The following is a 70,649-nucleotide window of genomic DNA, read 5'->3' as shown; positions in this document are numbered from 1 at the left end:
AAGTGCGGCACATCGAGATGTTGAACACCAAGCATTTCGATGAAGTGCTACAACTTGTCCAATCCGAGCGGTGTGGTGAAGATGTCAGCAACTTACCGATCCGTCTGAACATACCAAAGTTCGACTTCACCATTTAGGACCCGCTCACGCAAGAAGTGATAATGCACTTCTATGTGCTTTGATCAAGCATGGAGTACGGGGTTCTTGGCGATCTGAATGTGGCTCATGTTGTCACAGTAAATGAGGATCAGGGTCGGGACCTCAATCCGCAAATCTTGCAACAGTCGTCGAAGCCAAATTGCTTCACAGGTGGTAATGGTAGCACCCTGGTATTCAGCCTCAATGCTCGACAAAGCCACTGTTGGCTGCTTTTTACTTCTCCACGCAACAGCTACGCTACCAAGAGAAAACATGTAACTAGAGGTGGATCGGCGATCCGATGCATCACCAACCCAGTCAGCATCTGTGTATCTGACTAGCTCTTCAATTATACCATGCCGGTATAACAGTCCCCGGTTCTTCGTGTTGCTCACATACCGCAATATTCGATGCGCGCGCTGAAGGTGCTCCACGGTTGGCTTCTGCATGAATTGGTTGATCACACTGACCGGATAACTGATGTCAGGTTGGGTGATTGTCAAGTATATCAGGATTCCGACTATTTGTCGGAACCGTTTCTCATCGCAAGCCAGTCCGGAGTTGGGACAGAGCTTCTTGTTCCGGTCCAGCGGTGTGGAGACAGATCGGCATTCCGTCATGCCAAACTTGTACAACATATTCAAGACATAGTGTCGTTGTGAGAGCAATATGCCGTCGGGGGTTCGGATCACCTCGATCCCAAGAAAATAATGAAGGTCCACCAAGTCCTTCATCTCAAATGCGTCCGACAGCTTGGCCTTGACACGGCTGATTTCATTGAGTCTGAGTCCGGTGATGACTAAATCATCTACATAAAGTAAGATGCAAACCGGACCGTCCGGACCTGGCCGAATGACCGTAAAGCGACTTCTTGAGCTAGCACACCGCCAACTTGTTCATCTCCGACTGAAAACCGGGAGCTTGGATTATATACACCCGTTCTTGAAGGTCACCTTGAAGAAACGCATTCTTCACGTCCATCTGGTGAAGATGCCACCCCCTTGCCGTAGCAACCACTAGTACCACACAAACCTTCCTCATCTTCACTACCGGAGCGAAGGTCTCGTCATAGTCGATTCCGTGGGTCTGTACGTATCCCTTCGCCACTAACCAGGCCTTGTACCGGTTAACCGAATCATTGGCATTGTACTTTACCTTGTACATCCATTTGCAACCGATCGGTTTACAGTGTCAGGGAGGGTCAACGAGGTCCCATGTGTCATTGGCATCGAGTGCCCGCATTTTTTCCTCCATAGCGGCACGCCAATTTGCGTGCTTTTCCGCTTCTGCGTAGCTCTCCAGCTCACGCACTTCTGCCACTTTGGTCATGTACGCATAGTGATGCGCCATGTACTCATTGTACCCATACCGTGTAACGGGGTTCTTCTGGCGAGAAGACCGGCGTAACTTGTCATCACCCGGTTTGGGGCCCTTCTTGGCCGGTTCGGACTTCATTTCCGAAGATCCTCCTTCATCCTTTCCGGAGTCAGATTCACTCCGATCCGACTCAACGTTGCCGGTATCATATTCCGGCATCTTCTTCTTCCCTTTCTCTTTGCGCATGAACCGTCTCCTCGGTTCCTTGCGTGGGGAGAGTATGGTAGAGTCTCCACTACTCGGCGGTTCCTCATCCAACTGGTCACTTTGATCCAGTAGCTCGGTTGGTCCGCTCAACCGAAACAATTCCAAACTCTCTTCTAGAGTCTCAAGCTCGTCATCTTCTATTTGGACTGATTCAGGCTCACTGGCCTCATCCTCGGGGATTGGGTCAGAGTCAGAAGTCGGAGTCAATAGAGAGTACCACGATGCCGTCTCGTCGAACTCAACATCTCGGCTTACTCAGACCTGCTTCGTCCGTGGGTTATAACACTTATACCCCTTCTGCTCATGCAAGTAACCGACCAGGATGCACTTCTCCGATTTCAGATCAAGCTTCCTCCGCTTCTCATCCGGTACATGCACATATGCTATGTTGTCGAATATCCGAAGGTGTCTCAAATTCGGCTTGTGCTCGAAATACAACTCGGTGCTGACACCTTGTCTCCGATCTAGTTTTTGGATGTAGACGGCCATCCGAACTGCCTCAGCCTAGTAGAATTGGGGCATGCTCTTCTCCTCTAGCATTGCCCTTGCCGCGTCGACAATCGATCAGTTCTTCCTTTCGGCCACACCATTTTGTTCCGGTGTGTATCTACAGCTCAATTCTCTCCAAATTCCATTCTACTGTAGATAACTGTTGAATTGGCCGAAAAAGTATTCTTTTCCACCATCCGACTGCAAGCACTTGACCTTCCTCTCCGTTTCCCGTTCAACTAAGCTTTGCAAGTTTCAAAAAGATTCGAAGACTTCGCTCTTCCGTTCGATGAGGTAGATCCACGTGTGTCGGCTATAGTCGTCAATGAAGGAGACAATATACCGACTCCCACCAAGACTAACATTCTGTGTCGGTCCCCATACATCTGAATGGATTAGATCGAGCTTGTTATGTCGTATGCCTGGCCGGACTAGCCTCAACACAGGTGTCTATCCGACACTTCTCCAAAGGGGTGGTAAGGATTGGATACTAGGTTACACGCGTAAGATGATTACACTAAGCACAGACGGTAAAACAATATAAAGACAAAGATAAACACGCAATAAGTATATTTGTATTACTTCCGTAAAGCATTTACAAATCATCGGATCCTTTTATAGGCATCTGGCAAGGTTACAATCGGTGCGCTTAGGCAACCGGCATCCGAATCGGTCCGGATCCGGATCGGTACCACTGTACCGGATCCGTCCCTCCGAATAATAAATATACTATTATTTACTTCCTATTATCCGATCCGACTCCGCCTTCCCACTTGTCCTTGCTCTTCTGACCGGCCAACACATGGCACGCCCGTGGGAAAGTGCCTTGCACTTCGAACCCACTCTCGGCCTCAGTCTTCCTCCAAAATATCGAGCAAACTCCGCTCAAAGGTGTCAAGTGGTGCCTCTTCCTCCAATTCCTGTTCCTTGCCTACCTGGTCTCCGACCTCCGGTTGGGTTGGCTGTTCCGTAAAAATTTGTTGCTCCGGCTCTGCTTGATTCTGTGGTGCCGGTGCTTCCTCACCACTCCGTCCGGGTTCTTCCTGTTCTTCCTCCGTTCCAGGCTCTGTTCTGTTACCAGTGTCGCTTTCTCCGGTCTCGACTGGTCGGTTCGGTGCGCCTTCTTCCTCTGCTCCGGTGTTTTCCGGTCTCAGCTCTTCTTCTTCCCCGGCATCGGTCTGCACCTGCTCTTCTTGATTTTCTTGGACCGGAAGTTCTTCTTCGGTTATTCCTTGTCGGGGTTGTTCGGTGTCAGTTGGTTCAGCTTCAGCCGGTCGCTCTCCCTCACTTATAGTGATTGGCGTCGTTCTTCCCTCGGCTTCCTGTCGTAACCGGACCTGCTCGTATTTCTCCAACTCCAACTGAGTTGCGAGCTGCCCGTCATCCAACCTCTCTGTTGAAGACAAGGTCGTCTATGCGGAAGATCAAGAAGCATTCGATTAGTGCTGAATACCTACGTATGACAGTTTCTAGTCGTTGCACAGAGAGAGAGAGAGAGAGAGAGAGACACACAAAAGACTTCTTATTCCACAAAGCAATAATACAACACCCAACCTTACAAAAAGGTTACAAGGTCACTATATATAGTGACCGACTTAGGGCAACTACCCTTTATGCTAATTACACAAATGGCCCAAAGGGATAGTGTGAATACGTCCATTATACACTTGTATTCGACACTCCCCCGTAATGGGCGTATACATGGGTTATCTAAGATTACAGGTATAGACTTAGGTTCTCGGACATATCAGCTTTGTTCGAGTCGGCAGGGTCCGAAGGCAGAAGACCGAACTGGTCGGGTCGGAACAGTTGAAGCCGATCATTAAGGAACTGATGTCAGTTGTCGGGAACCATCCTGCTCTGTGTCCGGCTCTAACCGGACTGGTTTGTCGTTACGCCCATCTGATGCCGAAGAGACCGAAAACGGTCTGCCGAAAGACACTTGGTCATTCCATCTGCGACATTGTCGGTTGTGGATATTTTCTCTAGACCGATTTTCCCTGAAATGACGCAGTCCCGAACGAAGTGATATCGAACGTCGATATGTTTGGAGGCGTTGTGGTGAACCGGATTTTTCGACAAGGCAACAACACCTTGACTGTCGCTGTAGACAACTGGAGCTGAGTCATGGTCGACTTGTCGAAACGTGTGCGCCAGCCGACCGAGCCACAAAGCTTCTTTTGCTGCGTCGGACGCAGCTACATATTCTGCTTCGGTCGTTGAGGTCGCTGTGCACTCCTGAAGTTTCGACTTCCACGAGATTGCTCCATTGCCGAATTTGAAGCAGTATCCGGTTGTTGATTTCCGACTGTCTATACAGCCGGCGAAATCCGAGTCGGTGTAACCGACTACGCCTGAGGTTCGGTTCGGACCGAAAAGAATGCCGTGGTCTTTTGTGCCAGCCAGATATCTGAACACATGCTTGACTGCGTTCCAATGCGATCAGCCGGGATTGTGCATAAATCTGCTAACGACTCCTACGGCGTGAGAAATATCAGGCCGTGTCGCGACCATCAGGTACATAAGGGAGCCGACTGCCGGTGCATACGGTACCGACTTCATATCTTCCCCCTCCGGACCGGATGTCGGGCAGTCTCGCTGAGAGAGCCGAAGATTCATGGGGAGCGGGGTTGAAGCAGATTTGGCTGATTGCATGTTGAAGCGTTCCAAGACACGTCCGATATAGTCGATCTGAGACAAAAAAAGATGTCGTTTATCGCGATGCCGACTAATTTTCATGCCAAGGATGTGTCGTGCCGGACCGAGGTCCTTCATGGCAAACTTCAACCGCAGTTGCCGAACGAGATCGGCAAGTTCGCCCGCGTGGCGTCCAGAAATTAGCATGTCGTCCACGTAAATGATGAGGAAGATGGGTGATCCATCTTGAGCTGTGTTGGTAAAGAGACAATGGTCCTCATCGCTTTTTGAGAAGCCGATCGATTGGATGAAGTCATCGAACTTCTTGTACCATTGTCGCGGTGCCTGTTTGAGGCCGTATAGACTCTTCCTGAGTCGGCAGACTAGATGTTCTTGGCCAGTTGCCACGAAGCCTTTGGGCTGCTCCATATAAATTTCCTCTTCGAGATCACCATGGAGGAAGGCTGTTTTGACATCTAGCTGAATCAGCTCCAAGTTGTCGGCTGCCACTACGCCGAGTAGAAAACGAAGGGTTGTCATTTTCACCACTGGTGAAAAAATCTCGTCGAAGTCGACGCCATATTCTTGTCGGAAGCCCTTCGCAACTAATCTGGCCTTGTACTTTGGGGTGGTCGAATCAGACGTCTCTTTTAGTCGATAAACCCACTTGCAAGGAAGAGCACGTCGGTTCCTAGGTAATTCGACCAGATCCCAAGTCTTGTTTGCCCGAATGGAGTGCATTTCCGACTCCATCGCCAGATGCCAGGTGGCTGAATCGACAGATGTCGATGCTTCTTCGTAAGACGTCGGTTCGCCGGCGTCGGTGAAGAAAATTCCAGGAGAATACCTCTCCGGAGGTTGCGACAGTCTCTCGGATCGTCGAGGTATGATTGGACTGGTCGCATCGGGTATCGAGGTCGGATGGTCCGAAAGCGAATCATTCGGCTGTGCCGAGTCAGAGTTGTCCGAGTCGGTAGTGTAAGGTTCAGCTACCCGTGAAGCTGACCGTGTGTTGAGAGCGGGGCCTTCTTGAAGGGTCGGCACGTCGGAAAATGTTACCCTTCGGACTTCGATCGGTTTTTCGACTGATGGATTCATAGCCGACTCGTTGAACACAACGTCCGAACTTCGAACGATTTGTCTGCGTTCGGGGTCCCAGAGTCGGTATCCCATTTCGCCGTCGGATCCATATCCAAGGAAAATGCATTTCCTGGACCGAGGTGCAAGTTTTCGGCGATCATCTTTCGGAATAAGGGCGTACGCCTCGCATCCGAAGATCCTCAGCTTGTCGTAATTCGGCTTACTGCCGATCCATAGTTCCTGAGGAATTTGAAGTCCTAGAGGTCTACTTGGCGACATATTGATTATGTGTACTGCCGTGAGTAGAGCCTCTGCCCAGAAGCCATCCGACAGTCCGGAGTGTTGGAGCATGGAAACTATCCTTTCTTGGATTGTCCGATTCATTCGTTCTGCAATCCCGTTTTGCTCCGGACTGTGTGGTGCCGTAAATTCACGTCGGATGCCGCGTTGTCGGCAGAATTTGACGAATTCTTCGGATTTGAACTCTCCCCCATTGTCTGTCCGAAAGCATTTCAGCTTTCGGTCGGTTTGATTTTCTACCATAGCGAGCCAATCTGAGAAGATCGAGAAGACCCGATCTTTGGTGCGAATTGGATAAGCCCACACCTTTCGAGTCGAATCGTCAATAAAAGTGACGAAGTAAGAGGCACCGCCGAGAGACTGATGCGGCATTGGGCCACAGACGTCCGAGTGGACCAAATCGAGAGGTCTCGTTTCTCTTGGTGCTGATGTCGGGTGTGATGCGGCTACTTGTTTGCCATACTGGCAATGCTCGCAAAATTGATGGTCGGAGAAGGAGAGTTTGGGGATGTATCCGGCTCTAGATAGGTGCGTGATGCCGGCCTTGCTGAGGTGTCCTAATCTTCTGTGCCATAGTGATGACACAGGAATATCCACCAAAAACAGGTTACCCTCTCTGAGCGTAACATGTAACGGATACAGGGAGTGTATCTTGGGTCCTCTAGCAAGCAGGAGGTTCCCCCTGTGGAGTGTCCACCCTCCCGAAGAAAAACCGGCACGAATGCCGTCTTCATCTAGTTGTCCGACTGAGATCAATGGCCTTGAGAGCTCGGGTACATGTCGGACATTGTGGAGTACAAGTGTAGAGCCACCTGCAAGGTTGAGCTCTACTGTGCCGATTCCGATGATGTCACAGTGTTGTGAGTTGCCGACTCGAACTGAGTCGGAGTGACGGATCGTATATTGCCGAAATTGGGATCGATGAGGAGTCACGTGAAATGACGCGCCCGAATCTAAGAGCCATGTGCTCGATTCTTCAGTCGTGAGTAGAACTTCTGATCCGACTGGATTTTCGATTGATAGTATATTCGGGTCGTCTGGTAGCACATCAGCTGAGAAGCTGACGTAATTGATCTCCTCATGCCGGCCACTCTTCTTGTCGGATCTCTGAGACTTGTCGTTCTTGTTCTTGAGTGCGCGGCAGTCGGCTTTGATGTGTCCGGGTTTCTTGCAGTAGTTGCAGATTCGGTTATCCCGTGACTGGCTCCGTCTTCGCTGATTGTTCGGCGGTCGTGAGGAATCTCTTCCTCGTATGTTCGATCGGTCTGTCGAACCTTGTACTACATAAGCGTCGTCTGTTGAGTCTTTGGCGAAAGACTTTCTCCGAGCTGCTTCGGTCAGGATTGCGCTCGTGACTTCGGAGTATTTAACAGCCGTGGTTGACGCGTTGCACACGGTTGTGACGAAAGTTTCCCATGATGAGGGAAGGCTGCTCATGAGTATCATTGCTCTGAGTTCATCCTCGATTGCCGTCCCCTGTGACGAGATTTGGGAGCTTATGCTTTCGTACTCATTGAGGTGTGCTTGAACCGAATCGGATTCTTTCATCCGCAAGTTGTAGAGGCGCCGGATCAGAAACATCTTCGTTGCGGCGACCTTCTTTTCGTAAGTGTCCGACAGTGTTTTCCACAGTTCGAATGCTGTCGTACACGATTGCACCGTAAAGTATACCGATTCCGATAGGTGCATCCGAATCGTGGCGCGGACGATTCTGTCCAGCTTCTGCCACTCAATTGGTTTGTATCCTTCTGGAGGTTCTTCATTTTCGATGGGATCGATTTGCCCCTTGACTATGAGATAGTCCTGCATTTGCTCCTTCCAGAAGTTGAAGTTCGATCCATCGAACTTTCGTAGACTCATTTCTGACGAGCCGGATGTTGATGCCATCAAATTCGGTTTCGGTTGACGAAGCTCGGTTCGGAGTTGACTACGAACCTTGTTGGAGTGCAGCCGGTTGGCTCACCCGATATCGTTCTAGTCGGATTTGAACCCGAGTCGGTTCGGCTTCGGAACTTGCTCGAATTGACTCCGGTAGCTTGAGGGACAGAACCGACTGGTCTTCCCGAATGTTGCCGAGTCGGAGTGAGCCCGGTTCGCTTCGGATATATATGCCGAATACCGATTATTGAAACCGATTATCTGGACCGATTCTGCTTCGGTTGACTGCAGCAACGAGAGAGACGGATCCAACTGATCCTCCCGAATGTCGATCAGCCAGATGAAGCACGAATTTGGGTTGTTGTCTTGAGACCGATCTGCACCGAGTGGTTACAATGAGCGACGAGCAGCGTTTGATGACCTCTTCGGATGTCGTTTAACCGAATGGAGCACGATCGTGTCAAAGTTGCACAAGGGGATTTCACCTCGAGCGGTTACGATCACAAGGGACAGAGTACAACCTGCTGGCTTACTCCAAGCGAAGATGATCTAACGCGATGAGATGCAAGCCTCGTTTCTCTTCTTCTTCTCTCTTCTTCGAATGACGCAGGAAACCGAATGTTGTGCAGGCTGAGACGACGGCCGACAGCGGATTGAAGGACCGACTACTATGCAGGCTCTGATACCAGATGTTGAAGACAAGGTCGTCTATGCGGAAGATCAAGAAGCATTCGATTAGTGCTGAATACCTGCGTATGACAGTTTCTAGTCGTTGCACAGAGAGAGAGAGAGAGAGAGAGAGAGACACAAAAGACTTCTTATTCCACAAAGCAATAATACAACACCCAACCTTACAAAAAGGTTACAAGGTCACTATATATAGTGACCGACTTAGGGCAACTACCCTTTATGCTAATTACACAAATGGCCCAAAGGGATAGTGTGAATACGTCCATTATACACTTGTATTCGACACTCTCTACCAACCCTCGGATTTCTTTGAGATGTTCTTCCGCTAAAGCGTAGAAATCCTCCGACAATTCTTCCCGAATGGCGACGATACTTTCTTCATCCATCTTGTAGAACTTGTCACCGGTCTTCCTCCGATTCTCGGCATCAGCTCGGAGTGTCTGCAGCTCGGCTGCCTGTTGTGACCACTCCTTCCATAGCTTTTCCGTACTTTCGTTGATGCTTGCCTGAGCTCGGGTACTCCAACATGACATGATGAGCTTGATCCGGTCAACCCCCGCTTTAGCATGCGCATAAGCTTCTTGCTTTTCCTTCCTTGCCCGTTTTATAATGTCGGCCATTATCTGAGCCTGGGCTTCGTAATCCGCTCTCTGCTTTTCATAGGCACTTTCCAGTTTGTTGAGCGTGAAGGTCGATCTTTCCTTTTCTTCATTCCGGATCTTGGTCAGATCCAGCTTTTCCCGCCTTAGCGCCTCTAACTCCTTCCTTCTCTCCGTCGCTTGGGTTATTTCCGCCGACAATGCTTCCTTTTTGGCACTGACCTCGTCCATTGTCTTAGCCAGGTCCAATCGGGTCTCTTTGAGCTGTTCTTTCAGCTTCTCTATTTGCCGGTCGTAGTCTGCTGCCCGTTTCTTGTTGTCCGACTCGGCCTGCTTGTGATCTCGGTAGAGTCGGTCGAAGTCCTCTGTCTTCTGCTTCAGGCGTTGGCTCACCTGAGCTCTTAACTGGTCGTCCCGGTCCTTCTGTTGTCGAAGTTCTTCCTGCAGTCGCTCTATCTCCTGCTCAGCCTGTCGACGCAGTCGGTCCTTCTCCTTTTGCAGCTTTTCTTTTTCTTCTTGCAGTCGGTCATTAGTGGCTCGGCCTTTCCGGAGGCCTTCTTCCATTCTTCGTCTGTCGTCCTCCACCGCTTTCCGTTGCTCCCTTTCTTTTTCCCTTAATGCCTCCTGAGCTTTTAACTCCTCTCGCAAGGTTTCTATTATTTTTTTGGTCTCAGGGCCGGTTTGCAAGGCTACCGGTTCCGGTTCCGGTTCTGGTTGCTTCCTTGTTGTCCCGACCGGCTCGGTGACAACTTGTGCTTGTTGAATTCTTTCCCCCGTCTGCAACAGCTCCCCTTGCAACTCCTGGATCTGTGTTCGGAGCGCGACCAACTCCTGGGTTGTTGTATGCGACAGGTGTTGCCTACGCGTTTCTTCTTCCTCTAACTGGTCCGCTACTCCCGACACCTGCTCCGAAAGCCATCTTAGCCATTGTGGCTTTGTGCTTCCTGTGTCGGAGTAGCATTGCTCACTTCTACTTCTTAACTCAGGCTGTTTTTCCGGCCTTTTCTCTGGCTCCGGTGCTTGTTCATTCCTCTTCTCCGGAATGACCGGTTCTCAGAAGTCCGGCAAAACCGGTTCCGGTACTGCTTCCCTCGGTGCGGGTTCCGGTACTGCTTCCGCCCCGGCTACTGGAGGTGGTCCTTGCGCCCTCTGCTAAGTTCTGTCAACTGGTGGAGCCAGTCCTCTCGCCCGTCTCTCCCGACCTTGTCTTGCTGGGAGTCTTACCAGTGGTTCGGATGAGTCTTCTTCCGTCTCCGCTTCCTCCTCCGGTGCGGCTACCAGACGGACCTTTTGTATAAAGTCCTCTGGTTCGGCCGTCGCAGCGTTATATTGATTGGTTTGAGCGCTACCGGTTCTTCCTCGGCCAGTTCCTTGTTGGTCTTCCTCGCCGGTTTTCCTTTGCCTTTTCCTGCCGGTTTTGCCTTTGTTGCTGGTTCCTGTTGCTGTCGGGATGGTCCTTCCTCCCGTTGTTCTGCTTCTTCCTGGGTCCATCTGGGGGTGTGTTTCTCCAAGATCTGTCGGCGCTTTGTGACCTTTTTCGGCGTCGTCTCCTGCCGACCTCTTTTCTTTTGTTTGATGGGGAGCACCGGTGGGACTAACACCGTTAGCCATTGTGCTATCCCGACCCATGGCTTTTTTCCTTCCACAAGGTTCTTGATGGCCTCCTTCAATCCTTCGGTTATGAAATGGAGCCAGTCCACTTGTAATCCTTCGTACGTTGCAATTACGAACGTTGCCCGGTACCTGGCTATGGCCGGGGGACGAGAATTCACGAATCCGTACTCCATCATGGCGCGGGCCACTTCTCCGAATAGCAGGTTTTCTCCGCCCTGTGTTCGGTACGCCTTGCTACTGATGGAATACTCGCCGAAATATTCGAACAGGATTTGACTTGAAGGGTTTTCGATCGTTTGAAGTCCTCCTGCTTTTATCCCCGTGAGCGCCTGCACCGCTCCTTCCGTGACTTCTGATAAATCAATCAATGTTGCCGCCTGCTCCGGTTCTGCGTGTGGTGGAGCGTCGGCGATCCGCAGCAATCCTTCTAACCCGTTCTCTATCATCCATTGGCGTGCCTCTTCCGACAGTGCCATTGGTTCGGATTCTTCTTCTGCTGTCTGTTGTTCGGGATCGGGATGTGTGTGCTCTGTGCGTCGGATCGCTCTTCTGTGCTTCTGCGCCTGTGTGTAGGAAAATTCGTAAAAAGTAAGTCCTTCGCAGGCCTGTGTCTTATATAGTGACTTTTGCCTCGAGCCGCCCTCTTTCGGTTCCCGCGCACGTCTATCTCCCGCCATAATTAGCATGTCCTTTCTTGGTTGCCGCGTGTGCATATCTCCTGTCATCATTAGCAATTCTTCTCTTGATTGCCACGTGTGCATATCTCCTGTCATCATTAGCAACTCTTCTCTTGATTGCCGCGCGTGCATAATACCTCGTACGTCGGTGCCCACGTTCTATGCTTTAAATAGCAAGTACGCGCACGTCCTCCTTTACTTCATGGCGCCTCTTCATTGAATGGTGGCGCTCCCACCTCTTGTGATCTCCCCATCATCATTACTTTGATTTTTTTTTTTTTTCTTTTTTTTCTTTTTTTGGATCACGTCATTTTCCGGTCCCGCCCGATTTGTTCGGGTCGGTTCGCGCTGATACCGGAATCTCCTTCTGTCGGTTTTCCGGGATAGTCTTTGTCGGTATCGGTGTCGGTTCTTCCTCGGTCCGGATTTCTACAGCAGCGTCTGTCGGTGTCGGTTCCTCATCGTGCCGGATTTCCGGGTCTTGCTTGAACGGGTTGGCTGGCATATGTCCCTTATACGGCTTTAGCCGAAACCCATTTGCCCACTTACCGATGACTTCTCCAGACAACGTGCCGAGCTGATACGACCCATTGTACTCCTTGGTGATCCAGAACGGTCCGGTCCACCGAAACCGCAACTTTCCCGGCATGTTCCCCATCCGTGTCTGGAACAGTAGCACCGGTTTTCCGACTTCGAACTCCTTTTCGTTGCCACGCCGGTGTCGGTCCACGAAAGCTTTTCTCCTCCTTTGCTCCAGTTCGAGTTGTAGTAAGCTGGCTATTCGGTTTTCTTCTAATTCCAACAACGTCGCCAGCCGGATTCGTTCGGACTCCTTCTCACTTAAGCGCTCCTTTACCTGGATCCGTAAGCTGGGGATCTGGAACTCTACCGGCATGACCGCTTCTAAGCCGAATGCTAGTCGGAACGGGGTTGTCCGGATGCTGGTTTTGTACGTTGTTCGGTACGCCCATAGCGCGCTCTGCAATTTCGTATCCCAGTCGGTCCGGTTCTCGTTGACGATTTTTCGTAGGATGTTCTGCAGAGTTTTGTTCGTCGATTCCGCTAGTCCATTGGCTTGAGGGTAGTAGGGAGTACTCCTTTTATGTACCACCGCGTAAAATGACGTCAGGCTTTCTACTACCTGCCCGAGAAAGTGTCCTCCTTTGTCACTTATAAGCTCGATCGGGCATCCATACCGGCACCATATGCACTCGTACAGGAACTTTGCCGTGGAAGCGGCCGTGTTGTCCCGTAAGGCCTTTGCTTCCACCCATTTGGTGCAATAGTCGGTCGCCACTATGACATACCGATTTCCGGTTCACATTGCCGGTGGCTTGAAGGGACCGACAAAGTCCAAACCCCACTTTTGAAATGGTTCCAATGGCAAGACCGGGTGGTGTGGCATCCGGGCCTGCTCCGTGGGTTGGCCCAGTCGTTGACACAAATCGCATTCTCTGCTATACTTCACGGCATCTTTTAGGGTGGTGGGCCACCACAGTCCGCTCTGCCATATTTTCCGAGCGGTTTCGTCGCCGGCATAATGCCCGCCGGCAATTCCACAGTGGGCTTCCCTGAGGATTAGATCCTTCTCATCGCTCCGCACTGCTCGTCTCCAGTTGCCATCTACCCCCTTGTGATAGAGAGTGTCTCCAACCAAGCAGAAATGTCTACTTCTTACTGCTACCCTTTTCCTTTCATCGCGGTCCATGTTCTCCAGGGGTACTCCGGTGCTCAAGAACTGATGCATCTCGGTTAGCCACTTGTCTTCATCGGCTACCGTTGCATCCGTTTCCGGTTCCGTTGTGATCCGGAACAACTCGGCGTCGGGGAACTCATCCTGTACGCCGTCCCCTGCTTCTCCGGATTCGAGTCTGCTTAGGTGGTCCGCTACCGCATGCTGCGCCCCGGGTCGGTGGAATATGTCGAATTCAAATTCCTGTAACAGTAGTGTCCATCGTGAAATTTTTCCCGTCAGGGATGCCTTCGAGACCAGGTAGAGTAGTGCCGAATGGTCGACATGGAAGGAAAACTTCCTTCCGAGCAGATAGTGCCTGTACTTTGTGACATTATACACCATTCCTAATGCCTCTCGTTCCGTCGTAGAGTAGTTCCGTTCGGCTTTTGAGAGTTTCCGGCTTGCGTAGTACACCGGCCGGTACCATTTCGGCTCCGTGAGTTGCATCAGAACGTTGCCGATTGCTACGTCCGACGCGTCGATGAAGACGTGAAAGCTTTTACTCCAATCCGGCGGTTGCACCACCGGAGCTTGTGACAGCATAACCTTCAGCGCTTGGTAGGCTTTCTCCTCCGTCTCCGCCCATAGGAAGGGTACCCTGTGTACAGCGGCATGCAATGGTGTAGCGAAGTCTGCGAGGTGTCGTATCATCCGGCTATGCCACCTTATTTGGCCCAGGAACCGGCTTAAAGCCTTTGCGTTATTTGGTGCCGGTGCCTCGAGAATCGCCTTTACTTTATCCGGATCTACCGCGATTCCTTCCTTACTCACCACGTGCCCTAGCAAGTTGCCGCTTGCCACTCCAAAGACGCACTTGGCCGGGTTCAGACTCAACCGGTACTCGCGGCACTTTTCTAAGCACAGCCGGAGGTGATCGAGATGCTCTCCGTGCCGGCTGTAGACCGCGAAATCTTCAAGGAAGACCTGCATAAAACCGGGGATATATTCCCCGAAAATTTCCATTATTATCCTTTGAAAGGTCGCTTGGGCCGTCTTTAGTCTGAACATCATCACGACCGCGACAAACACTCCCCATTCCGTAACGAACGTTGTCTTCTCCTGGTCGGCCGGGTTCATTCGTATTTGGTTGTAACCGCTAAATCCATCCAGGAAGCTATAAACTTCGTGGCCGGCTACCGCATCTAACACCCCGTCCGTAAATGGTAGTGGAAACGCATCGGTCACCGTTGCGGCATTTAGTTTCCGGTAGTCCACACATACCCGGATTTTGCCGTTCTTTTTCGGGACCACTACTATCGGACTCAGCCAGGTTGCCTGCTTGACCGGTCGGATAAATCTGACCCGGAGGAGCTTATCAATCTCCTCCTTCACCTTCGCCGCATAATTCGGATTCATCTGGTACCTGCGTTGACCGATCGGTTTCGCGTCCGTACTTAGGTGAATTTGGTGTTGATAGAGCTGGGGGTCCAGCCCTCGCATGTCTTCGTATGACCACGCAAACACATCCTTGAAGTCTGTTAATAATGCTACCATTGCCTTCTTTTCTTCCTTCGGCAATTCCTTTGCGACATTTACCGGTCGGGGCTTGTCTGTTGTGCCGAGGTCCACCTCCTCTAGTTGGGATGCTTTTACCCTCTGGGATATCGTCATCACCCTCTCTAGGGATTCCTGCGCTTGTCGCAGTTCCCGGATCGCCGCTTGGTCCGGTTCGTCCGGCGTCGTGATGTACGGTTCTACTGCCGCCGTGATATCCACCTCAAATAGTGGGACGATTCGTGGGTGTTCCTCGAGGTACCGATCGACTTCCTCGTCCGGTAATCCCTCCAACATGTTGATGCTTTCCGCATACAATGGAGTTGCTTCCTTACTGGCGATCACCCGTGGTTGCGTCGCTACTCGTACCTTTGTTTTCCCTCGCCGGAATGTGATCATGTTCTTTTGCCAATTCTGCTTGATATGCGTCGTTCGCAGCCATGGTCGTCCTAGCAGTAGGGGGTACGCGCCTTGTACATTCAGTTGCAGCACTACGGCCGATATCCGGAATACGTGGCCTCCGATCGTTACTTCCAAATCCCGGATAAGCCCGGTCGGTCGGACTGAGCTGGTATCCGCCATGCGTAACCAGAAGGGGCATGGTTCCCATTCCCGGATGCCCAGGTTGTCACATGTTTGTCGGCTGATGACATTTACCCTGGAGCCTCCGTCAATAATTGTTCCGGCAATTTCCTTTCCTTTCACGATTGCCGTGATCGCCGGGCTACTTGTATCGACCACAGCTAGTCCTTCCTCCGGGTTGGAGAAGAATGCCGGTGCTGGCGTCGGCTTCGGTTTGCTCACGGATGCCTGTAAGTCTGCCGTAAACCGTGGCACCAACTGTAGTAGCCGTGCTAACGGCAGCACGATTTGACAGTCCTGGAGCTCTTGCCACGTCGGGTTTTCTCCTGGCTGTATGATTTCTTCGTCTTTTGGCATATTTTGGTCTCTTACTTCTGCCGCATTCTGTTCATTGGCCTCCTTGATCCATTGCGCCGCTTGTTTTCTAATTGCCTCCTGGGCTTCCCACTCGGCCGCCTTCCCCTTTGACCGGGTTGTGACCTGCTGCACTTCCGTTATTTCGGCTGTAACCATGTTGACTGTCGGCTGCTTGTCATTGGTTTTGCTTGGGCATTGGTTACTATAATGGCCCTCCTTACGGCAGTAATAACAGTACACCTTGTGACTGTTGCTCGTTTCTCCTTTGTCCCCGGTTTGGGGGGTGGGTATACTTCGGCGGTCGTCTTCGGTTTTTCGGTTATCCGGTACCGATACCGGGTTGTCATTCCTTGCTGCCTCCCGATGTTCCTCTCTTCGGAAAAATCCACACTTCTGATTCCGTCGGAAATTCCGGTTCCCTTGTCGCCTCTCTTCTCTGCGTCGTTCGTATTCCGGGGATTCGTCTCGGTCGTACCGGTCCCAGGGGTAGCTATCTCTGCGTTTCTCCTCTCGGTCATAGTTATCGCGTCTTCTATCAGCGTATCTGTTACCGCGTTCGCGTTGGTAGCGGTCGTCTCTCCGGAATCGATCCTCATCCGGGTCCTGATTGCGCGGTTCTATGTGTCGAACTGGTGCCGCCTGCCGATTTAACAAGTTATATTCGCATCGGTCCGTTGTATGGGCTCGAGAGTTGCAGATCATACATTGTGTCCGCAGGTTGCAGTCTACCGTTGAGTGGCCCGAATTTAGGCATGTTGTGCATTGTAAGGCCTGTCGGAACCTCAGGTCTTCCTCCTTCGGGAGTGCCCGGTGTAACATCCCCATCGACAAGAAGGAGCTAGTCTTGTCCATTTCTAAGACCCGATCAATAACTTGGTCCATTGTGCTGGTGCGGAAATCAAGGACTCCGCACATCGTTCGAAGTGGCTCTTTTAGTGCGGCCAAAAAGACTGCTTTGGCTTCTTCTTCGGGTGGTGCTCTCGTCAGTTGGCTGTGCGGGGTCTGAAACCGAATGATGAATTGTGGCATAGTCTCATTCTCTTCCTGCTGGGTGGTGTAGAACTGCCCGACCAATTCCCTTTGCTCAACTTGTTTGTGAAAAAGCCTGAGGAATTTGGCCTTCAAGGCATCGAATGTGGCAAAGCTGCCCGGTAAGTGCTTTGTGTGCCATCGGGCCGCCGGTCCTTCTAAGGTCATGCCGAATTCGGCGACTTTGGATCGTTCGGCTTCGGGCTCCGTCAGTCTTTGGGAAACATGGTTGGCTTCCCATGTTTGGAGGAATGCGTACACGTGTGCCTCCGCGTCGGGCTCATCCCGGTACTTTGGGTATGGGTACGGCATCGTGTCGTCCAACTGACTCTCCTGCTATCTCCGCTCTCTGTCCGCTATTGGCGTCGGTGTGAGAACCTTCGGTTCCTCCGCGGTTGGTGCCGGTATCCGCTCCTTCAGTTCCTCTGCGGGTGTTGCTGGTGTCCAGTCCTTTGGTTCCTCCGCGGGTGTTGTCGGTATCCGCTCCTTCGGTTCCTCCGCAAGTGTTGTCGGTGTCCGGTCCTTCGGTTCCTTCGCGGGTGTTGTCGGTATCCGGTCAGCCTCCCTCGGCGATTGCCGGTCACCGAACTCCAAGGTTATTTCTTCCTCTGGCTCCGGTGTTACTGAGTCTTCCGACTCCTCTTCCCCCGAGTCGTTTGGTGTGTCGTGGCTGCTTTTATACCGGGACACAACGCTTCCGTCACTTTCCGACTCCGCCTCGAGTGTTGCGAATGCTTCCGAGTCCCCGTCGCCACCGGCGAGCGTCTGTAGTATCGTTTCCGCCTCTTGCAGGCTTGTTATGCTACTGCCTTCGTCGGGGACTTGCAGAACCCGGAACTGCAGTGCTTCTTCTACGACTCTCCGAAGAGTTCTGGAGAATGACCGATCTCGCCGGATCTCGTCGACGGCTTGTTGTAGGGCTTCCCGTCGTTGCTCTCGTTCGGTGTATCGTCTCCCTCGTTCGGTGATGTGGTCGTCGTTTGGTCTAGACATCCATCCCCCGGTTGTCCTCTACACTTTGCAGGAATCGTGGTCGCCAAAATAGTGTTGTATGCCTGGCCGGACTAGCCTCAACACAGGTGTCTATCCGACACTTCTCCAAAGGGGTGGTAAGGATTGGATACTAGGTTACACGCGTAAGATGATTACACTAAGCACAGACGGTAAAACAATACAAAGACAAAGATAAACACGCAATAAGTATATTTGTATTACTTCCGTAAAGCATTTACAAATCATCGGATCCTTTTATAGGCATCCGGCAAGGTTACAATCGGTGCGCTTAGGCAACCGGCATCCGAATCGGTCCGGATCCAGATCGGTACCACTGTACCGGATCCGTCCCTCCGAATAATAAATATACTATTATTTACTTCCTATTATCCGATCCGACTCCGCCTTCCCACTTGTCCTTGCTCTTCTGACCGGCCAACATGTTACAGCTCCAGTTTCGTTCGGTAGGGAATGGAAGCCGGTGTTGCTTCCTGATTTGGCAGGCTTCACAAATTTCGGCAAACCAAAAACAACTTGTTTCGATTGCAAGTCTTGAAGCCTCTGGTAATTGACGTGGTCAATCCGCTTGTGCCAAAGATCGATGTCCGATTCAATCTTTTGTCCTTTGACAAACATGGCGGTGCCGACGTCGTTTGTGTCGAGGATGATCATCCTCCCATCTCTGCGCCCTTGCACAATAATCTGGCCCTCTTCCTTGATGAAGTACCCTAGGTGCGTAAACCGCACGTACATCCCTTGGTTGACGATTTGTCCGACCGACAGCAGATTCTTTGTGATCGTCGGAACATGTAATACGTTCATCAACTTCCCCCTCTATCCAACATGGCTCAAAGGGACTTCTCCGACATGCACAATCGGGCGAGGAGTGTCGTCTCTGGTTTCGACAACTCCTGGTTGATCCGGGAGAGATAGAGAGAGCAGAACGTAAATGTAGATTCAAAATAATAAAAACACTTTGTACATACAACGTGCTAAACAACACTATTTATACAAGTCCTCAAAAGGACTGACTGAAGTACTATGTACTTCAATGCTCATACGAGCGATTGACACTAACTACGAGACAATGATTACCTAGTAGTCTAGGCTACTACTAGGCTTTCGGTTTACACTCGAATCCGGCTCTCCGATCCATCTCCCCGATCCGGCCGGTTGTTTCCGGATACCGATTCGGCCCATCCTTCCGAATGTCGATCCGGCTCTGGCTTATTCAACCGATCCGGATCCAGTTGAGCTTGCTCGCTCAACATATAATTTGTAACTCTTATTAATTCTTTCTACATATCTTTGTTGTATACGTCCATTACGAGGGAGTGTTTAATATGGGTATCTAATGGTCGTATTCACACTATCTTCTGGACAGTCTAGGTTTAAGGACATTTAAGTAAATATGTCAAAGGGCAATTGCCCTAGCCCAATTGGTATATAAAGGACGTTGTAACCTAGCTCATAAAGTTGTTGCTATTGTTAGAGAGCGGCCGCCTCCATTGTATTGTAACGATTCTGAATAATATTGTTACATTGTGTGCCTCTTTGTCTCTCTCTCTCTCTCTCTCTCTCTCTCTCAGATTCTTTGTTGTATCTTGCTTACACATGCTAACTCGGCGATCTTCACCTCAAGGTGTTGTTGATGTTTCCGCATGGACGGCTTCAGTTCCCAACAGGGAGGGGGGTGGAGCCATTCTTGGCTCCACCCCCACCCATCAACACTCATCCCCAACAATCAACTCGGAGCCTTCGGGAGTCGGAGATGGAAGGGAGTACCAAGACGTTGATTCGTCAAAGACGACATCGCGGCTCACCCACACTTGCTTCTTCGGGGGGTTGTAGCACTTGTACCCCTTCTACTCGTGGAAGTAGTTGACCAAGATACACTTCTCGGTCTTGGCATCTAGCTTCTTCCGTCTCTCATCCGGCTGGTGCACGCATGCGATATTGCTGAATACCCTGAAGTGCGCAAAATTTGGTTTCTGCCTGAAGTACAATTCGTACAACGACACTTTTGCTCTAGAGGTAGAAATCCTATTTTGTATGTATACTATTGTCCATATCGCTACAGCCCAATAACTTATAGGCATGCTTTTCTCCTCCAGCATCGCCCTAGCCACGTCTACTAGCATCCAATTCCATCTCTCGGCAATGTCATTCTGCTCCGGCATGTATCTGTAGGAGAACTCCCTTCGAAATCCTTTTTGTTGTAGATAACTTGTGAACTGGCCGGAAAAGTATTCCCTTCCACCATCCGGCCGCAAACACTTGATTTTCCTCTTTGTTTCACTTTCGAGTAGACTTTTCAAGTTCCGGAAACCAGAAAAGACTTTGCTCTTCTTCTCAATGAGGTACACCCGAGTGTGCCGACTGAAGTCGTCGATGAAGGAGACGAAATATCGACTCCCGCCCATGCTCGCACAACTTTCCAGTCCCATACATCCGTGTGGATTAAGTCAAGTTGATTCCGACTCTGATTCTTTTCATTGGGGAATGGAAGCCTATGTTGCTTCCCAAGTTGACAAGCTTCACATATCTAGGCCTTCTGGCCACTGAACTTTAGCAGTCCGAAAACCACCTGCTTCGACCGAAGTTCTTGAAGCTTTTGATAATTGATGTGGCTGACCTGCTTGTGCCACATGTTGATGTTTGCAAGAGGAAAAACATCGAAGTGCTTGTTCTCTTGCAAACATCGTAGTGCCAACATCATTTGTTTCAAGGATAAACATCCTCCCATCTCTGCGCCCTTGCACTATCAGTTGGTCCTTGTCCTTAATGAAGCAGCAGCCATGGTGATTAAATCGGACCTGCATGCCATGATCAACAATCTATCCAACAGATACCAAGTTCTTTGCAATTGTCGGAACATGCAACACATTTCGCATCAACCCTTTTTGTCTGACATGGCTGAGCAGTACATCACCCAGGCATTTGATGGGGTGCACGATGTTGTTTCCAGTCTCGACAACTCCCGAGCGTTCCGATTTTTCCAAGCTTGAGAACCATTCAACATGATTCTTCATATGATTTGACACTCCAGAATCAATGTACCAGGTTTCGTGGTATGTACTCCCATCTTATTTTTCGTGTGCTTCATTACATGTGTGGGGCCCGTTTTGGCTCGGTCTCCTTTCTCGGCGAAGTGTGATCAATGACACCTATCTACATCACCACGGCTCAATCCAGCTCTATCCGCATTGGCGTGCTTCTTACAAAACTCGCTCTCTATGTGGCCCGTCGGGCCACAGTACTAGTAGTCTGTTGCGGCCTTCTCTTGCTGGCTTCTAGCGCCGCCTTGACTCCCCCTGCTCGTGGAGGGTTCGGAACTGTTGTCGGCACTACTTCAATGCCATCTGTCCGGCTCCTGTCGGCCACCTCCATTGTGTGCTGACTCACATCGTCCTCCATGTCCATGAGCCCTCTTCGCCTCCATGTATAGCATCTTACTGTCGGTGTGTCTGCTCGTCAACGCACCCATGTGGTTCTCTTCTACGAGTAGCATCGATTGCAATTCGAAAAAAAAAGAGTATTCTCCCTCATGCATAACACCATTCAGAATGCCCTGAATTTTGACGTCAACTCTCTAAGGCAGACCTGCACCATTTCGTCCTCCTCGATCGTCACATTGATGGAGGCAAGGGAGTCACATATCTCCTTGATCCGAGCTTAGTCAGCCACCGACTGATCATTTTGTCAAACATTGCTCAAGATGCGTAGTTGCTTCTATCGAGCTTCTCTGTTGGAAGCGAGTTGCCCATGCAATCCATGTTCCTATTGTTCAGGAAGAAAAGAATGTCTCTATTTTGTCTTTTGTTTTTTGGTCAGTTGTAGAGGATTCTTAACCCTCGCACTCTGATACCATGTAAAAGAATATGTGTGGACACGTTACGTAGAAGGTTATTCGGAAAGGACACGGTCGGTTATTCGGAAGATGAACAAGTAGGTAAACATAGAGTAAGGGTGAGAGAGAGAGAGAGACACTGAGTGGAGCAGACAACAGTAAACTTCGATTGCAAAAAAGCTTAGTGCTAATTTACATACAATGTGCTCACAGAGCACTTTTTATACAAGCCTTGACAAGTACTTGAATGCTCATTAAATGAGCATTTGACATGGACAACCTATAATATTCCTATTTACTAAATAGGAATATAGGCCCCTAATGGTCTGTCAGATTCCATCTAAAATGGCCAGCCGATTCGGCCCGACAACCAGTTCAGCTTTTGGCTTATTCAACCAATTCAGGCCTAGCCGATCGGTCTTCGTTCCATCCGGCTCTCGGCTTCTTCAGCTGATTCGGCCCATGTTGAGCTTGTCACTCAACAGATTCTTGATCCACTAATTTTCAATTGAAAACACGACTCCATCAAGTAATCTCCATTCACATCAAACTCGTAGATCTTGATCCCATTCTATTCCACTCCATATTTTGAGTTACTTTCTTGTAATTTAGAATTAACTTTGTAGTGAATGGACATCATACCATAATGGCATCATACTCACAAAATATGACATCCAAGATTATGGTGCTCCAGGATTCAAAACCATTTGATTTCATGCATTGTACATATCTAATGATATCTTTCTAGTTGGATTTGGTTTTTTGAGTTACGGAACATGGTTGCTTTCCATATTACTAGCATGCAAAATTCAAATGTGAGTAAATTCAAACTTCTAAACGACTTCATTGTGTAGAGTTTTTAAGTGACAAAAATCCCATTTTAACCTAAATCATTTGCTTTCTAGAGCTGCTTTATGGCCTATGGCATCATACCTTAACATTGCTTTCTTTTTTTTGACCGAGAAGCTCAACCGAATCCGGATCGGCTGAAGAAGCCTAAGCCGGATCGGCATCCGGATGGTATCCGGAAACAACCGGCCGGATCGGGGAGACGGATTGAAGAGCCGGATTCAAGCGGGAACCGGAAGCCTAGTAGTAGCCTAAACTACTAGGTAATCATTGTCTCGTAGTTAGTGTCAATCGCACGTAGGAATATTGAAGTACCTAACAATACTTCTGTCAGTCCTTTATGGAATTGTATAAATAGTGTTATTTAGCACGTTGTATGTACGGAGTTACAGAGTATTTTCATTTTTTGAATCTACGCTTACATTCTGCTCTCGTTGTCTCTCCCGCGTATACTCTCTATGTATTAAGCTTCTCCATTAAACCTTCATCTTATTCTCTGTTGCTATCTGGCTGAGCCGGTTTTGTCTAACGCTTCCGCACATTTACATTCACATGGTATCAAAGCGCGAGGGTTGAGAACCTCTGCATCCAACAGAGAAGCTCGACTGGAGCAACTACGTGTCCTAGTCATATAAAATGCACCAGTACCTGCTGGGGCATGGATATTGGAGCTTTGTGGAAGGAACGAATGAGGTAGGACTGGAGCCAGCACACAATGACTTCCCAGTATGGGAGCAAGGAGTGAGCCGAGTATTGTACTGCCTCACATCCTGTGTGCACGACCAGATGCTCGGCTACAGAAAGGATGCAAAAACGCCGAAGGAGGCTTGGGGAATTTTGAGGAAGATTTTCGCTGCAAGTACCGCAGCCCGTAAGTTGCAGCTCCGGCAAAGAGACATGTCGGTTATGGATTACACCACCAAGATAAAGGAGATTTGCGATGCACTCGGTCCATCAACGTGACGATGGACGAACACGAGATGGTACAAATCTTCCTCGATGGTCTAGCGCAAAGGTATGGGCCAATTCGGACAATGATCTGCACCAGGGAGAAACCACCGTCTTTCTTCGGCTTGCAATCGATACTGATGGTCGAAGATAACCACGCAAGTGGGTCAAGGACCACTCAATCGGACGGATGGATGTTGTACACGGAGACAGATCAGCCCCAATGGAGGCGGCCGGCAAGAGCAGGACCGGAGGCACAGAGGTGGTGCCGACAGATGTTCCGGACCCTCCACAAGCAGGGGGAGTCAAAGCGGCGCCGGGAACTATCAAGGAAAGGCCGACATGGAATGCTGGTACTATGGCAAAAAGGGCCACAAGGAAAGTGAGTGCTGGAAGAAGCACGCACAAGCAAAGCTCGCACTACATGGAAGGATCGAAAGGATCTGGAACCGGGAAAACCGGTAAAGGGCCAACCTTCGTGATGAAGCACAAGGCTAACTCGATGAAGAAGACTACTTCCAAATTGGAGGAAGTATGGTACGTTGATTCCGGAGCGTCCAACCACATGACGAGCCATGAAGAGTGGTTCTCTTTTTTTGGAGAAGTGGGAACAACCGGGGATTGTCAAAACCGGAGACGACACCCCTCACCCGATTGTGCATGTCGGAGAAGTTCCTTTAAGCCATGTCGGACAAAAGGGGAAGTTGATGAACGTACTACACGTTTTGACTATCACAAAGAACCTGGTGTTAGTTGGACAAATTGTCGACTAGGGGATGCAGGTGCGGTTTACACACCTAGGGTGCTTCATCGAGGATGAAGGCTGGATAATTGCGCAAGGGTGCAGAGAAGGGAGGATGTTCATCCTCAACACCAATGACGTTGGCACCGCCATGTTTGCAAAAGGGCAGAAGGTCGAGTCGGACATTGACCTGTGAAACAAGCGGATCGGCCATGTCAACTACCGGAGGCTTCAGGACCTGCAATCAAAACAAGTTGTCTTCGGTTTGCCGAAATTTAGCGTCTGGAAGACCAAAATTTGTGAAGCCTGCCAACTTGGGAAGCAACACCGGCTTCCATTCCCCACCAAACGAAATCGGAGCCGTAACAAGCTCGATCTAATACATTCGGATATATGGGGACCGGCATAGAACGTTAGTCTTGGCGGGAGTCAATACTTTGTCTCCTTCATCGACGACTACAACCGGCACACGTTGATCTACCTCATCGAATGGAAGAGCGAAGTTCTCGAATGTTTCCGGAACTTGCAAAGCTTAGTTGAACAGGAAATGGAGAGGAAGGTCAAGTGCTTGCGGTCAGATGGCGGAAAAGAATACTTTTTCGGCCAATTCAACAGTTATCTACAGTAGAACGGAATTCAGAGAGAATTCAGTTGTAGATACACGCCAGAGCAAAACGGTGTGGCCAAAAGGAAGAACCGGTCGATTGTCAACACGGCAAGGGCAATGTTGGAGGAGAAGAGCATGCCCCAATTCAACACGGTTCGGACGGCCGTCTACATCCAAAACCGGATCGGAGACAAGGTGTCATCACATGAACTGTATTTCAGGCGGAAGCCGAATTTGAGACACCTTCGGATATTTGGTAGCATAGCATATGTGCATCTACCGGATGAGAAGCAAAAGAAGCTAGATCTGAAGTCGAAGAAGTGCATCCTAGTCGGCTACTCGCATGAGCAAAAGGGGTATAAGTGTTATAACCCTCGAACTAAGCAGGTCTGAGTAAGCCTAGATGTCGAGCTTGATGAGACGGCATTATGGTACTCCTTACCGACTCCAACTCCCGACGAAGACCCAATTCCAGAAGATGAGGCTAGTGGGCCCAAGCAAGTCCAGGTAGAAGATGAAGACTTTGGCACTCTAGAAGAGAGTCTGATCTCATTCCGGCTCAGTGGACCGAATGAGTGGCTGAGTTGAGATGACAAGTCAGATGAAGAACTGGCGAGTAGTGGAGACTCTATCGTGCTCTCCCCGTGTAAGGAACCAAGGAGACGGTTCACGCGCAAAGAGAAGGGGAAGAAGAAGATGTCGGAACCCTAAACCCTAAACCGGCAACGTTGAGTCGTATTGGAGTGAATCCGACTCCGGAAAGGATGAAGGCGGATCTTCGAGAACGAAGTCCGAACCGGCCAAGAAGGGCCCCAAACCGGGTGATGACAAGTTACGTCGGTCTTCCTACCGGAAGAACCCCGTTACGCGGTACGAGTACCATGAGTACATGGCACATCGCTATGCGTACATGACGAAAGTGGCGGAAGTGCGTGAGCCAGAGAGCTACGCAGAAGCGGCAAAGGACGCAAATTGGCGTGCCGCTATGGAAGAAGCAATGCGGGCACTCGATGCCAACGACACATGGGACCTCGTTGACCCTCCCCGACATTGTAAACCGATCGGTTGCAAATGGGTGTACAAGGTAAAGTACAATGCCGACGGTTCGGTTAACTGGTACAAGGCCCGGTTAGTGGCGAAGGGATACGCGTAGACCCATGGAATCGATTACGACGAGACCTTCGCTCTAGTAGTGAAGATGACGACGGTTCGTGAGGTACTAGCGGTTGTTGCGGCAAGGGGGTGGCATCATCACCAGATGGACGTGAAGAATGCGTTTCTTCAAGGTGACCTTGAAGAACGGGTCTTTATGATCCAACCCCCCGGATTTCAATCGGAGATGAACAAGTCGGCAATATGACGGCTCAAGAAGTCACTTTATTGTTTGAAACAAGCCGCCCATGCTTGGAATGCGAAGATCACGCACCGGTTGCATAAGATGGGGTTTGTGGCCTCTAAATCCGACTCATCGTTGTTCATCCGGCAAGGTTCGGACGGTCCGGTTTACATCTTGCTCTATGTAGATGATCTAGGTATCACCGGACCCAGAACTCAATGAAATCGGCCGAGCAATGTCCCAGCTGTTGGACACATTTGAAATGAAGGACCTGGGGGACCTTCATTATTTTCCTTGGATCAAGGTGATCTGAACCCCTAACGGCATATTGCTCTCACAACAACACTATGTGTTGAATATGTTGTACAAGTTCGGCATGACGGAATGCTGACCTGTCTCCACACCCCTAGACCGGAACTAGAAGCTCCATCCCAACTCCGGACCAGCCTGCAATGAGAAACGGTTCCATCAAATTGTCGGAAGCCTCATATACCTAACAATCACTCGACCCGACCTCAGTTACCCGGTCAGAGTGATCAGCCAGTTCATGCAAAAGCCAACCGTCGAGCACCTTCAGTGCGCACACCGGATACTCCGGTATGTGAGCGGCACAAAGGACCGAGGACTGTTATACCGGCATGGTATAACCAAAGAGCTAGTCGGATATACAGATGCCGACTTGGGCCGGTGATGCATCAGATAGCCAATCCACCTCCGGTCACATATTTTCCCTTGGTAGCGCAGCTGTTGCGTGGAGTAGTAAAAAGCAGCCAACAGTGGCTTTGTCGAGCACTAAGGTTGAGTATCGGGGCGCTATTGTTGCCACCTGTGAAGCCATATGGCTTCGGCGACTGCTGCAAGACTTGTGGATTGAGGTACCGACCCCGATCCTAATCTACTGTGACAACATGAGCAACACTCAGCTCGCCAAGAACCTCGTGTTCCATGCTCGAACAAAGCACATAGAAGTCCACTATCACTTTGTGCGTGAGCGGGTTTTGAGCGGTGTTGAACTTCAGTATGTAAAGACGGATCGACAAGTTGCCGATATCTTCACCAAACTGCTTAGATCGGACAAGTTGCAGCACTTCATCGAAATTCTTGGTGTTCAGCATCTCGACGTGCTGCACTTGAGGGGGAGAAAAGGAAAGGGAACGGATGGCACCGGACAAGGATCCGGGAAGGGAAGAACCAACCAAAGGGGAGACGAGAGGAAAAAGGAAGCCGAGTCAACGAAAGAAGTCCGCACGTTGTGGCGTTATTACGTGCGCACGTGTAAAAGGGGCGGAACCACGGGGGTCTCGGACGAGGGAGAAGAGGGATGCCAAGAAAACCGACACCAGACACGAGAGAGAGAGAGAGAGAGAGAGAGAGAAAGGAGAGGGAGAGCGTGCACGCGACACCGACTCTTACGCACAAGAAGCAAAAGGGGTGGAAACACCCGATACTACTAGAGACGCAGAATTGCACAACCAAACATATATATATATATATATATATATATATATTACAATGGAAGAGATACAACCCCGGCCGCCGATCGGGGAGCTCTCGGGCTCGTCACGCTGATCGAGGTCTTGCACAGGAGACCGAGCAGAAGCAAACCCTAAACAGACACGAACCCTCAACCCTCACGACGAGGAAGAAGAAGAAGAAGAAGAAAACAACCAAGATGAAAACCCTAGATCGAAGCAAGAATAAGTGAAGAGGAAGAACACTACCAAACCCTAGACCTAAGTGGTATACCCTCCTAACTCAAAATGGGCAACCCTTTTTCAAAGGGCGCTCCCCTCCTTTAATATAACAAGGAGAGGGATGCGTAACAACGTGGGATAAATCCCGACTTACATGGGATTCTCTGTCCCGACTTGACTCCCACTCGGCGCCATAAAGGCACCCCCATTATTCACACGTTTATACAAGGGTGAGTGCACATGATGCACTCCGCCGATTCTCCCGATATTCTCCGATTCCACCTAGGGACGGTTTTCTCCACCACATCCGCCCCCACCTAACCGCGCATCCACCGGTATGCGCCAAAATAGACTCTTGCTGGAGAAGACCGGCCCACGCTTACCCTTCGTCCACCGGATCTGCCATGTGCCGTCTTCCGCCCTTCTTGTCTGGCACCATCTGTGCTGAACACCATCTTGTACTCGTGCTTTGCTTTGGCCCTTGATGGCCACACGCACGTCTTCTGTTCCGCTTTCGGGTGTGCCCTTTTCAACTTGGCACACCGTTCCTTAACCAGGTGTCCCCAGCAACTTACCGGAAGATCACACTTGCCGTGTCCCGGCCCACATGGCCTCCTTCGTTCGCGTAACGCCTTGGCTGGTCAATGCCTCTGCTATTGCCGCCTTCGTCCCCTTGTCGTCACCTTCCATTATCCTTGGTCTCACGTTGCCACGTCAGCCAAACAGCTGAGGTGTCCGGGCAGGTGTGAAGGATCCTTCTGGGGCCTCTGATTCGTTGGGTCACCAGCTCGTGTATCGAGCGTGTCCGATCTTTGTCTCGCCGACCCTCCCGGTTGGGCCTGTATCCAGTTCGTGGCCGCCTCGCTGGCCTCATACCTCCTTTCACTCTGCTTTCCATCGTCCGATCACGTTCACCTGCCGCCATCGATCTTTCCTATAGGACTCACGCCAGCTCTCGGGCCGACCGTCGGATCGGTGTGAGGATTTTCGTGGGACTTCCCCCTTGGCCGTCTCGGTTGCCCGCCTTGCCGCCGCCACCATTCTTCTCTTTAGGTCTCACGTCGGATCTCCTTGCCGACTACCGAAGTGTCTAGAACCGGTGTGTGTAAGGTCACTGCAGCACCGCTTGCCATTTCTCCCTGACCTCTATGTCGGCCTCTTCAGCTGGTCACGTTCACCTGCCGCCACCGATCTCTCCTGTAGGACTCACGCCAGCATTTGGGCCGACAATTGGATCGGTGTGAGGATCTTCGTGAACCGCCCTTCCGCAGTTCTTTGCCTTCGTCTCCTCGCCGCCACCGATCATCACTCTAGGTCTCACGCCGGCTCTCAGGCCGACCGCCAGTGTCTCTAGAACCGGTGTGAAGGATCCTCCTCGGGCCTCCGTTAAGTCTCTGACCCTTATCCCGGCTCGTCTTTGTCTGCAAGTCGAGAGGGTGGCTCGCTCCACACCCTCCCCCATGGTACCGACGTACCGTGCTCCCGGCCTCTTCGTAGTCCTACTCTCTCCTCTCTTCCGGATCAGTTATCCGGAAGTCCGTTCCGCCCCGTTCTCGTCCGGGTCCGCCCGTCATTCTCTGGATTGTCGGGTCCTGTTCTCCTGCCGCCACCGATCTCTCCTATAGGACTCACACCGGCACTCGGGCCGACAGCCGGATCGGTGTGAGGATCTCCGTAGGACCGGTCTTCTTTCTCCGCTTCATCCCTTGTACTTCTACCGAACTTGTCGTCGCTCTCCTCGCTGTGCTCCCGCCTCCATCTTCCATCTCTTTCGGTCTCACGTTGCCACGTCAGCTGAACTGCCGAAGTCTCCGAACAAGATGTGGGGTAACCGATTTCGTAACGTCTTTCGGCGACTCATCCGGGGCCACCGACCCTTTTAGTGGTGTCGGCAGAAAGCATCCGCTCTGTGATCAACCAAGCCCCGCCTGGGCTTGATTCTCCAATGTCCATAGTTTCGGCTCTGATGCCGACCTTGCCGGACTCGTTTTGAACCCTTGATCACCTTCTTCCCGATTCCCGACCTTCGCCCGACCGGTCTTTCTCCTCATGTAGAGGAGGGCGGCTCGTTCCGCACCCTCTCCCGTGTCGGCACCTTCATGCCGATTCTAGCCCCGATCGAACAATCCATGACCGGATCGCGCTCCACTCGAATCGGAGTGCCGCACAGTTCAATCCTTGGTTGGGTCGTCTCATGGTCTCTTCTTCGACCTTCTCGCGGGCCACTTCCCATCCATCTTCACTGGCATCATGCCAGGACTCCTCGATATAGTCATCCATCTCCTCGGTCTCACATGGGTGTAAGGGCCCGAATGCTGAGTTCTCCGGAATCAGTTCCGAGGGTTCTTGTTCGCTCCTTCCCCATATCGTCTCATCGGTGATTCTCGGTCTCTCGCCACTGCCTTCCTCCTCTCGGGACTCACGTGGGCACTTGGGCCCGACTGCCATCGTCTCGGGAGCAAGTGTGGGAAGATGTGAAGAATCGCTCGTCCGTTTTACGCCCTTGTCCATAGCCACCGGCTCCTCGTGGTCGGTGGTCGTCCCTTTACCGATCGTGCAAGCCCCACCTGGGCTTGCTTCTCCAATGTCCAGAGTTTCGGGCTGACGTGCCCGAAACCGTTGGTCCCAACATTCCGATTCTACGATCAGTATCTCGGCCTTGTCCTTGGCCGTTCTATTTTCGCAAGCCGAGAGGGCGTTTTGTTCCGCACCCTCTCCCGTGGTACCGTCGTACCTATCTTCTGCCATCTCGCGAGGCAAGCTCATCTCCTCGGCATTGGCTCGCGGCCTCGATTTTTCCTCTTCCTCGAGCATTGCCTCGAGAGCTGCGTATGCCTCAGCAATCCTGGCCCCGAAGCCAAGCCTTGCTGATTCTCTTTGTTGTTCGGCCTCTTCCCGCTGTGATGGTGCGCCGTCGCGTGCCTTCCTCCTAGCCTTCTCGGCTCGCTTGTCATCTAGCTGTTGGCATACCCTTCCGACCTTCGACTAGTCCTCCGTAAGGCCATTCATTCCATCCTCGTCTTCGAGCTCAATCACGATGGCCTCCCGTTCCGCTCGGTCGATCGACTTAACGAACAACAGGACTTTGTCCACCCCCACCAAACCTTGTTATCGCTCCGGGAGCCGAGCAAGCCGTCTCTTGAACTCTCAGAACGCCTTTGTTGCGCCCCGGTGGGTCTTCGCCGATGCAACCCACTGGTTGAAGCCATGTCGTCCTCGGCTCTTCCAATGTCCTCCATATGCCTGCAAGAGTGCCCCTTCGAAGGCCTCCCACGAACTATGAGCTTCTCGGAGCTCTTTCACTTCTGCGTGCATACAGACGACAATGACCTGACAGAAGAACTCCAGCCTCAACGCCTCGTCTACGTCTTGCTCCTCCATTTCCGCGTTGTAGGCTTCCACGTAGAATGGGACCTTGTCCCCGTTTAAACGGCCAACTCTTTCGACCATTCACTCAACAACTTGTTGCGCTGTCTCTCTTCTTGTTGTTGCTCGTCCAAACTCCCTCACTGCTTCGACAAAAAGTTGCGCGAAGTCGCCTTCTTCCAACTCCATTCTCCCTTGCCGCCCTTCACGTCGGGTTCACCAAATATGTCGCGTTATTACGCGTGCACGTGTAAAAGGGGTGGGACCACAGGGGTCTCGGACGAGGGAGAAGAGGGATGCCAAGAAAACCGACACCGAACACGAGAGAGAGAGAGAGAGAAAGGAGAGGGAGAGAGAAACACCCGATACTACCAGAGACGCGGATTTGCGCAACCAAACATATATATATACAACCAAACATATATATATATATATATATATTACAATGGAAGAGATACAACCCCGGCTTCAAGCTGGACCAAGGTAGGTTACAGCAGTAGTCTACCGCCAAGCCGCCGATCGGGGAGCTCTCGGGCTCGTCGCACCGAGCGAGGTCTTGCACAGGAGACCGAGAAGAAGCAAACCCTCAACCCTCACGATGAGGAAGAAGAAGAAGAAGAAGAAAACAACCAAGATGAAAACCCTAGATCGAAGCAAGAATAAGTGAAGAGGAAGAACACTACCAAACCCTAGACCTAAGTGGTATACCCTCCTAACTCAAAATGGGCAACCCTTTTTCAAAGGGCGCTCCCCTCCTTTAATATAACAAGGAGAGGGATGCGTAACAACGTGGGATAAATCCCGACTTACATGGGATTCTCTGTCCCGACTTGACTCCCACTCGGCGCCATAAAGGCACCCCCATTATTCACACGTTTATACAAGGGTGAGTGTACATGATGCACTCTGCCGATTCTCCCGATATTCTCCGATTACGCCTAGGGACGGTTTTCTTCACGACAACGTCCGAACAAGTCGGAATGAGCGGCAGAGTTAAGAAGGACAGAGCCGACCAGAAGGAGAAGGCCAAGACCTGGACATGGTCTGATATGGTGAAGGGCCTGAAACCGGAAGACGAGTTGGAGAACACCGACTTGGACAAGAGCTGGAACGAATCGGGAGCGACCAATTCAGACAAGAGCTGGAACGAATCGAAGGAAACCAATTCGGTTTAGAGCTAAAGGCCAAACGAATACGGACACAACGGAAGTCAACGCCATCACAAAGGAACTGATGGGTCGACAAGCGTCGGAGTCGTAGTAGCGAGGGAGTTGAAATGGGCATGTTGAGCAGACAAGCCAATCGAGGAGGTCGAGGTCTGCAAAACCAAAAGGGTTGCGGCAAAGAGGACTGGACCAGACGAGGAGCGCAAGCAAGGAGGAGCAACGCCAGAAGGAGCCGCGTAGAAGAATCGGCTACCACGGACACTAACACCATGATCCGACCTCAAGTTGAGCTTGATGGGGAGCGTTGAGCGAGCAAGCTCAACCGGATCCGAATCAGCTGAAGAAGCTTAAGCCAGATTGACATCCGGAAGGATGAGCCGAATCGGTATCCGGAAACAATCGGCCGGATCGAGGAGACGGATTCGAGTGGGAACCAAAAGCCTAGTAGTAGCCTAGACCACCAGGTAATCATTGTCTCGTAGTTAGTGTCAGTCGCATGTAGGAATATTGAAGTACCTGTCAATACTTCTTTCAGTCCTTTATGGACTTGTATAAATAGTGCTTTTTAGCACGTTATATGTATAGAGTTAAAGAGTAATTTCATTTTTTGAATCTATGCTTACGTTGTGCTCTCTTTGTCTCTCCCGGGTATACTCTCTGTGTAATAAGCTTCTCCATTAAACCTTCATCTTATTCTCTGTTGCTATCTGGTTGAGCCGGTTCTGTCTAACGTTTCCGCATGTTTACATTCACACTTTTTGAACCAATGGATTAAAGGTAGACAGAATTGGCGATGATGCGGCATGCCAAGAGATCATTGTATTGTTTTTAATCTTACATCTTGTGGTTCTTCAAAAACTTAGCTTTTGTTGTACTTTTTGAAGTACACGATCTCACCTATATGCGAATATGTGATGTGGAGATAGCCCCAAAGTGCCAGGCCATTTGATTCAGATTCCTCCTCGCGCACACTACCAACCAACCCCAACCAGACAACTACATCCACGTAGAGAGGCACATGTACTGACACAGGCACTCGCAGAGACACAGACACAAGCACTCGTAGAGACACAAACACTGTTGGGAATATGTCCCTCCAGTGGGAGGAAGAACCGACTGATCAAAAAGCTAGCAGTCGATGACAGGGAAGATCTGACTGTTCGGAAAGTCGACAGTCGAAAACAGCGAGTCGACTGTTTGAAGATTCGACTATTATTATTATAGTAATAATAATGATGATGATGTTAGGAAATAGGTCTCTCGGATGGGGAGAGAGAGGAGCCGAAACCGAAATCGTGTATATAGCCAACTCAAGAGACTATAATTGTAAATAGTCTAAATGTGAGCCCCATGAGGGCTACGTATGTAAATAGCCAAAAAGTTGTGTAAGTATATATACAACTAGGGCAAACTTTATGTGTGCAATAGAGTAGTGTGCAGAGGTTGTAAGTACAGATGTTGTAAAACGCAAGAGAGCGTGAGAGAGAGAAGGGAGAGTCGTGCCATAGCTGTGTGTGTAACAACAGACGTGAAGAGCCCTGTGCAGCTGATACACTCGACAGAGTGTTGTAAGCATCTCTGTGTTGTATATCCACTATTCTATAGTGAAGAATATGTTCACCCATGGTTTTTCCCCGTTTTAGGGTTTCCACGTAAATCTCTGTGTATACTTCGGTTTATCTTGTCTTTCTGGTATTTCTGTAAATCGTATTTCAGCGCGTAGTTCGTTTATTGTGATTTATTCCGCATCGATTTCTCAACAGACACATGCACATGCACTCGTAGAGACACATACACAAACACAAACACTCGTAGAGACATAGACACAAGCACATGCATTCGTAGAGACACACAGACACAAGCACTTGCGCAGACATAGACAGATGCACTCATAGAGGCACATACACATGCATGCAGGTGGTCTTAGAGACACAGACTCAGAACAACAAAGACACATACATACTCACACAGGCAGGCACAAACACAAAAGACACAGACCTCAGAAGAGACAGAGAGACACATACATACACACACACATGGACAGCTGGGGGCATACTTTCATAATTTTCCCAAACATGTGAGGGTGTGTGTATGTTCCAAAACCTTAGATTTACTTACTACGCCTCCTCCTCCTCCTGCTTTTTCTCCTCACAACACTCACTAATTTCCTGCACACGCACACACACAAAACAGCGGCAGCAGCAGCAGGTATGGCTTCTCTCTCTCTCTCTCTCTCTCTCTCTCATATACTTCCTTCATATTATTTACTCTCATCATCATCATCATCATCATCATCATCTTGTTCTTGTTCTTGTTCTTGTTCTTGTTCTTGATGTTCCTTCTTTGTCTTCTTCAGGTTTGCGATTTTTTCTCCTGAAGAAGCTAAGATGAATCAGTCTGCAGTAGAAGGAGGAGAGGAAGTACATGGAAGACCGAAGCTAAGTTTGCAGAAACGATCCGATGCACTCCAATCTGCTCCTACCTCTACCAAGTCTTCCAAAGTATGTATTTCTTCCTTTCTTTTCTTCTCTAATTCTTAACTGGCCCTACTTCTCTCCATTCCTTCCCTTTTCCTTTCCCTAACTCGTTCTCTTTCTCCCTTTGTTTTTCATTGTTTCTGTTGTTGTCACGGCCTTCCTTCCACCGTCAAAAAGCTCACCGCTTTCTCTTCATCAATAGCTTACTCTGCTTTCAGTGCATGAAAATGTTACTGCTTTCCCTCCACCAAAACTGGCTGCCTACAAAGCGTTTGTTTTTCTTCCATTAAAACGTCATACTTCTCTTGCATTGAAGCCCTTGAACAGAACCAGAACAAGTTGTCTATGCACATAAAGACCTGGGCTCTCCAAAGATTGACCAAAATGCTCAATTGTGTAGACATATTAAACATATATATATATATGTATGTATGTATATATATATATGTATGTATGTATGTATGTATGTATGTATGTATGTAACTAGTATGCATCCATGTATGTATGTATGTATATATGTATGTATGTATGTATGTATATATGTATCTATGTATGTATATATGTATCTATGTATGTATATATGTATGTATGTATGTATGTATATATATATGTATATATGTATCTATGTATGTATATATGTATCTATGTATGTATATATGTATGTATGTATGTATGTATATATATATGTATGTATGTATGTATGTATGTATATATATATGTATGTATAGAGCAGGAAAAATTGGTGTTGCAAAACCCCAAACTCTCACAACCTATGGCATATATCTGAATGAAAACATTCAACTGGTAGCTTGATATTTATTGACATTTTAGTAGGAACAGTAATCCATGTATTAACTTCTCTTTTTTCACATCATTCTTAGCTGATAGTTTAACTATGAACAGCAATAGTGCATTAGAGAAGGTTAATCCAGACTGCACCTAAGATTCAGGAAATTGTTCATGGCAAAGTTATGGGGCTTTTTCCAAATGTACTAGATGGCTTTGTGGAAAATTAAGGAGTCTCCCATGACTATCGTTCAAGATAGTAACAAAAAATTTAAGTTCTTGTGGTAAGCTTGTACCTTTGTATATCAACATATTCGTTGCATATACCCGAAGTACTGATAAGCGTTAGTGCATTGTCTATGAAAAATGTTGAAGTTGCAAGAATGTATGTAAACTGTAAGGTACTAAACAGATTTATGAATATGAAGATGGAGTTTCTCTTTTCATTTTCATTTCACTTGGGCTACTAATGAAGGATTTAAAATCCTCATTCTAACATTGCAAGCCAATATGTATTATAAATAATAAGGAAGCACTTATAAGATTTAGATTTTTTATTTATTAAAAATGCTTAAGCTGAGAGAAGGTATGTTCATGAGTGAACAAGGAGATTGACAAATTGAACGATGGAAAAAGGTTTTCTTCTCATTTTTCACTTCATTCCAGATAGTTTTGAAGGATTTAAGTATATAGCATATCTGTGCACATCAATATGTGGATAGCTGATGTGAGCTCAATATGAGTGTTAAAACATTTTCTGCGACACAATCCTAGAGAAGATATGCATACCAAGAGTGATCAAACAGGTCGACAAAAAGGAAGTTTTTCTTCTCTTTTTCTTCTATTGAAGGCCTGAAATCCTCACTGTATCTCTGCACATTAATATGTCTATAGCTAATGGGATGAGCCCAATATGAGTGTTAGCAATTAGTTTAAAGTGGAGGAAGCTATGTTTGCTAAAAGGGAACGAAGAGACTAACAAAATCAAGGATGGAAGGCGTTTTGTTTTGCTCCTTCCAGTTCGTTTGAGCTAATATTGAAGGATTAAACTCCTTATCAAGTCTGTGCGCAATGCATATCACATATCACTGATACATGTTTGAATTTGGGCTGTGGAAAAACGTCCAAGATTTGAGAATGCATGTATATTGATGATGTTAAAAAGAGACTGGGAAAGGAGGATGGAAGCTGTTGGCATAAATGGTGAAAGAGCATTTTATTGTGCGTTTGAGCTTGTATATAAAGCACACTGCTTATGCCGTATGATAGTATGTCATGGCTGGGAGATGAAATTTAGTTTATGGTTTTTAATATATGCAACAAAGTGGAGCTATAATTGGGTCTGAGTATGTGTTGCAAGGATGTTATTCTTGAATTGACAAGAGGTTGACCAAGGGCATATCGGGAAATAACCAAAACAGAGTGGCTTTTGGGGAAATAGAGAAAAACTCAAGGATGTTTTGGAGCTTTTCCCCTGAAGTTATATATATTGTAAGACTTAGTAGCTGTCTGTTATTGGTATTGTATGTTGCAGCCAAACCCTTTTGGGGCTGCTCGTCCAAGAGAACAAGTAATTGCAGAGCGAGAAGGAAAGAAGGAGATGGAGGTGCTGAAGGAGCAAGCAAGTAAAGACTGGAAACCGCAGGTAAGGGTTCAACATTACAAAATATTGTGAACTTAGGACTTAGATAGTACACTACAGATGGTTTCTTTTGCAATCACATGTGAACTCATGTATTTTTGTATCAGGCTCTTCTAACAGAGTCTCAACTAGAGGAGAAAAAAGCAGCTGAAGCAGAGCTGTCATTTGCGAAGATAGAGCTAGAGAAAGAAACTGATGCAGGAAAATTAGCTCTCCTAACTGAAGAAGTAGCAACAAAAGAAAGAAATCTTGAACAATTGATCGCATCATTTGAGGTAAATATGACTTCCCCCTATCATTTGAGGTAAATACATGCTCTTGAGCCATAAAAGAAAATAAAAAAGGAAAAAAACAAAAAAAAGGAAAAAAGGAAAAAAGGAAAAACAGAAAAAAGAAAAAAAGAAAGAAATGAAAGAAATGAACAAAAAATGAAAAATAATAAATAAAAAACAAAAGTTTAAAAAAAAATTTTAAAATTTTTAAAATAAAGGTGGGAACGCATACAAGGTTTGAGAGAAGAGAGAGGAGATATGTACAGGAATAGCCACGAGGACCAATGTTAAAAGGCATATTTTAATGGATTTAAGGGTAGCATAAGCGGGAAATCAGTTATCCTAGAGTCTGGGATAACCCTTAAGAACCTGGGACATGGTGGTTTTGAAACCTAAGGAGTCTATAAAAAAGGGACTATTTACCCCCTATATAAAGGATATGCTGTTGAGACTTTCTTGGTGGCAAAACTCTCATAGTGCTGACTTGTGGACTGTTAAACTTCAAAGGTAAAATGTAAGGCCATATGTGAATCTATGAGTTGATGCAGTTCTATGTGTGTGAGAGAGAGAGAGAGTTCACGTAGGTTATTTGGAAGTACTTATCAAAGATTTGGCAAGTATTATCCTGTTATTTGATGCCTCAACAATGTGTTTTTGCTCAATATGTTCAAAATTGTCCAAATGAAGAGAGAGAGAGAGAGAGAGAGAGAGAGAGAGAGAGGTTCATTCTTTCGACAGAAACTAGCTTCACAACCAGTGTTGACTGGGGGACCTAAGCGTTCACATGATAAGAATCCACCACCTCCATTGCCTTATGGTGGTGAATCTAATTTTGGAAATTTCAGAAGCCGTGGTGCGCGAGATGGTGGAGGTCTTGAGAAATCTAGTTTTTCCTTTGGTGAAAGTTGGGGAGGTGTGAGGAAGGCTGGAGGACAATCCGAATGCTATACCTGTGGAGAGGTTAGTTCAGTTTAGGGCTATTTACGTTGTATCATATAATGCAACATATGAAAAGCAAAGCTATATTTTAGGAATAAAGTTTTAATTTGCATGACCCTAGATCCAAGCCAGTAAAAACATGACTCTTAAATCAATGCAATATTTAACTAATTGCTTTAGACTTGAGGACTTGGAAGGTGGTGAATGCACAACCTCAAGTGGTAATCCATGTGAATCCATAACCATCATGTAAAGTGTCGTTGGTAGACCCTCATATTCTCATATCCCTATTGCATTTACATGCACATTGTACATTTGCCTATATCTTTCTATAATAGAATATTTGTCTATCTATATATCTATAATAGATTTTCATTTGTATTTGTTTGTCTTTCTATAATAGAAATTTTTATGTAACTTTTAAATCCAGTAGTTTGATGTGCTTTTGAACTTGTTATTTTATTACTCAACAAAACAATATTTGTCAACGGGTGCTTGTTATAAAATTAAGAGGGCATATTTTTTTATATTGCATTTGTGCAGCTTGGCCATTTTTCACGTGAATGCCCACAAGCATCTAGCTATGGTGGCGGAGCTTTGGGTGGAGGAAGAGGCGCAGGTCGTGCTTGCTATACATGTGGTCAAAGTGGTCATTTCTCACGTGATTGCTCACAAGCAGGTAGTTATGGTGGTGGATTTGGTGGCTATGGTAGTGGACAACCACAAGCAGCTAGTTATGGTGGTGGATTTGGTGGTTATGGTGGCGGACAATCGCAAGGAGGTAGTTATGGTAGTGGACAATTGAAAGGAAATAGTTATAGTTATAGTGGTGGATTTAGTGGCTATGGTGGTGTATCTGGAGGTGCTAACCCTAACCCTAACTACAGTGAGAATAATAGTTCTGATTATAATGGCTATGGAAGAAGGTAGACTATTGGTGTGGAAGTTGAAAATGATTTTGAGATGTACAGTAGTCGGGGCTTAAGCTAGGTAAACTGTAGTGTTTTAGCTCATTGATTTTGTTATATTTCCTGATCGTTCTGATCTTACTTAATTCAGTTCATTCTGTTATTTTATTCATACAGTGTTTCTTGTTGAATTGATAGGTAACTGTCATAGAATCTATGTTAATGCTGTGAGCAATGTGCAAATTTGTATGCAAGAGGGATAGCTAGATATTATGGAGGTCAATATATAACCTAGGTCATATATATAGACTAATTTGTTTAGAATTGAACTTGGGTGCGGGAATTACTAAAATAATCATGTATAAAATAAGAATCTGCAGATGTTTGTAACAGACTATTAGTTATTGAGACTTCCTTGATTATTCCCTTTTTTGGTGGGTGTATTGAGTTCTAATTTTGCATAAAAGAAAGTTGTAACGTCTTGCTCTTTGATGATGATTAAGGGTTTATTATAATGGGTTTCCATGTTCAGTGGAGAATATGGTTTGTGGTGCAACATATATAGTATAATATGTGAGGTGTGAGCCTTGTGGTATTAAAAAGCCTCATTTAGAAGGGAAGCAATTGGTGCATCATATAATCATCTTCCAAACCGTTTTTCATATCTTTCATATTTTGCTCTTATGTGTTTTTGGATCTTTTTTCTTGCTTCCCATACGATTCTAGGAAGTTCATGGGATACTAGGAAGAATAATGAGTGATCGTGTTTGGATGTACAGATACACTTGTACATGCCCTTGTGTTTTGGGAGAATTATTTTGTACTTCGACCTTGAATATGCAATGTGTTACATATCTGAATGTAAATATGTAATTGTTTTTGTACATGTGATTAAGAGCATATATGTGTGTGTATGTTTGTATGCATTTGTATAGATTCATATAAAATGTTTGTGTATATGAATCTTATGTATGTGTATCCTTTGTGAGTACTTGTGTTACATATGCTAGAGTAAGTGTTTGTGTGTTTGTATGTGCTAGTGTATGTGCATATACTTGTGTTAGGTATGCGAGTTGGTATCAGTGAGTAGGTATAAAGTATTGTGTGATTTTTTATATAATGTATGGTTGATGTATTCTCATGCGAGTTGGTATTAGTGAGTAGGTACATATTAGTGTATATAAATGTTTGTATGTGGAGAGTTAGATGTACTTAAGTGTATTCGAATGCGTAGGTATATGTATAAGTATGCGAGTATGTCTTAATTGTAGGTTTACTATTAGCTAAGTGTTTGTTTATATGTATGCATATGTGTGTATATTACTATGTGCCTTTGTGTGTTGGTGTGTTCGTTTTTACTTGAGGGTAAGGTCCTTAGGTAGGGGAGAAAAGGATAATAGAAAAAGAGAAATGGAAAGCGGTGATTGTGTGTGACATGGTCGACGCCAAATGATTGCAAGTCAGGCTTTGGTGGTTAGTCGTTGGTGACAACATGCAACAACTATTGCATGGCATTGGGGAGTGGCCAATATCTCTACCTCTTCCCTTTCTCTCTAAAGATAGAAATGTAGGCAAATAGGGACACACGACCTATGGGACTAATCATAGTCTTCTACGACTATGCTTTTGGAATTGCAATGGATACCCACGGAATGCAAGATTTGGCATAGAGGAGTTCACCAATGACACGCATATCACACCTCTTATTGAAACATGGGAACATGATACTCAAAAGGATTCAAGGTTTAAGAAACTATGATGTACACTCTTTGATATGGGCGAAAAATCTAAGACAACAAAGAAGGCAAGGGGTGACATGTTTGATCAAGAAGGATAGAGAAATATGTGTTGATTATAAAAAATGATGAACATAAATGCTACATATAACTCAAAATAGAAACACCTAATGATTTGCCCACTTTTGTAGTTGCATGTTACATTTCTCATCGAGATTTTAACCTTTATGCTTGTTTGGATTTTTTGCCAATCTATTTGCGTATTTCAAATCCGAAGGGGAAGTTATCGTCTTTGGTGAGATGAATGGCCGTATAAGAAGTTTCCAACTTGATGCACACCAATCTTTCATGCCACATATCTCAAGGATGCAAGAGGATATTACAAATGTATAGTTGCTCTTCTATTGATGAAAAGCTTCAGAATAACTTGGGATGTGACTCCTACAAATGTGCAATAGTACTGAAATGCTTATTTCAAATGGTGTATCCTTATTGATTAATACTAATGGTTTTACTCGTAGAAAACACAATGGAAATTGTGTGATTGGCTTTATGCTACTTTCCCAAGGCATTTTGATCACATACATAAATCCTCGCTTGGTGAATGGACATCGGAATTTGACCATAGGACTTTTATGTATTTACCTCAAGTGTGTGCATAGGTTTGATTGTGAGAAGGCCATTGAAGATAATAAACAAATGCATGAACCTTAAGCGAGTGCCCATGTATTCATAGATGGTTGTGGATATGTTATAGATGACAAGGATACAACATGGGGCTACACTAAAATGCAAATGGAAAACTTTCAAGAAAGTAATTTGTCATGTACAAACAAATTTGCTTATCGACCAAGCACACATCTTGGAAATACATCAAGAAATGTAGTTCACAAAAAAATGGTTTAATAGAGAATGCCATGGAGCTTGAAAGTGCCTTATTATTTTTAATGTAGCCAAGGATAAAGAAAATGATCAAAAGTATATGCATGAGTACGAAAGGCATATTTAAAGAATGCGAAGAATATGGGAAGTTACTCATCAATTTCTCCAAACACACGAAAAAGCACATGCATATGCCAAAATTTGGGGAAATAAAAAGGGAAACATGTGAGAGTTATGGTGACTTAACTTTCTTGACTTGTCTATCCATTATAAGAATTTATTTGAGCTACCTCTAGCCGTAAAGACGATGTGTTGTGGTTCCCTTTCACATATGTCTCTCTTCTTTATAATTGAAGATATATGCATAAGACTTAAGAAATTGGCTTCTTGAAAGACAAGTGATCCTCAATGTATAAAGGATAGGAAAGGAAGCACGTGTATGGATAAGTGATATGTTAAATCATGCATTGCAACATGGGGTGCCCTATGGTTAGAATACAAATTAGATCAAACCTTTACATATAGGTGGAGATGTGATCAATATAAACTACTATCAAACCGTCATGGTTGGCTCCTAATGACAAAAGTATTTTTATGTATAATGGAATCAAAGATAAGTGCATGGGATGAAGAAAATGGTAAGATAGCTTATGGACAAGTTGGATTTTGAAAATACCATAACACCATCAATATCCTTGTCACCCCTTGAGTATTAATAGAGGAAAGTCGTTTGAGAGGTAAAGGTTTATATTGGTGCTCATAGGCTCCATGAAAGCTTTTGATATGGTACATCATGAGCAACTTTGGAGATGAACAAAAGAACTCGAGATGCAAAGTGAATATAAGCTTGCAATTTCCTGAGTTTATGAGAAGGTTATATGCTGTGTGCACTAATGGTGATCGCTTTTAGATAAGTAATCATGCGATAGGTTTTCCGTAGTTTTCACTTATTTATGTTGAGTACATTTGGGTTTATTATGAAAGGAGCGAGGGTAATTATAATATTCAATTCCACGATGTGGGATAATTATTAAGTGTGTTATCACTTGACCACTTCAAATAAAGCAGGTAAGTGTGAAGACACTAGGGCCTAGGGTTTCTACCTATATAAGGAGGCTAACTTCCTTCTAATTAAAGGATGCTTGACTTATGTGGAGACTATGATAGTGTGGTTATGACTCAAGCATGTGCGTTCCTCACAGAACACAAGGTACGACTCACATCAATTCTCGATGGTATGAACCATCTCACGCCATTGCTAGAGGGTGGTTTGGCTCTTTGGTCTATAATTCCTTATGCTTTGCTTAATTAATTAGTTAGATTCTAATAGTTAGTATCAGCGCATACTAATATTTTTTCATGTTGTCACATGTTTTATTTGTGATCCCTAGCACAACAACCTAAGGCACCACCGCTTGATCCAAGAACAAGTGGAGCATGAACTTCAATATTTATAAAAAGAAATCTCTCTCTCTCTCTCTCTCTTCCTTCTTTCTGATCATATATCTCTTGATTATGCGTCACAAATATGTCTTAGAGTTCTACGAATTTGAGTGCTCTAATTTGTGTTCCTTATGGGATTACCTATACGTTGGTGTGTATGGTTATGTTTTTGCATCCATATTTCTAATTAGCTTGAACAATTTGATTAAATTTTCGCATCAAGGTATGTCTAATGAGAACTATCTCACGCATAAGGAACCCAGGAAAAAATAAAATTGAAAAAAAAAACCTTTTGTTTTTTTTAGTTGGATATGCAAGAAAAAATAATATTATGCCTTAAATTTATGGCTCCCAATAAGGGCCTAAATTTGACGGGTTAGTATTAAAGTTTATTGACGGGCATTTTTTAAAGATGTATGTCATATGACATGAGAGTGCAAAAACTAACATGTCATTTGACATACAAATTTTAATAATGAAAAGCTCTATATGATGCTTCATTGTTATACATTTTATTACTATAGAAAGCACACAATGATGCACAAATAAACATAACACCTACAAATATAATGAAAGTGGATCGGGGAGAGATACAGTTTTTGGGGACAGTCAAAGCAGGGGCTCTTGGCACCCAATCCGAGTGGTGGCACAGGTTGACAACATCTGGAAGACAGACCCGAATGTTGCTAAGGTGGAACCCCATTGGAGGTTAAGGGTATATGGCTGTCGCCCCCTTGTCGATCTGGATTGGGACCCAAGGGATTTCAGATGGAAACATGATGATAGACTCCATCACTTCTTCGATTACACCACTAAATTGGGTCAGACTTTGCAGCTGTAGCTGGGCAGTCCCCTTCGCAATGGTTGGCGAACATTGGGCATCCCCGATGAGGCGCTCATTACCTTTTGGAAAGGTCTCTGGCGCCTCCACATGCCTGAAAAGATCAAGCTCTTTTGGTGGCAGATCGGTCATAATGTGGTGCCCATTGGTAAACGCGGCGGCCCGTTAGGCTGCCCACTGTGCTCTCGACCTATTGAGACTCTGAGACATTGTCTATGGGATTGCCCTCAAGCTCAAAAGATCTGGGATAGAGTGACTCGCCTCCTTGCGGCATGTGAAGTTGAAGGAACAGCCTCGTGGAGCACTGCGGCATGGATTGGTCACTCGGTCGAAGGGTGGACGGACACCGTCAATGCGGATAGTTGGGGTTATGTATGCACGAGAGGCAAAATCATCAAGATCCGTTTCGAAAGAGGCTTGCAGCCCGCATCCCCTAGGTTTCCAGAAATCTAGATGCTGATTGCAGGTTTCACCTTGTGGTACATATGGAAAGCGCGTTGCCTCAAGGTTTTCCAAGGTATGGTACGACCCCCGGAGGAAGTGATCATGGACATATGGTTCGCGATTATCAGCTACCTACGAGGGCAACTGGAAGAGATTTGCAGCCACTCCAACGACGTGATCTCTGCCCGGTTGCGTTTTTGGCAGAAATGGAGGAACACACCTATGGTGATGCAAGGCGAGAGTGGCCCGAGGTGGAATTACCAGCCCCCACGCTGGTTGTTTCCTACTCACTTGCCACCCTCTCTTCGTTGTAGGCCCCAAGAGTCGACTCATACTAGGCAACATTGAAGGCCATCGCCTTAGATATAGGTAGCTTCTTACATTAAGTTAGGCCGCAATGCATTGTAAGTAGGTTGATCTTCTTTTACTTGATTGGAGGAAGACTCCCCGATGTGTGTATAAGTCTCCTTGTAGACTCTCTATGTAATAATCCTTCCTAACTAATGGGAAAGTAGCTTCATTTTGGAAAAAAAATAAAATAATGAAATACATAAAATAAATATCGTGTTAATGTTTATACTAATAAGTATGAAAAAAAAGATTATTTTTTGGAAAAAAAGGTTAGTAAAAAAATGGTTTTTAACTTAAAAAAATCACAATTTCTTATGTTAAGAGGAGCTAATTTTATGGAAAAAGCCCGATCATCATAAACAAAAATCATGATTTCTTATGTTATAGGAGGTAATTTCATGTTAAAAGCCCAATCATCATAAAACAAAATCACAATTTCTTATGTTAGAGGAGCTAATTTCATGTAAAAAGCCCGATCATCTTAAAAAAAATCATGATTTCTTATGTTAGAGGAGTCAATTTACATATAAATTTGATGATTTCTACAACCAACATTGATAAAGATTTACAAATCAATCTTTGAAGAGAAACAACAATTTATTCAATTTACAATTGCAATGTTTGGAAATTACTATTACATTTTGAAATTTATGTTACAAATCAATGCTTTAATAGAAACTTTCTCAAATGTTTATAAAAAGCTTCCCAAATTCCTATTATAAATCAATTTTTAATAGAAACCTTCACAATAATTTCCAAATATTGACAAATTTTTGCTATAATTATGCATATTTTTAGAAAACATGCTTTACACATAGTACATTAGAAACCTTCATGCTTGCAACAAAATCTAGGAGCGACGTGGGTGGGTTGGATCATAATCATATAAGATTTGAGTGGATGTGGGGGTTGTGTTTTCTGAAAATGTGCAGAGAAAAACATTTTGGGGAAAAAAAATTCATGTAAAAAGCCCTAATGCGCGGATTGGTTAAGTGCACACTTTTTTCCTTGAGATCAAAGTGCGCACTTAACCAAATGGTTACCGTATCTATAATAAGTGACATATGTATATATAATATATATGAAATGGAAAATAGAATTTTAGCATATCATTTGACATGCATAATTTATTGGGGGCCTTTCACATGAAAATGGAAATTTAAACTTTATATGTCACTTGACGAGCATTTTTATGTATTGTGTGTACGTTTTTTATGGGCAAAATGGCTTTTGACAGGCATGACACCCATCAAATTCTTGCCCTGCTCCCAATATTCACATATATGGAGTGATTTTTTTCTTTGTATATAACTTTTTTTAAGGAAGTCTACTTTTTTCTAGATATATACCTATTCAACATTCACACGCTATGTATATTTGTTGCTTTAAAGCTCTATGGAATTTGCATTTTCCTAGTCTATATATATACATATCTTCTCATGTAGATAGTTGGGGGTGCTTTTTTCTAGTCGAGAGTTAGGTGTGTTTTTTTCTACTCAATAACGATCACTACATATATAGATCTTCCTAATGCACACTACTACTTTTTCTTAGTGGGGTATGATCTATATAAATGTCCATCCATAGCTCCCACTAATGCTTTTTCTATCCATAGGTCACACTAGTTTTTTTTCTCGATTGGATATGAGATACATAAATATCTATCTTTATATATATACCTAGCTTATTCTACAACACCCACCATTTACATGCTCTGCACTGTTCACACGTTTTTGGGGAATGATACACATAGTATTTTTAGGGAAATATTTTTCACACGTGATTTCCAAGTTTATATGCCGAACATCCAGACACTATAAAATAGAGCACCACACACACACACACACACACACACACACACAATACTCATCATTTCCCTCTGGTACATCTTTTAACATGGCCAAATTGATTTCCTCGTTCATTTCATATATCCTATATTTGATCATTGCAGTGTTGTTTGGTCAATTTTGGAAAAATGAAACATTTTCCATCTATAGGGCAAACCCATAGTATGTAATATACTCGAATGCATTTGCAAACATTCTTTTTCATACGTTTGCAAACATATGCATATGTTATGAAAACATACTTATGTTTCTTTTTTACATTTTTACCTTAACTGTCTAAATAATGAATACAAAAGTATAGTATTTACCATACTTCGAGGGTGTTTACTATACTCAAATGCGAATGCACGTATGGGTTTTGTTACGAGGACATATGTTATAGACTATGTTACACACATACTTGGTCTATCTTAATATGGCAATACTCTATTCAAATTTGACCAATCTATCTTACATGTCCATTGCAATGTAATACTTGACTTTTGTTGAACATTTTTAACAATGTCCCTGGATAGAATTCAAGGTTACAACCACATAGTCTTAAACCATGGTCAAATATAGGAACACACCTTTGGCTTGTCTTGTTCATCTATATACAAGGATCTTAGACCACTATATCATGCATATAAAGAGAGACTAGATACATCATGATGTGTAGTTAATATGTGACAAACACCCAATCACAATACACTCTAATGTTGTTTTTAACCAGTATTTATTGGCAAACATATGCATATATCTTTTCATTACCTCAATCTACGATTTGGGGTTCCGGTAGGGGATATAATGAGCTGAAACCACTTTTGTGGGCACAATGATTGCAGTTCATTCATGAAATTGTGTGTGCAAACAATGCCTCTAGGTAAATAACATGGTTGATCCTCGAGGAGCCACCACGAACATTCGAAGTAGAGATAAGGTAAAGGGCCACATTTTATGTCACCCTCGTGGTTGTTTTAAACACCTTAGCATTACCACAGTATCTTGATTCTTGAATCTTATCTCATATGTCTAGATGGGTATTGACATGAGATAATTTCTTGAATATTGTTTGCCGAGCATAGTAAATAAACATTTTTTCTATTAGTCTAATGATTGCCTAAATTTTGCCAACTTAAGTGTAAACACATCACAATGGCTCACATCAATGACTTGGTCATGAGATCCTCCTAATTGGAGATGATCCAAGCTATTAACTCTATTTTTATTGCTATTATGACATGATCATATATACTTCACATTGCTTGCATTTTTCTACATTTTAAACATCTAATTGAATCGTCCAGTTTCATTTGACTCAAATGTGGATGTCATCCACTTAGTAGGAAGACCCCATGATGTTGAGAATCAAACCCAACTTCCTTAATACAATGGCTTTCACACTAGCAACAAACACTCTATGTTCAAGCTAGTCTTGTAAATAGTAGAAAGGGTAGTTGCCCAAAGTTAATTGGTATTTAAACCAACCCTTTTGTAACTAAGTTACAGTTGGATGTATATTTTATATTTTCTAATATAGCTTCTTGCTCTCTCTCTCTCTCTCTCTCTCTCTCTCTCTCTCTCTCTCTCTGTGTTGTCTTGAACATACACACACATCGACACAATTTTCTTCTACTGCACAAGAACACCTACACCATCCATTTCGTTACATGGTATCAAAGCGCGTGGTTGTCTGATAAAAACTCACTCAACTGTTGGTATCAAATCCCCCCTCCTTTTTTGACCTTCAGTCGATATTGTTGGTAAAAGAAAATCGATACGATCAAGAAGCAATGTGCTAGATGGTTAGATGCTCTACTCCTAGTCGGACGAGGGAAGAGGATTCGGCCGGGGAAACAAAGGCTGAGTTGGACGAGGTCGACATGGCCCACCGACTTGGACCTGCGAGCACAAGTGTCACTATTGACTAGAGGCTATGAACACACCTAAAGGGAGTTTGACAGAAAGGGAGTTCATGTCAAACCAAGTCGCCAAAATTATCACAGACATGACAACAATTATGTTAAGATTTGAACTCTTGACCTCTTGTATTATAGTCAAGTGTTATATTGTAACTAGCACATCCAAGTACATAATCGTGTTATGTATATTTTCATAGATGATCTATTCACGTTTTAGGAGTTTTTAGAAAGTTCTAGAACTATAAGGTTCTAGAGGGTTCTAGAATATTCTTCAAAATATTCTCAAAAATATGTACTTTAACTCACAGTTTAAATACTTGTAACCTCCTTGGTCCCTTTCAATGGATTCAACACCAGTCATTGACACATCAATTTAGTATTCTCGTTTCGCCTCATCTTTGTGTCCTTGATCTTTATTTCTGTCTTCATGCTGTCATGTCGCTCACAACATCTAAAGTTCCTAGCCTCATGAAATCTAGCTCCAAGTTCATCCGTCGCTCGTAGCCCCATCATCTATGCTTCGTCCTAGTCCGCTCTTGGTGTGTCCGTGACAATTTGAATCCCTTCCAACTGGAAGCACAAACCGTCTTCGTCATCGCCTTTGCTTCTAGAGTTACCATCATCACCATCCTTGCTTCTGGAGTTACCGTCATCAACATCCTTGTCTTTGACGTTATTATTTTCAGCACATCTTTGCCCAACCATTGTCGTCATCAACACTACTTGTCATCATTTTTAGGTATCATTTTGCACACGGTTTTGGTGAGGAGTGCTTTCGATCGCACACCTTCCCAGTTCCGGTGGGGGTCACAACCACTCACTTTCCTGGTGGGGATCAGATCATTGCTTGCTTGTACTGCATTTTCGTTATAGTTCAAGTCTCACGCCACTTTCTATTGGCGAGGACCGATTTCGATTGCTCACCTTCTAGTTTTGGTGGGGGTCACAACTGCTCACTTTCTTGGTGGGTATCGTGTGGGTTTCTCACTAGCACTACCGTTTGTGCCGTGTCTAGGGTCAACCTCGACTATTTACCCTCTCATAATAGAAGATGTCGAGCCGACCGCTTCACTTGCACTCTGTCGCCCGTTGTTGTTCCAGTTCTCGGTGAGGGCCGCATGGTCCCCCACGTCCGTTCGTTTTCCAGTTCTTGGTGAGGGCCACATGGTCATTCACGCCCGTTCATGTTCCAGTTTTTGGTGAGGACCGCATGGTCGCTCACTCTTGTTCGTGTTCCAGTTGCTAGTGAGAACCACATGATCACTCACGATCGTTCGTGTTCTAGTTCTAGTTCCTTGTGAGGACCACACATGGTCACTCATGACCATTGGTATTCGTGTTCCAGTCTCCGGTGAGGACCGCACATGGTCGCTCGCTCCCGTTGGTGTTTGTGTTCCAACTCTCGGTGAGGACCGACATGGTCTCTCATGCCCGTTGGTGTTCGTGTTTCCAGTGAGGAAAACACATGGTTTCTCACACCCACCACTTCCCGTTCACCCCTACACCGTGCTTTCGAAAAGGCGGTCGTAAAGGGGAGGATAATGTCATAGACATGACAACAATTATGTCAAGATTAAAACTCTTGACCTCTTGTATTATAGTTAAGTGTTATATTGTAACCAACACATCCAAGTACATAATCGTGTTATGTATATCGTCATAGATGATCTATTCACGTTTTAGGAGTTTTTAGAAAGTTCTAGAACTATAAGGTTCTAGAGGGTTCTAGAATATTCTTCAAAATATTCTAAAAAATATTCTAATGCATTTACTTCAACTCACAATATAAATACTTGTAACCTCCTTGGTCTCTTTCAAGGGATTCAACACCTGTCATTGACACATCAATTTAGTATTCTCGTTTCGCCTCATCTTTGTGTCCTTGATCTTTATTTCTATCTTCATGCCCTCATGTCACTCACAACATCTAGAGTTCCTAGCCTCATCACATCTAGCTCCAAGTTCATCCGTTGCTCGTAGCCCCATCATCTGTGCTCCGTCCTAGTCCGCGCTTGGTGTGTCTGTGACAAAAATAGCCTGATCGAATGCGGGTACTATGGAAAACTCAGCCACTATGAAGAGGACAATTGAAAGAGGAAACGAGAGTCAGCTTCGACTAGCCGATAACTCACGAACTATGCCACAAATTCTGACTATGATGACCATGGCGGAATGTTCATAATGAGACATAAAGCACACTCAATGTCGGCACAAAGTCCGACCAACACCTCTACTTCTGACAATGTATGGTTTGTTAGCTCTAGAGCATCCAATCACATGATGTCTCACGAAGATTGGTTCCAAGAGTTGCGAAAGACCAATCGACCACCTAACTACATTGAAACTAAGGATGACACAATTCACCTTATTCAACATGTCGAAAATGTCCCATTTGAGAATGACGAAAATCAAACCTACATCAAGAATGTCTTGCATGTCCCAACCATCACAAAAAATCTTGTCTCAGTCGGTCAGATGGTAGAACAAGGCATGCAAGTATGGTTCAATCAGGAAGGGTGCTTTATTGAAAAATACGGTCGACTTGTTGCTTGAGACCGAAGAGAAGGTCAAATGTTCATCCTCGACTTGAATGAGGTGGAGTCGATTATGTTTGCGAAAGGCCTCAAAGTCGACACTGCGTTGGAAGTGTGACACAAAAGAAGAGAGGAACATAAGCAGAGGAATCGTGGATATAATACATTCAGATATATGGGGGCCAACTCAAATAGCCACATTTGGTGGATGTCGATACTACGTCACATTCATCGAAGACTTTTCTAGGTACACTTGGATTCATCCTATGTGGCAAAAGAGTGAAATGTTCTCACACTTCCAAAAATTTAAAAGTGAAAGTCGAAAAGACAACCGGTCGGCATGTTCGATGTCATCGGTTAGATGGAGGTAAAGAATACTTCTCCGATCCCTTCATAATATACCTTCAACAAGAAGGGATTCGGTGGGAGTTTACCTGTCAACACACACCTCAATAGAATGGAGTAGCCGAACACAAGAATCAACACATATTAGAGGTAGCCAAGGCAATGATGAACGAAAAGAACCTACCTAAATCGTATTGGGTAGAAGTGACAAACACCAACATCTACCTCATGAATCGATGCACAACATCGAGAGTGCATGATGTCACACCCCATGAGAAGTTCTTCAGGAAGAAGCCGCATTTATCCCACGTCAGGATATTCGGCTCAACTGCTTATGTACATATTTTGGATGAAAAGCGACAAAAGCTCGATCCTAAGTCGGAGAAATGTATCCTCATAGGTTACTCACTTGAACAAAAGGGGTACAAGTGTTATAATCCATCTACCCGAAAAGTTTGAGTAATTCGGGACGTTATTTTCGACGAATCAACATCATGATATGAACCAGAGCCAACTCCGCCCGAACCTATTTTGGCTGACCACGAGACAAAAGAGGATGATAAACTAAGGCATGCATTAGAAGAAAGTCCAACCTTGACTAGGTTGAGTGGACCTCAAGAGCCTCCAAGTGATCGAAGCACATGTCAACCGAGTCCGAAGATGGACAAAGGGAAAACCAAAATGCCGGAGTACGAAGATCTAGAAAACAATGAATTGACTCACTCACTTGATAGTGAGTTCAAAGGCCTTGATGCTCTGATTATGTGGACGAATGAGTAAAGAAAGCCATAGCTATTGTCAACGAGAAATTCCGCCGCTCCACCCGAGAGAAAAACCCGGCCAGTCGATTCGGCTGTGATGACTACATGGCATATCACTATGCCTTTATGATGAAGGTGGAGATAGTTCGAGAACCGGGAAATTTTTCCGAGGCAACCAAGGATCCACAATGGGCCAAAGCCATGAACGATGAGATGTAGGCTCTATACAATAATGAGACATGTGATCTCGTTCCCCACTCACCACACAAGAAAGTGATCGGCTGTAGGTGGATGTACAAGGTAAACTATAATGCCAATGGCTTGGTAAACTGCTACAGAGTCACTTGTAGCAAAAGGCTATGGTCAAACATACAGAGTCAATTATGAGGAGACCTTTTCCCTCTTGGCAAAGATGACAATTGTTCGGATAGTCATTGCACTCACAATTGCTAGGGGTTGGCACCTCCATCAAATGGATGTGAAGAACACCTTTCTTCAAGGAGAATTAGAAGAGGTGGTGTTCATGATTCAACCACTTGGTTTCGTATCGACCAACCATCCCACCACATTCTGCCGACTCAAGAAGCCATTGTATGGCGTCAAGCAAGCACCATGTGCTTAGCACTCAAAGATTACTCAGTATCTTCATCAAATCAACTTCTGAATGTCAAAATAGGAGAACTCCCTCTAAGTACGAAGAGAGTTTGATACCCCAATCGTCATCATCTTGTATGTGGATGATCTGGTCATCAGATGAAAGAATCTAGCTGACGTCAACAAGGTCAAATCCCTCCTATCCAGCAGATTCGAAATGAAAGACATGCAGGAGGTCCATTACTTCCTTGGCATAGAAGTAATTCAAACACCAGTTGGGATCATGATCTCCCAACGACACTACATCCTCAACTTGCTATACAAGTTTGGGATGGCAGAGTGCAAACTTGTGTCAACCCCTCTTGATCAAAACCTCAAGCTCAATGCTAACTCAAGAACAGAAGAGTGTGAGACGACTCAGCATCGTCAACTAGCCAGTAGCTTAATCTATCTCACCATCACTCGACCCGACCTCAACTATCCGGTCGGTCTACTTAGCCAATTCATGCAGAAACCTCGGGATATTCATCTGGATTGCGCTAAGAGAGTACTCAGGTACGTTAATGGGACGATGGATTAAGACATCTTGTATAAGTCAGACACGATCGTTTGACTCGAAGGGTACACACATGCAGACTGGGCCGACTACAAGGCCGACAGATGATCAAAATCGGGATTCGTCTTCTCCCTTGGCAACGGTTTCGAGAATGTTTCAATCATTCCAGTATGGTAAACACCCTCAAAGTGTGGTAAATACCATAATTTTTTATTCATTATTTATTATAAGGTAATTTTTTTTAAGGTAAGAGAGTTAAGGTAAAAAGTGTAAAAAATAAATCGCATACGCATTCATTTGCATTTTTATGAAAAAGAATGTTTGCCAGTGCATTTGAGTATATTACATACTATGGTCAAGCACAGAAGCCGAGTATAGGGGCGCAACCATCGCAACATGTGAAGGTGTTTGGCTGAAAAGAATATTGAAGGATGTGGGCGTTCCCATGAAGGATCAGATTCTCCTTACTACGACAACATGAGCAATATTCATCTGGCTCGGAACTAGGTGTTCCATGCGCATACGAAGCATATCGAAGGGCACTACCACTTTATCCGAGTCAACACTTAAACACGAATCTTCAGGTAGCCGACACCATCACCAAAACCTTAGGAGTCGACAAGTTCAGGCAATTCATGACGGACCTTGGCTTAATGATAGACGTATTGCCAAGCTTAAGGGGGAGTACAACAATTGATGCGCACACTGTAGCAATCGAGCAACTGATCAGTTGATCAAAGATGACCAAAGAAGTAGTTGAAGCAACAACATAACCGACCAAAGGGGAGTCGAAGACAAAGGAGAATAGTAGAAGATAGTTCGATCGACCATCCAGGCATAGAGTTGAGGAATTTAGAAAGCCAAAACGAACCAAACAGCAAGATGACTTTCCAGCGACCGGAAGTTGTGTTTGAAGGGGTGTGTTGAGAATCAAACTAAACTTCTTTAATACAATGGCTTTCACACTAGCAACAGATGCTCTAGGTTCAGGCTACTCTTGTAAATAGTAGAAAGGGAAGATGCCCTATGCTAGTTGGTATTTAAACCAACCCTTTTGTAACTAAGTTACTATTGGACGTATATTTCATATTTTCTATTATAGCTTCTTGTTCTTTGTCTCCCTAAGCTCTCTCTCTCTCTCTCTATGTTGTCTTGAACATACACACACATAGATACAATTTTCTTCTGTTGCACAAGAACACCTACACCCTCCATTTCGTTACACATGATTGTTGAGTGAGCAAGCTCAACATGATCCATATCGGTTTCTAGACGGAGAGCTGAATCGGTGTTTGGGACAGAGAGCCGGATTGGTGTCTGGATCTGAGTGTAACCGGTAGGGCATTAGAGGCCTACGATTCTAACATAGTACATAGGCATCTTCTTAGGAGTTAGTGTTAGTCATTTGGTAGGAGCATTGAAGTACTTGTTAGTACTTTTGTCAGTCCTTTAAGGACTTGTATAGAAGTGCTCACAATGCACATTGTATGTAACGAGTGTTCATTATTTGAAATTGTAGTTTTTTGCACTCTCTCTCTCTCTCTCTCACCTAATCTGCTTATTCCATTCTTTGTGTTTTCCGTTGCGATACAGGTGAGCCGATTGTGATATGCGTTTAGCTTCTGCACAATAATTCTTTCATGATATCAGAGCGCAAGGGTTGGAACATCCTCTGCTGCCGACAAGAGCCTTCAACACAAAACAAGACCTAAGTGTTACTGATTAGGAACACGGTCTATGGTCAGTCCTTCGACCTAGACCTCCAAATAGTTGTGTGACAACGAATGGTAGTGTCTGTGCGTAATACTTAGTGGGATACTTCCCGTAACCTAGCAACGTATAAGGGAGACGACTACAACCGAGCTCCTTAGATAGTGGGCTAGCGCACACACTGTTACTTACTCCTACGCTCTTAAGACTTACAGACACACAGTAGATTAACCGCAGCTACACACAGATATCAGAGAAGATAGAACTCTATTACGATATGCCTCTTACATTCAAAATTACACGCTACCTCTATCAGAGGTTTTCTGCCCTTTATATACGCAGGGTCTTTTAGCCGTTCACGCTTCCCGCGTGAACCGTTACATGCATTACACTATTCTTCTATTCCATACTACTGCGCTCTTGTCCGTCGGTTACTATTCCGGCGGACAACACCTGGCACGCCTGTGGGACAGTGCCATGGCACGTCGGACCCACCCCTTTAATCTTCCTCCAAAATGGCCCTGATGTTTGGTTCTGCTACGGTGTCCGTGTCTGGGGACGGCATAAGGTCCGTAGTCGCGTCGTTGTATGGTTCCCCTGCTTGGTCTGGAGGGTTGCTCATGGTGTCGAGGTCGTTCTTTGTGGGTGGGCCGGGTTCCGTGGGCTCTTCGTGGGCTAGGGGGTTTAGTTCCGACGTCCGCGGGCTTGCGGGAGGTCGCAGTTCTGTTTCGTCCGTCACTTCCCCCGTGATGTCGGCCGCTGTTGTACGCTCTGGAGAGTGGGTTTGCGGTTCCTCTTGGTCCGGGATGTTCTCTGTGCGGTCAGCCGTAAGCGTATGCTCCGGCGGATGGGGTTCCACTTGGGCGGTGGTTTCGCTGTCTGGTATTGCGGGGGACTCCGCTCCCCGTTTCATGCTGTTTACTATAGTGGTAATTTCTGGTGACATGGCCTGAGGTTCCTCTTGTTCGGCAGTATCCGGACTTGGTGTCGCGATGGATTCCTTGTTTCTTCGTGTCCCGCCGGCTTGCGTGATCTGGTGAAACAAGTCCTCCTGACTTTCGCCAAAATCATCTAGTAGCTGCACGAGTCCTTCGGAATGTTGGTTCGCTAGCATGCGATAGTCCTGCGCTAGGTCCTCGCGTACTGCCGCAATGCTGTCCTCATTGATTTTATAGAAGCCTCAGCCCTCTTTCCTCCGGTTCTCCCAGTCCGCTTGATACGTATGTAATTCCACCGCTTGTGCAGCCCACGCCATCCAACCTTTGTCTAGCGCCGTTTTTAATTGTGCCATAAACCTCTCCCGATTTGTTTGCAGAAGGATACACACGTTGTCTGTTATGGCTTGGCAATGGTTACGTGCTTCTTCTACTGATTTCTTGAGGTTTGCAATTTCTTGCTGATTAACTGCCGCCGCTTCCTCATACGTGCTCCGCATACCTGCCCAAAGCTGGGATTCCTTCGCATGTAGTTCTTCCAGTCTTCCCATTTCATTTTTCAGGCGGACTTCGAGCTGATGCCGTCTCTCCTGTTCTCCCACCAGCTGCTCATCGAACCATGCTTTCTTTTTCTCTAATAAGGCCCGGAGTCCCGTGATTGCTGCTTCCGATTTTTTCGCTTCCTCCCGTAATTGGGCGTTTTCTTCTTTTGTCCGGGTGTGCTGTGCTGTCTCTCCTGCGAGTTTCTTTTCAAGGGTCTTCACTGCCTTTTGGTTGTTGGCCTAGATGTCCTTTTCTCTGTCTGAGGACTGGCGAAGTTCAGCGCATAGGTGGTCAATCTCTGATTCTGCTAGTTGTACGACCCGTTTTAACACCGGGTCATTTGAAACAGGTAATATGTCGCATTCTCTTTTTCATATCTTAGTGAGATGTTAAAAAATGCCTTATTTAAGCAGAATTTCAACAAGGCACGACGCATGTGTATGTGGTTTATGAAAACATAACGAAAAAAAGAACTAACTAATATCACGTCAACAAAATCATCCGACGTATATTCTATCTACCATGTTTCTGTCCAAATCTTAGACAGGGGTGTATTTGTCAACACAAGTATAATAGTAACACGGGTCCTTGTGCATATTCTAAAAAGCATGCCCCATTGAATAAGTGACTTCTTCTAATTATGTGTGTATATTTAAATATAATACATCTTAAAGCAAATTGTGAACCTTGCAATTAAGAGATACTACTATGTCAAGAGAAAATTTCCATTGACACGTGATACATGACATTGTCAATGTATAAATAAACTAGTCTACAATAACATTCCAATCATACGAGTAAATGATAGAGTATAAACTTATCTCAGATATACCCCAAATGATAAAGGAGAATTTAGATAACATGTACACATACAAGTATACTTAATTTCTAAGTTCAATGATTGTTACACGAAAATTATAAGTAAGCTCAACTTATATATTACGTCAAAATTTAACAATTCATATTGTTCAAAATTTACAATAAGCCATAACCATTCAATCGAATAATAAGTCTGGTAAAGCCGTCTACTCAGGATTAGCTCTTTCATCAGGATTGTCCTCATTGGCTTCGTCAATACGCTAAGTTGAATTGTTAGTATGTTCAGACTCTGAAACGTCTTCAAAAAATAAATAAAAATATATTTAAAAAGTGGATTTCCAATTGAAATCTAATGCACTACATCGAATTTCAATTAAAAATCCAAATTTCTTTTAGGTTTTTCATAAAACAATGAGATAATAAAAAAATATTACATTTTCAACAAAATCTGAACCATTGAGTCAGATTTCAATTGCAAATTAATGTTTTATGAAAAAATATAAGAAAAATATTGGACTTTCAACGGAAATCCGATGCACTGCATCGGATTTCTATTGAAACTCAGTGATTTTGAACGGAAATCCGATGCAGTGCATCGGATTTCCATTGAAAATCCTATTGAAAATCATCTATTTTCAACGGGAATCCGATGCACTGCATCGGATTCCCGTTGAAAACACATCATTTTAAATGGAGAAAATCACAATTTGTTTATTTTTAACACTTTTTTAGAGAAAAATATAAACAAATAAGAAAATTTGTAAACAAACAAGAAAAAGTGGACTTTCAATGGAAATCCGATGCAGTGCATCGGATTTTCGTTGAAAATCCATTTTTTTCAATTCCTATATATTTATTTATGATAAAAACAAAAACAATTCAAAACAAATACAAAAACAAATTCAAAATATCTGAAAAATTGGAAACAAATAAGACAAAATGGATTTTCAATAGAAATCCGATGTAGTGCATCGGATTTCTATTGAAAACCCATTTTTTGCAATTTTTATTTATTTATTTATGGGAAAAAATTTAAAAAATTTAAAAAAATACAAAATATTTTAAAATATGAAAATTTGGTAACAAATAGCAAAAAGTGGACTTTCAATAGAAATCTGATGCAAAATCTATTTTTTCAATATTTATTTATTTTTTATAGAAAAAATTCAAAAAAATTCAAAAATTCAAAAAAAAAAAAAGCAAATTTGGAAAAAAATACGTAAAAGTGGACTTTCAACCAAAATCCAATGCATTGCATTGGATTTCCGTTGAAAATCCATTTTTTCAATTCATATTTATTTTTTTATGGGAAAAATAAAAACAAATTCAAAAACAATTCAAAAAATAAGAAAATTTTCAAAAAAATAAGAGAAATTGGATTTTCAATTGAATCTGATGCACGGAATTGGATTTCCATTGAAATATAATTTTTCAATTTTTATTTATTTATTTACGAGTAATATAAAAAATGTTTATTTATTTATTTATTTATGGGAAAATGGTTTATTTTTTCAATTTGTATTTATTTATGTATTTTTGGGAAATCCATGCAATGTATCATATTTTAGTCTATGTAGCTAGAATTCAATGGAATGCATTAAAATGCAAGAGTATTTTTTTAATGGAAAATTTTAAAAAAATTCCAAGACTTACAAGAATCTGATGCATTATATCCAATTCTAGATGTATAGAGTAAAATTCGACGTGTTGCGTCAAATCTAGATGGAATGAATCAGATTTCTGTACGACATCAAAGGCTTACTATGAGAATCTAAGAAAAATGGAAAACATCTTTAAGACATTTTTTAGATTCTAATGATTTTGGTAGAAAGCTTCTCTCACATAATCTAATCTTGTAAATGGAAAGTACATAATGAAATATTATAACCAAAAAGTGAGGAGGAAAGATGCATCAAGCACATCTGCTCTTACATTGGATAATGTTTATATATTAGTGTATGACTTATCTTTGACCAAAACAAGTTATCTGTGACAGACCACAATGAAGATACTAAAAGAGGATCTGGAATGTGGCTTCAGACACAACACAAAGACAAACAAGAAGCATGACTCATAAACTCGATGAGGTTGGATTGCAATTGGATCAACACAATGCATTAGTTGCCATTGATGATGAGGATGAGACCTCATAAACTCGTACTAGTTCATCCAATGGGTATGAAGATGATGACATAAACTTGAAAAATGATTGTCCTGATACGTTAACTATAAATATTGTATTGCACATCAAGATTTGGATTCAGAATTTCTATAAATATTGGGGTTAGTCATTTTGGACATTCATTTGTAAGTTTGGCATGTCCATTATTTAGGCATTTTTTTGAACACTTAAATTTCCGTACATGTTAAAAATCAATATATTTTTGGGTCCATTTTAAAAATTCCTTTACGCATGCGGCACCCCTTTTTGTGAATCACCCTAATTTGTGTCATTTTTTGATGGACAGTTCTCAAAATGCGACATATTACTTGTTTCAAATGTCCCGGTGTTTTTTGCTTTTGAGGCAATGGCGGCCTGAGCTTCAATCTCTTCCCTCAGGGCTTCGACGGTGTTGTTTGGTGGTGGAGTTGCCTGTTGCGTCGTAGTCACATTATTTTCCAACTCCGCGATGCGCTCATTGGTTTTTTGCAGCTCAACTTGGGTCAGTTTAACCTTTTTCCAGACATTTTTATTTTTAATGGCCATCTCCTTGGCGCCCATGCTGACCTTTGCTAGTTCCCTATGAACTTCGACAAGGGCCACGTTTAATGGGGGTAGTTCCATCCCCATTCGGCGTATACCGGCATTCCTCTGTCTGCCGACTCTGGCTAACTGGTCCTCATCGTTGCTTTCCGTCGTTTGTGTTAATGCGCGCTCAATCATTTGGCGCTCCGCGTGCTCCTCGGCCATTCGTTGTGAGACTTTTATCTGTTGCATTGCCAAGAATTCCATGAGTTCAAAAGAGGTTCCGAACTGTAATAGTGCGTTGAACTCATGGGCCGTGTCCGGGATATCCGGATACGCCAACACCTCACTTTCCGCTGTCAATACGACTTTCCCTCGCTGTGACTAGGCCGTAATGATCGGCCGTGGTTCTCGAAATATTTCGAAGGTGGTGTTGGGCTCCGTAGCTGCGGAGCTGTTGCCTACGATCATTGTCTCCGCAACCGCGAGTGCATCTTTAACTAATCCTCGCCCATCTTTCCTATCCAGCCTCCGCCTTTTCAGCCTGGGGCTTTCCCGTCGTTGTTCGGCATCTAGCTCCGGTGCTGCTTCCTTGGTGTGCTCCACCTGCTCTTCCTGCGTTGTTCGCGTGTTTGGTTGGGCGGGTTGGGGTTCATCCTCCCACTCTGTGGTGGCTAACTTCGCTAACCTTCGCTTCTGTTGCACACAGTGCTCGGCCACAACCGAGGAATAGGATCAACTCCAGAAAATAGGAAAAAAAAAAAAAACAAAGAAAACAGAGAGAAAGGTACACTGGATGTTTTACGTGGAAAACCCTAAATGGGAAAAACCACGGGAGTCCTCAAACTCCAACTATCACTATAAACAGAGATGTACACAGGTGAAGCTACAAGGCAACAACCTTGAGCTCACTGTCTTCACCACAGGCGGCGGTAATACACAGAGGCAACGACCTCTTCGTCTCTCTCTCTCTCTCTCTCGCTCTCACGGCTGCTCTCACTTCGCTCCCTCTAAGTAGAAAAAAAAAAAAAAAAAGAGCAACAACCCTTAAACTGTTTGCCCTAAGTCATATTTATACACATATGACTTTCAGGCTATTTACAAATATAGCCTCAAGGGCTCTTGGCAAACATATTCACAAATATGTCCCCGCATCCGGATCTCTCTCCGGGTACATTCGTCATCCGGCTCCATAACCGGGGTCTTCAGCATCCGGCTCCGTAACCGGGGTCTTCAGCATCCGGCTCCGTAGCCGGGGTCTTCAGCATCCGGCTCCGTAACCAGGGGTCTTCATCATCCGGCTCCGTAGCCGGGGTATTCATCATCCGATTCCCGGACATCCGATCATCCCATCCGGAGGGACCGTAATCCCAACAAACTCCCCCTTCACTTCGGCATGGGATGTCTCTCCAATCCAATCCTTTTCCGGCATGCTTCCAGCTTGTCGGGTGTGAGTACCTTGGTCAGCATATCCGACCCGTTCTCATCCGTGTGGATCTTCGTCAGCATGAACTCCTTGTCTTCTATCCTTTCCCGGATCTAGTGGTATCTACGCTGGATGTGCTTCGTCCGGGAGTGATAGGCCGCATTCTTCGCAAGGTGGATGGCACTCTGACTGTCGCAGTAGAGTCGGTACTCCTCCTGCCGGATACCGAGCTCTCTAATGAAGTCCTTCATCCATATTATTTCCTTGCCGGCTTCAACAGCCGCCATGTACTCCGCCTCCGTGGTTGACAACGCAACCGTCTTCTGCAGCCTCGACTGCCACGAAACAGCTCCCCCTGCATACGTCATCACATACCCTGATGTGGACCGGCTGGTATCTGCATCAGCCGACATATCCGAATCGGTAAAGCCGTCGAGTTCGGGCTTGCTGGAGCCGAAACGGAGGCACACGTTTGCCGTGCCCTTCAGGTATCGGAGTATCCACTTGACCGCGTTCCAGTGCTCTTTGCCGGGATTGCTCATGTACCGGCTCACCACTCCGACTGCGTATCCTATGTCCGGTCTTGTACACACCATTGCGTACATCAAGCTTCCGACGGCAAAGGCATATGGTACTTTCATCATGTCCTCCTTCTCAGCCTTTGTCTTGGGGCTTTGCTTGCTGGACAACTTGCAGTTTGTAGGGAGGGTTGACCCGACCGGTCTTGCTTCCGACATGTTGAACCGGTGAAGCACCTTTGTCACGTACTTCTCCTGTGACAGCCACAACTGCTTCTTCTTCCGGTTCCGGATGATGTGCATCCCTAGTATTTGCCTCGCCGGACCCAGGTCCTTCATTGAGAAAGTTCGGTGAAGCGCTTTCTTCAGCATCCGTATCTTGGCCTGGTCCCGTCCGACGATCAACATGTCGTCCACGTACAGGAGGAGTATTAGAAAGTCTCCTCCTTCGAACTTCTTCACAAACACGCAGTGATCGGACTGCGTTTTGTGGTAGCCTTCGTCGGTCATGAAAGAGTCGAACTTCCGGTACCATTGCCGGGGTGCCTGCTTCAGTCCGTAAAGGCTCTTCTTCAACCGGCATACCAGGTGCTCCTTCCCTTTCTTCTCGAATCCTTCCGGTTGCTGCATGTAGATCTCTTCTTCGAGGTCACCGTGAAGGAATGCCGTCTTCACGTCCATCTGTTCTACCTCGAGGTCCACACTTGCCGCTATGCTCAGCACCATCCGGATGGAGGTCATCTTCACTACCGGGGCAAATATCTCGTCGAAGTCGACGCCCTTCTTCTGCTGGAACCCCTTCACTACGATCCTGGCTTTGTATCTTGGGGGGTTTCCGACATCTCCCGGTTTCAGCTTGTACACCCACTTGTTTCGAAGTGCCCGCTTTCCTTTCGGCAACTCCACAAGTTCATATGTGTGGTTCTCATGCAGGGAATCCATCTCCTCCTGCATGGCACTTAACCACCTGCGGCTATGGGTGTCAAGTTTTGCTTCTTCAAAGCTCTCCGGCTCCCCCTCGTCGGTTAGCAGCACGTGCTCTGGTTCCGGAAATCTCCGGGGGGCCCTTCTCTCTCTTAGAGGATATCTCCGTTCCGGAGCTTCGGTAACCGGCTCCTCCGTTTCCTCTTCATCCGAATCCATTTCGGGATCGGGGCCGGTTCCGGTATCAGTTTCATCTTCCTCGGCCGGTTCTGTTTCTTCACCGTCTTCGGCCGGATCCTCGAGTGCTAACCGGTCCCTTGCCGGTCGGGACTGCTCTTCGTAGAGTTGATCCTCACCGGTCGACTTGGAGCTCTTCATCTTCTTCTCCGACTCCCAGTCGGCGAGTGTCTTGTCCTCCATGAAGATGATATCTCGACTCCTGAATATCTTCTTGTCGACCGGGTCCCATACTCGGTAGCCGAACTCGTCGTCGCCGTAACCGAGGAATATGCATGGCCGGGTCTTTGGATCTAACTTTCCTCTCTGGTCCTTTGCCACATGCACGTATGCGAGACACCCGAACACCTTCAGATGCCGGTAGGACACTTCCTTACCGGTCCACACTTTCTGCGGCGTGTCTCCGTCTAAAGGTACTGAGGGTGATCTATTTATCACATACGTCGCCGTCGACATTGCCTCAGCCCAAAATCCCTTGGATAATTTCGCATGTGCTAGCATACTCCGGACCCTCTCCATTATGGTCCGGTTCATCCTCTCGGCCAGCCCGTTCAGTTCCGGCGTCTTCGGCACAGTAAACTCGAGCCGGATTCCCTTCGAGCGACAGTACTCTGCGAACTGCCCCCGGTATTCCCCTCCGTTATCCGCTCGTATCGCTTTCAGCTTCTTGCCGGATTCTCTTTCCACTCTCGCGTGGAGTTCTTTGAAGATGGACAATACTTGGTCCTTTGTCTTCAACGGTGCCGTCCACAGCTTCCGGCTATGGTCATCTATGAATGTTACGAAGTACTGAGCTCCGCCATGTGACTTCGCTTCTACTTGACACACATCAGTGTGTACCAACTCCAATGGTGCGCTACGTCTCGTCGGTGGCCTTGAGTGGAAGGAGGTCCGGTTTTGCTTACCGGCCAGACAGTCGGTACACTTCCCCAGGTGTACGTGCTTTACCGGTATCAGGTTGTCATCGGCAAGCCTCTTCATCCCCTTCTCACTCATGTGGCACAGTCTCTTGTGCCACAGCTCACCGGCAGTGTCGGCTGCCACGTTCAGCTCCTCCGGACATAGCCGGGAATTCATCAGGTACAGTGTATTTACCTTCCGGGCCCGAGCCACTATCAGGCTCCCTTTGCTGAACTTCATGACACCGTTCCGGATGCTACCCGTGTAGCCTTCATCATCTAGCCTCCCGGCCGAGATCAGGTTCAATCGGACCTCCGGAACGTGTCGAACATCCTTCAACAGCATCTTGCATCCGGTTGATGTCATCAGCCACACGTCTCCTATGCCGGCAATCCGGCATGTGCCTTCATTTCCCATCCGGACACAGCCGTGCTCACCGGCTGTGTAGGATGAGAAGTATTTCTTCTCCGGGGTCAGGTGGAACGACGTTCCGGAATCGACCACCCAGGTCATCTCTACACCGGCAAGGTTCAGCTCCCTCTCTTCGGTAATGAGCATTATTTCTTCTTCAATTGCCGCGAGTGCCGTCGTTCCTTTCCGGTCCTGCCCTCGCCGATCCGGACCTCTCCGGTCTGTGGCTCCCCGGTATGCACCGTTTCTCTCCGGTGACTTCTTCGAATCGGTGTCGACGGCTCCGTTGTCCTTTCGGTAATGCCGACAATTCTTCCGGAGGTGCCCCGGCTTCCCACAGTGGAAGCATGTGGGCCTTCCTCTTGACTGCGACCGGGTCCCCGACTTCTCCCGTCTTTGCGGACTCCGGTTCCATTGTCTTCCCCGATCCGATTCGGTAAGCAGCATCTTCGGATCGGAAACCGGTTCTTTATCTCTCCGGCGCGCTTCTTCGTTCAAAATGCTTGTCTTTACCGTTTGTAGAGACAAGTTATCTTCGGTGCAGGAGGTGCTGAGAGTCACCACCAAGTTCTCCCAGCTTTCCGGCAATGTACACATCAGAATGATGGCTTGCATTGCATCCTCCAACGGGAACTTGATCGCCGCAAGCTGGTTCACGAATCCCATGAACGTGCTCACGTGTTCCACCATATTCTCGCCGTCCCGGTACTTGAGGTTCACTATCTTCCTCATCAGGGAGGTCCGGTTCAACGCATTCTTCCTCTCGTAGAGGCCCGACAGCTTCTTCCACATCTCATATGCGTTGATGTCGTTCGCCACATGTTGTAGAACGCTTACATCGACATATTGCCGGATCGTCGCTACGGCTTTCCGGTTCAGGAGCTTCCACTCCGACTCTATTACCCCCTTGGGTATCTCGGCATTGTCGATCGGTTCATACAGGTCTCGGACGATGAGAAGGTCTTCCATCTTTATCTTCCAGTCGGCGTAGTTCTGTGAGTTCAACACCATCATGCCCGGAGGCCCACTACCGCCGCCTTCCATTTTCTGTGTTACCGTCACTCTGATACCACTTTGTTGCACACAGTGCTCGGCCACAACCGAGGAATAGGATCAACTCCAGAAAATAGGAAATAAAAAAAAAACGAAGACAACAGAGAGAAAGGTACACTGGATGTTTTACGTGGAAAACCCTAAATGGGAAAAACCACGGGAGTCAAACTCCAACTATCACTATAAACAGAGATGTACACAGGTGAAGCTACAAGGCAACAACCTTGAGCTCACTGTCTTCACCACAGGCGGCGGTAATACACAGAGGCAACGACCTCTTCGTCTCTCTCTCTCTCTCTCGCTCTCACGGCTGCTCTCACTTCGCTCCCTCTAAGTAGAAAAACAGAAAAAAAATGAGCAACAACCCTTAAACTGTTTGCCCTAAGTCATATTTATACACATATGACTTTCGGGCTATTTACAAATATAGCGTCAAGGGCTCTTGGCAAACATATTCACAAATATGTCCCCGCATCCGGATCTCTCTCCGGGTACATTCGTCATCCGGCTCCATAACCGGGGTCTTCAGCATCCGGCTCCGTAACCGGGGTCTTCAGCATCCGGCTCCGTAGCCGGGATCTTCAGCATCCGGCTCCGTAACCAGGGGTCTTCATCATCCGGCTCCGTAGCCGGGGTATTCATCATCCGATTCCCGGACATCCGATCATCCCATCCGGAGGGACCGTAATCCCAACAGCTTCGTGTATCTCTACAACGACTCCGTAGGAGGGATTTCGAAATGCCTTTCACCTAGTGATGACAGGTCCAACTTTTTCCGGATGGATGAGTTTGTGACCGTGTCAATAATGAGCTTTCTGGCAATGTCCAGTGCATCAGGGTGTGGAGGTGCCTCTGCGACCCTGATGTACCCATCCAGACGTTTCTCCACGAGCCATCGTCGCAAGGCGGTAGAGATGAATATCGGCATAGTCAGAGTAGGCTTGTGGGGTGAAGATTGTTGGTTGCGGTGGGCTTGAGCTCTGTGATAGGATGGAGAAGAAGGTGAGGCAGGAGAGCGATGAGAGCGCGGAGAGTTAGGAGGTTGATTTCTGTATTGTGCAGAAAACCTTCTATTTCCTTCTTTTTGTGGCCTAGGGTTCATTGGTCGGTGAGCCATCGCGGTGCCGCGTGTTCTTGGTCTAGAAGTGTGTGCATGCCTTAAGTCCTTTTAATAGCGTCGCTATCTTCTCTTCTCTTTTTTCTTTTTCTTTTTTTTTTCTTTTTTTTTTCGTAACGGTTACATACAAGCCTATGTTTACACTATAATACAAGTGGGGCCATCTACTTACTCCGCGGGTTCTCCAGCTTTGTCCTGTCCGGTGGGGAACGGGTTAGGTGGCGTAGGTCCCAGATAAGGTTTAAGGCGAAACCCATTCACTTTCTATCGTAATACTTCCCCGGCCAGCATGCCCAGTTGAAACGTGCCTTGTTCCGCTCCTACTATCCAGTACGGACTTGTCTAGTGGAATTGTAATTTTCCTGGCATATGCCCCATGCGGGTTTGGAAAACCAATACCGCTCTACCTATTAGAGACATACACTAATGTAAGCATTAGATAAGGATAGAATATAGATGAATAGATAGATTTAGAGAGGAGAGAGAGAAAGAAGGTTGCCGATCCACCCGACCACCCCCGCGCGAAGGGATCAAGATGGACTCGAGCCTCGATCGGCGTCCCATACCACCGCCGTGGCGTCGAGTCATACCTGGTGCTGGCGCACTCGCTACAAGAGTTGACCCACCACAAGACAGAGTCTCAACGTAGTCAACAAGATGATCAAATGAGGGTAGCTAGGCCTCTTATTTATAGCGATACCCAAGCCCCCCAAGCAAGTTCACACTTGGCCTAATGGGTTGTCTCAATCCCGAGGATTAAAAGTAATCCTCCCCTTCTTTACACTCTCGTTTAACCCTCACACTTATCCACGTGTATAGAATACTACAATAAATTTTGACCACGGGATATTAGATGGTCATGCCCATAACACTACTGACCGCAAAATCCTTTTCCCGTGCGTTCCGATGTCGATCCACAAATGCTTTTCGCCCTCATTGTTCCTGCTCCAACACAGTCATGCTGTGTACGCGTGTTTCGCCAAGTTTGAGTAGCTGGTGGAGTCGTACTTCCTCCGACTTGGCTTTAGATAGTCGGTCCTATGCTTGAATCCGTAAACTGGGTATCTGAAACTCTACCAGCATATGGCCTCCAGCCCAAACGCTAGTCGAAACAATGTTGACTGTATGCTTGTTTTGTAGCTGGTCCTGTACGCCCATAACACACTATGTAATTTGGTATCCCAGTCTGTTCTATTGTCATTGACGATTTTCTTTAATATGGTCTGCAATGTCTTGTTGGTGGATTCTGTCAAACCATTCGCCTATGGATAATATGGCGTACTCTTCTTGTGGACCACAACGTAATGCTATGTTAGTTCACGAACCACCGTATTGAGAAAGTGGCTCCCGTGATCGCTGATAAGCTCAATCGGACAACCGAACTGACACCAGATGTGTTTGTAAAGGAATCTCGCCGTGACAGCCGCCGTATTCTCCCATAGTGCCTTTGCTTCTACCCACTTGGTGCAATAATCCGTGGCCACCAATATGTATTTATTGCCCGTACGGGCCATCGCCGGTGTGAAGGGGCCTACAAAATCCAATCCCCACTTTTGGAAGGGATCTAACAATAATACGGGCTGGTGTGGCATTCTTGCGCCCTCCGTGGGTTGGCCCATCCGTTGACACAAATCACACTTTTTGCAATAATCGTATGCATCCTTTTGTGTAGTTGGCCACCATAGGCTTGCTTGCCATATTTTCCAGACCGTAACCTTGCCCGCGTAATGTCCGCCTGCCGTACCGCAGTGAGCCTCACGTAAGACTGCTTCTTTCTCATCCTGACGTACACTGCGTCGCCAAATGCCATCACTGCCTTTGTGATATAAGATTCCTTCTACCAGGCAGAAGTTACGGCTCCGGATGGGTAATCGTTTCTTCTCGTCCGTGCGTAATTGCGGTGGGGGCAGTCCCGTAGTAAATAAGTAGGTCATTTCTATGAGCCACCGGTCCGGAAAGGTCTTTTCTGTTCTTTCTATTAGTGCTGCTACCCGTAGAATGTCTACATCCGGAAAGTCATCGTTGTTCTTCTGCGCCGTTTCTCCATTATCGAGTTTGCTCAAAAAATCTACCACTACGTGTTGCGTACCCGGGCGGTGCTAAATTACAAAATCGAATTCTTGAAGCAGCAGCATCCATCTCGCCAATTTCCTCGTCAGCGCTTGTTTCTCCACCAAATACAGTAGTGCCGAATGATCCACGTGAAACGTGAATTTCCACCCTAACAGATAATGCCGGAATTGATTGATGCAATAGATCATCCACAACGCCTCACATTCTGTCGTGGAATAGTTACGCTCCGATGCCTCCCCATATATTCTTACGGGTAACACATGGCACGCCTGTGGGACAGTGCATTGCACGGTGAACCCACTCGGCATGGCAATTCTTCTCGACCGGAACTCCATCGGTCGTCTCAATGGTCGGAAATCCCTCGACCGGATCACTGCTCTACGATTGATAACTTCGATCGGAGCTTTGCTTGACTCGAACCTTCTCGTTCAGTCAGCACAAGTCGCGATTGGATCATACACCAATCGGCTAGTACAATGTGGCATGGGTCGTGAAATCGTGTTGTGCATTTGTGTATTCTTTCTTTCATCATGTGAAGTGAGTTTTATATTTTTTACCCTTTGGTCTTAAAAATTTTTTACCCTCAAATTTTTTTGAAATTTTGTTTTTGGCCCTTGTGTTTTCGAAATTTCGCATTCTGCCCTCCAAAATTTGAAATCTCATGTCATGCCCTTGAGCTTTTGAAATTTCATCTTCTCTGCCCTTATGTTTTTTTTTTTTGAATGCCCCTCTCTTCTTGCTTCCATTCATCTTCTCGCCTTTCACTTCTAGCGGATTGCGGCGGCGGCGACAACAATAGCAGCAACGACGACGACATTGATTGCGGCGGCGGCACTCGTGGAGGTGGAAATGATTGCAGTGGCAACGGCGGCGACAATTACGGCGATGGCAGTGATGACGGCGACAGTGGCAACGATTGTGGTGGCGGCGACAATGGCAACGGTGGTGCTGATCTCTTTGATTTTGTTGGAATCGCCATTCATCATCTTTACTAGTTGTAGTGCCATAGTTGTTACAAGTAGGCCACACAATTCTAGAGAAGTTACATACAAAACACAAGCCCTGGCAGAATCATCTTTTGCTACCGGAGCATTGAAGAGAGTCGCGATACTCCGAGAGACAATCTATGTTAACTTAATAAGTGGCGAGAAAATGTAGAGCGTTCTTGTAGCTCAGTCGCCTCTCTGCTACACTCCTTATAATGATCTGTAGGAATGGATCAGAAACCCTCAGGTCAATCGAAGGATCAGCGCAAGAAGAAGCAACGTCAACATCTAAAGATTTTGAGATGTTGTGAGAGGCCCATCCTAAGAGAAGTATCCGATGAGATCTCAGATGGAGATGGTGATGGTGTGGATGATAATGATGATGAAGAGGGCCCCATAACCTGCATTAAAGCTTTGCCTTTCCATCCATGGATCTATCTTCTGCTTACATCCTCCGTCTTGTTCTTCTAATCCTTCTCGTTGAGATTCTGATTCTTTTTCCTCCTTCTTAGCCTCAAAGAACTCGCTCTCACTTTTCTTCTTCTTCTTCTGAACTTCCTTTTCAAAGTAGTTGTCTGTAATTTTACCCATATCTACTTTTCTTACATCAAGCTTTGT

General features: G+C 45.9%; 1 protein-coding gene and 1 pseudogene across 1 annotated transcript; one reads left to right on the top strand and one right to left on the bottom strand.

Annotated features, from left to right (window-relative positions):
- The first annotated feature begins 34,596 nt into the window (after positions 1-34,596).
- Positions 34,597-39,630, top strand: LOC147849907 (uncharacterized). Its single transcript, XM_087337196.1, has 6 exons — positions 34,597-34,642; positions 34,791-34,935; positions 37,232-37,342; positions 37,447-37,614; positions 38,350-38,571; positions 39,094-39,630. Exons 2-6 carry the CDS (start codon positions 34,822-34,824, stop codon positions 39,478-39,480), a joined length of 1,002 nt encoding a protein of 333 aa, XP_087193322.1. The 5' UTR covers positions 34,597-34,642; positions 34,791-34,821; the 3' UTR covers positions 39,481-39,630.
- Positions 39,631-70,376: 30,746 nt separating this feature from the next.
- Positions 70,377-70,649, bottom strand: part of LOC147849906 (large ribosomal subunit protein eL6 pseudogene) — a 721-nt pseudogene continuing 448 nt past the window's right edge.

This window comes from Azolla caroliniana, unplaced genomic scaffold (genome assembly GCF_043228905.1).
Source record: "Azolla caroliniana isolate FFs.n. ecotype wild unplaced genomic scaffold, voAzoCaro1.0.p SCAF_22, whole genome shotgun sequence".
Taxonomy (NCBI): domain Eukaryota; kingdom Viridiplantae; phylum Streptophyta; class Polypodiopsida; order Salviniales; family Salviniaceae; genus Azolla; species Azolla caroliniana.
The sequence above is the reverse complement of the archived record's forward strand: the minus strand, read 5'-3'. Positions and strand labels throughout refer to the sequence as shown.

Bases quoted from the DNA above. Each gene is read 5' to 3' on its own strand.
- LOC147849907 (XM_087337196.1), top strand. From the start codon at position 34,822: ATGAATCAGTCTGCAGTAGAAGGAGGAGAGGAAGTACATGGAAGACCG. The intron at 34,936-37,231 runs GTATGTATTTCT...TGTATGTTGCAG, and splicing joins CCTCTACCAAGTCTTCCAAA to CCAAACCCTTTTGGGGCTGC. The intron at 37,343-37,446 runs GTAAGGGTTCAA...TTTTTGTATCAG, and splicing joins GTAAAGACTGGAAACCGCAG to GCTCTTCTAACAGAGTCTCA.